At 44.9% G+C, this 71379-nt stretch overlaps 2 protein-coding genes across 3 annotated transcripts; both read left to right on the top strand.

The window, feature by feature from the left end:
- Positions 1 to 14947: 14947 nt before the first annotated feature.
- LOC131195292 (kunitz-type serine protease inhibitor 4-like) lies at positions 14948 to 66300 on the top strand. Of its 2 annotated transcripts, none has more exons than XM_058177086.1 (4): positions 14948 to 15038; positions 64574 to 64735; positions 65170 to 65313; positions 66145 to 66300. In XM_058177086.1, exons 1-4 carry the CDS (start codon positions 14954 to 14956, stop codon positions 66186 to 66188), a joined length of 435 nt encoding a protein of 144 aa, XP_058033069.1. In that variant the 5' UTR covers positions 14948 to 14953; the 3' UTR covers positions 66189 to 66300. The 2 variants fall into 2 exon arrangements, with proteins under 2 accessions (XP_058033069.1, XP_058033068.1); XM_058177085.1 differs by lacking the exon at positions 14948 to 15038 and adding an exon at positions 63979 to 64127.
- LOC131195295 (kunitz-type serine protease inhibitor 4-like) lies at positions 34302 to 40376 on the top strand. Its single transcript, XM_058177089.1, has 3 exons — positions 34302 to 34452; positions 34851 to 35012; positions 40222 to 40376. Exons 1-3 carry the CDS (start codon positions 34368 to 34370, stop codon positions 40269 to 40271), a joined length of 297 nt encoding a protein of 98 aa, XP_058033072.1. The 5' UTR covers positions 34302 to 34367; the 3' UTR covers positions 40272 to 40376.
- Positions 66301 to 71379: the final 5079 nt, after the last annotated feature.

The raw sequence follows: 71379 nt of genomic DNA, 5'->3' as shown, positions 1-71379 counted from the left end.
AGAGCTTTTGACTATGGAAAAAGGGGAATTACAGTTAAAATCTAGGGAGAAATTGAGGGATGAAGGAAGAAATTATACATGGTTCCAGTATGGACAATTGCAATCTAGATGGAAAATAGATCAGAAAATTGATATAAGGCAAAGTGATGATAATTTGGTAAAACAAATAAAAGATCAAGGTCAACAGCATATAAAGAGATTATATAATGTATTGGTTGAAATTGATTCAGAAATGGAGTTGGTTAAAGATTGTATGGTAAAATGGGCACAAAATTTTCAACAACCTATAATGTTAGAAACATGGGGAAAAATTTGGGTGAGGAATGTTAAATTCACGCAAGCACAAAATTTAAGAGAAAATTTTTATAAAATGTTTTATAGATGGCATTTAGATCCCAAAAAACTTTCATGTATGTATCCAAATGTGATAGCAAAATGTTGGAGATGTGATTGTGAGGATGCTATCTATTATCATATATGGTGGACTTGCAAAAAAGTTAAAGCCTTTTGGATTAAAATATGGTGGACATTAAAATATGCAGAACATTTTGAAAAAGAAGATCAAGTTTGTTCCACAGTTCTTTTTATTAGGAATAATCTCAGATTGCACTGTTATAGAGACAAAACTGATTTTGAACTTAATAACTGCTGCAAGACTATTGATTGCACAATATTGGAAGAAAGAAGACTTACCTACAATTGGAGAATGGATTAGTAAAGTATCAAATTTAGCAGAAATGGCAAAAATTTCTGCCTATTTGAAAGATTGTACACAAGAAAAATATATTTTGGAATGGAGGAAGTGGATTGATTATATTCAAAATAAGTATCAGATTAAAAAATATCAATTAGTTTTTGAGTGAAGTTAGGAATTGCTATTTTATTAGTTTAAGAAAGAAGGGAATTGATAGTGTGATGGTGTGAAATGGAATATGTTTTATGTTATATTTTAGATTATGTTTGTTAGTTACAATACCCTGTATTCTGTTCTGGGAAGTCTCGGGGGGAGGAGGAGGGGGGAAATGGGGGGGGGGAAGGGGAAGACTTTAAATTGGTTGCCATTGTACAGGAATAATGGTAGAATTAAACAAGTTGGAATGGTGTAAAGTCGGGACTGCTTGGTAACCACTCCCGAAGGGAAAGGGTAAGGAAAGAGGAAGAAAGAAGGAAGAAAGTAGGTAGGCAGGTGGGTAGGTAGGAAAGAAGGGAGGGAGAAGAAAGGATAAGAGGAGGAGAAGAAGAAGGAGAAGATAGAGGGTTACAAAGGATGGTAGTGAGAAGTGGGAAAGAGGTGGGGAAGTAGGAAAGTGAGGAGAAGGAAGGTGGGGAAAGTTGAAGAAGGATGAGAAGGGAAGAAAGGATTAAGGGAGGGAGTGGCGGTCGAGCAGCCCTGATTGAGTATAATTTGAGTATAGGATTGATTGTTGGATAAGTGATTGTATTGTACACTGGTCAAATTGTGGGAATTATTATGGAAAATAAAAAAAATTTGCTCCTTAAAAAAAAAGAAAAAGAAAAAAAGAATAATCCATTTCAGTCGCGGAGATGGACGCTGCGTTTTGTTCTGCCATTTGGCAAAAGCGTTTCGGATTCTGGAGCTTTTTTTCGGGCTATAGAAGGAGCGTTCCCATCAAGCTACCAGGAATCTACAGCTCTACAGAATCACACGGAACTGGCGGTCTGAGATAGCCCGCCATTAACGAAGCGGAGCCACCCGGAAGCCAACTATGTGCATACTTCTTAAAAAAGCTTTCCACTAATATAGCAGAACCCCTCTGGAAAAGCCTTCATGACCAGCTCCCTTCCCAAACTTTGGTCACTAGCCACGGTCATCCCTGTCTTCAAAAAAGGAGACCCCAGCTTAGTTGAAAATTACAGACCAATCTCTCTATGCTGCGTCACCTGTAAAGTTATGGAATCTATCATCAACCAATCCATTATCCTCTACCTAGAAACAAACAATCTACTCTCTAATAAACAATTTGGTTTCAGAAAAAAAATTATCATGTAACTTACAACTTCTTTACTGCAAAAACGTATGGACTACAAATCTTGATCAAGGCAAAACAACAGATGCAATTTACATAGACTTCTGTAAAGCTTTTGACTCAGTGGTACATGACAAACTTCTCCTAAAACTAAAATCCTACAGCATCTCCGGACCCCTCCACAATTGGATATCAGTGTTCCTGTCAAACAGACAACAAGTGGTCAAAATAGGCAGTGCCCTATCAAATCCTGGTCCTATCAATAGTGGCGTTCCCCAAGGCAGTGTTCTTGGACTAACACTCTTTATATTATACATTAATGATCTCTGTGACCATATTAAAAGTAATTGTGTTCTTTTCGCTGAGGATGTCAAACTATTCAACACTACCAACAATACAGCTACTCTTCAAAAAGACCTTGACTTTGTGTCAGAATGGTCAAAAACTTGGCAACTCCAAATCTCAACCAACAAATGCTCTGTCTTACACATTGGAAAAAAGAATCTAAACACTAAATACCACCTCGATGGACATTACCTTACAGATGACCCCCACCCTGTTAAAGACCTTGGAATTTTCATATCCAATGATTTAAGTGCCAAAGCCCACTGCAACTACATCACAAAAAAGGCTTTAAGAGTTGTAAACCTAATCTTACGTAGCTTCTTCTCCAGAAACACTACACTACTTACCAGAGCTTATAAAACATTTGCTAGACCAATTCTTGAATACAGCTCGCCTGTCTTGGAACCCATACCACATTTCAGACATCAATACAATTGAACGTATCCAGAAATATTTTACAAGAAGAGTTCTCCACTCCGCTGAATACAACAAAATACCTTATGCCACCAGACTTGAAATCTTGAGTTTAGAAAACTTGGAACTCCGCCACCTTCGACAGGACCTGTTTTTAACTCATAGAATCATCTATTGCAATGTCGTTCCTGTTGAAGACTACTTCAGCTTCAATCACAAAAATACAAGAGCAAACAATAGATTTAAACTTAATGTTAACCGCTTCAATCTTGATTGCAGAAAATATGACTTCTGTAATAGAGTTGTTAATGCTTGGAACACACTACCTGACTCTGTGGTCTCTTCTCAAAATCCCCAAAGCTTTAACCAAAAACTGTCTACTATTGACCTCACCACTTCCTAAGAGGTCTGTAAGGGGCGTGCATAAGAGCACAAACGTGCCTACCATTCCTGTCCTATTGTTTCCTTTCATTATATCCAATTATTACATACTTATGCTTATATATATGCTTATATGTTATATAGTTACTTTCATGCTTATGCTTATATATACTGTTGTGACAAAATAAATAAATAAAAAATAAAATAAAATAAATAAATAAAAATATTTACCTTGGAACATCTCCATGTGGATTCATTTCTCATGTTTGTGATTATCAAAGCCCTCAATTAGTTCTTTCATTCACAGGCAACTATATAACTGGCATCCCAAGAGAAGATTAGTGGGCAAAGGTTGGAGCACACCGAGGAAGCTCCATCCATCCATCCAGACATGTAAGTCAATTGTGTGATTGTCCAGAGGTAGCTCAGATGGTGGAAAAGGTCCCTTCTGAGAAAGTTGATGAATACGTAAGATTGGGGTTGAGTCTCCCATCCAGCCATTCCTGAATCTTTAGCTCCAGAGTCTGGGGTGCAACTATGAAGTGTTCCAGCAGGCTTAGAAGGAACTACCCACGTCGTCTTCTGCAGAGTTGTAAATTAAGGTTCTCACTGCTTGAAAAGGGGGCTTATTCAATCAGTTGCCTCCAGTTGCCTCTTCTACAGAGACTGGAAAGCCACCAGTTGCTTCTGGGCTCTGTTGCTTGAGTTGAGGGGGCCACAAAATAATTGACTCTGTCCTTCTTCTAGAGAATGAGATGCTCTATGCAAGCAGAAGAGTGAAATGCTAGTCTCTGAGTCATGGGCTGCTTCCAAGGGCTCTATAAGGGGAATCCATGTCTTTCATGGCTACCATTTGTGTTATGTAAGAGCAGCTCACTGTCAGCCATTTTGAGCCTTTGAGGCACTGCCGTAAAGAGAAATGATTAGACTAGAACAACATCAGGCCTCTTCCTTCCCTCCCTTCCAAAAAGTGAGAAGTAACATGATTATTTATTTGAGATAACCTCTAGTTTGAGGCTGAGGGAAATGGCTCCCTGTCAGACCTAGAAGCCATCTTTCTACCTTTGTGCCTTCAGGCTTCAGGCCTGCCATAAGCCTACCATGGGAAGTTTGGGGGGGTGGGATAGTACAGAGCAAAGAAGACATGTAGTCAAAATAAAAATCTTTGTAAAAAGTCAAGGCCATGGGGCCCCGCAGCTCTGCTGAGGAGGAATGTCTTCTGTTCCAGACTGTATATGACTGGAGGTATGGCAGACATGTGGGTCGATGGGGGCAAGGTCTTGAACTTTCTTTTGGGTGTGGAAAACCTGGAAGTCCTCAGATTTGGGTTTTGCTAGTTGTGCCAATATGACATCTCTAATAAAAGTTAGTGTTGTGGCTCCGGCCCCCGAGCCGGTCCCCGAGCCTGCCCTCATGGAGGAGAGTGATTTGGAGAGTGAGGGAGAAGAGCCAGCGGGGCCTCCATCGCCAAGACCCTCCTCGCTGGCACCGCCCCAAGTTCCAGCTGCAGGCCAGGAGGAGGAGCTGACAAGGCCTCTTTCTCCTGACTCCTTCTCCTCCCTGGCAACGCCCCAAGTGCCAGCTGCTGAGGATCAATCTTAGCTCGATCTGAGACAGCGACGCCGAGATAGGCATGCACAGCAGAGGAAGAGGTGTGGCAGGCCCAGGGAGTGCTGAGTCATGGAGCCACATCCCACAGGGGATAAAAGCAGGTGGAATTGCTCCGTAGGCCCTTGTGTCAGACAAAGCTACAAGCTACTGACGGCTTTTGGATTGAAGGTTGGGATTTCTTTGTGAGTAACTGTTTGAACTTCCTGCAGACTCCTGGTTGCCCTGGCAATGGTCCGTCAGCACGCTGCTACTTGATAAAGACCCGGCCAAGTATAAATAAATTGCTGGCAGACGGCCCTCGGCTGGTGTGCTTTCTTAGGGGAGGTTGGGAGGGGGGGAACAGAACAGTTAGCCTTGAGGAAATTCAAGCCTCAGAGTTTGATTTCATTGGGGGTGTTACTTGGAACCCTGACATTAACCCAAATCAACCTAAAGCAGTTCCCTCAAATTCCGGGGTGCTGTCCGGGGTCCTGAGCCCCAAGCATCGACCTATCAGCTCTGATCCACTGTGTCTAAATATTGGTGTTCTTATTCCAATTTTATATAGCCAAGGATTCATTTCTGTCTTTTTGTCAACCTGTTGCTTAGAAGGAGCGCTCAGTCACTATGGATCTAGTCCTCAAGAGGCTCTGGGTTGGTTTGCTGGTCTTGTTCTGTGTTGAGATGGTCCTTTCTGACACAGAAGATAGACGTGAAACTAATAGGAACTTTCAACCAGAGGCATTAAAGCACAGTAAGTAAATGACATACTTCTTGCTGGCTAAGATTGTTTTAAGAATACTGGAGAAAATTTCCAAGAAAAGGTTGTATAGGTTGGTGTAAAGTTGTATTGACAAGAAAGAAAGAAAGAAAGAAAGAAAGAAAGAAAGAAAGAAAGAAAGAAAGAAAGAAAGAAAGAAAGAAAGAAAGAAAGAGTCTTCCATCTTCCCATTTTTCCCATATACCTCAAGGTCCCTTCCTTCCTTCCTTCCTTCCTTCCTTCCTTCCTTCCTTCCTTCCTTCCTTCCTTCCTTCCTTCCTTCCTTCCTTCCTTCCTATTGCTTGCTGAACCTGCAATCTTTCTTTCTCAAAAATGTTTGTGGTGACCTTAGTATGTATGTTGGAACTCAATTCTTTGCAGTATTCACTCTGTATGTTTAAATTTTGAATTTGTAAAAGTTTGCATTGAAATGAAAATTTGATAGCTAGGTTCTGACACACATTGGTGACCAAATATGAGTTTTCATGTCAAATGATCTAAGTGCCAAAGCCCACTGCAACTATATAGCAAAAAAGGCTTTAAGAGTTGTAAACCTAATTCTGCGTAGCTTCTTTTCCAAAAACTCTACACTACTAACCAGAGCATATAAAACATTTGCTAGACCTATTCTTGAATACAGCTCGCCTGTTTGGAACCCTCACCATATCTCTGACATCAATACAATTGAACAAGTCCAGAAATATTTTACAAGAAGATTTCTCCGCTCCTCTGTAAACAACAAAATACCTTATTCCACCAGACTTGAAATCCTGGGATTAAAAAACTTAGAACTCCACCGACTCCGACAAGACCTGTATTTAACACACAGAATCATCTATTGCAATGTCCTACCTGTTAAAGACTACTTCAGCTTCAATCACAATAATACAAGAGCAAACAATAGATTCAAACTTAATGTTAACCGCTTCAATCTTGATTGCAGAAAATATGACTTTTGTAACAGAGTTGTTAATGCTTGGAATACACTACCTGACTCTGTGGTCTCATCTCCAACTCCCAAAAGCTTTAACCAAAAACTGTCTACCATTGACCTCACCCCATTCCTAAGGGGCATGCATAAATGCACAAAAGTGCCGACCGTTCCTATCCTGTTGTGGCTCCCGCCCCCGAACCTGGCCCCATGCCCGAGAGTGCCTCGGAGCCAGGCCTGCTGCCAGAAAGTGATTTGGACAGTGAGGGAGAAGGGCCGTCAGGACTTACCTCGGAAGCACCGGCCTCCCTGGATCAGCTCCAGGAGCCAGAAGCAGGCCAAGTGAAAGAGATAACGAGGCCTCCTTCTCCTGACTCTTCCCCCCACCCCAGGCCATGCCTGCAGACCCAGCTGACAGCAATCAGGCTTGGCTCAATCCCAGGTTTCGTAGGCAGGAGAGAAGGAAATGACAGAAACAGGGGAGGGGCAGGCCTAGGAAGTGCTGAGTCATGGAGCCACACCCCACAGGATATAGAAGGCAGCAAGAGCTGGTGTGTCTCTTTGTATCAGGCAAATCCACGGATTGACTAGAGCTGAAGGTTGTGACTCACCAGCCTCTTGGCAGCTATCGAGGGCTCTTGGCAGACGCTGGCTCTTTTGCTGCCAGAGCTGATAAGAGCCGGCTAATTAAGCCATCGTTCAGACGGAGGCAAGGAGGACACAACATGTCCTATTGTTTCCTCTCGATATATGTTCTTGTATATAATGTTATGACAAAATAAAAAAAATAAAGAACATACATCCATATTCTGGTGGATAACGGTATAATCTGTCCACAAATCAGACATGCTGCTAGGGTTTTAGGTGAACTTCTGCACTGACCGTAGTAGGATTTGAGAAAATAAACAATCGTTCAAGGTGAAAATATTGTTATATTTATTATTGTCTCTTTTGTGAATTTGAAAGGAGTTTCATTTCTTTAACTAATTTGTTGAGATCTCTCAATACCTACCTCCATTTGAGGTGCATGTAATAATTTTGTTATATCAAAAACTTATTTATTTATTTATTATTCGCACTTTTATACCGCCCTATCTCCCTAGGGACTCAGGGCGGTTTACAGCCGCTTAAAAAACATATATATATACAAGATAAAACATTAACTTGCTCTTCCATTTTATTCTTCTTCTTCTTCCCCTAATAATAAAGTCCTTGTTTTCAGGGATGGTCCTGGACAGTAGTGGGTTTCAAATCCTGTCGCTACCGGTTCACTCGTGGCTGTGCGTGCGCTTGTGCGTGCCTGTGGGACACTTCTGCGCATTCGTAGAGATGTCTGGGCGGGTGGGCAGAGCCTTCCGCTGCCGCCACTACCAGTTTGCCCGATCCTTGGTGAACTGGTAGTAACCCACCACTGGTCTTGGAGCTGTGAGGAAGATTGGATTCCGTCTGCCAATTGCTGGGCTGTGCTTCCTCGTAATATAAATTCTCATGGTTTGAGTCGGGCATCGGTTTCTTTGTGTCTCTGTTTTACTCATCTAGACGTCGGTCTGTGACAGACGGAATCAGTTTGGATGGAATGACAACTGTGATAAAAAGAATTGTGTTTCCAGTCTTAATCTATAGCCACGTGCCTGTCAGGACTGCCACCCTGCTGTGCCCGCCATGATTTGCAAGCTGCCAGTCTGCTGTTCACAACAGGGGGAGGGATAAGGGGGAACTAACATTAGGGGAATCAAAACTACTCGTTGTGCCATCCCACGAAAGCCACCGGCTATTCCAAGGTCACATCGTGGAATGCAACACCCTCCAGCCCGCAGTCCAGGGTCTGTTACCAAAACAGAAGGGCCGGGATAGCTCAGGCTGTAAGGAGCCTGTTATTAGAACACAGTAGCCTGCAATTACTGCAGGTTCGAGCCCGGCCCAAGGTTGACTCAGCCTTCCATCCATTATAAGGTAGGTAAAATGAGGACCCAGATTGTTGGGGGGGGGCAATAAGTTGACTTTGTAAAAAATATACAAATAGAATGAGACTATTGCCTTATACACTGTAAGCCGCCCTGAGTCTTCGGAGAAGGGCGGGATATAAATGTAAACAAAAAACAAAACAAAAAAAAACAATTTGTTTGAATGTAATTGGACAGTGGGAGAGAACCAAGGGGAAAGGTGGGAAGGAAAGAGTTAACCAGATGCTTTGGGCGTGAAAGATCAGATCTGGCTTTGCTACATTGTAACCCACTTGGCTCTAGTAAAGTCAATTTTCGTTAGAAGTGGGTTCAAAAGTCTTTCTTTGCTAATTGACCCAGTTGGCATGGCTGACAATGCCACGTCATGATATGAGGTTGTATTATTTGAGTGAAACATTGATCTCTGTCTCTGTTTTTAGTGGTCCAAATCTTCATGATAGAAGGGAACACGGTGCAAGGCGAATTAGATAAGGCAATGAAAAACAGGGATAATACCCAAATGATCAAGGGCTTGGGAAGGTAAGTTGATTCAGTTCCTCTGTAGTAGCAAAGGATGAGTCTGGCTTTTGGCCCAGGAGGCCTCTAGAGATCATAGGGTGTGAACCCCCAATTTTCTGGCCAATGGTTGAAGTCCCAACAGATCTGGACGGAGGGCAATACCTTAATTCCTAGTCAGAATGAAAGCTTATAGCAGCAGAGATAAAGAAGAATGGGAAGGCTTAATCTTGATTGTCCATCCACAAAGGGATCTGATTAGTGGCCATCTCAAAGGACACCGAGGACCAGGAGTCACTCAAGAGGGCACCCATCATTTTATTATTCCTCTGAGCACCTTTCGATTGGAAAGTTAGCAATGATTGGGAGCGTGATTGGAATTCAGCGCAGAGAAGCCAAAGATAGATTTCATTGGGTTGGTGATCTCCTCCAAGAACTTGCACACGATTCTAAGTTGACTTCTAAGTTTAGGGTGATTCACCCAAGTCATAGCCCAAAATAGTGTCTTGTTATTTTTCACACTGTTTTTTTTTAAACCCCATAGGGTAAGAATCAAACGTTTCAACCCCCCTGAAATTTCCAGAGTGTTAATTCCACCCAATCAACTGCAGATGTCCATTTTTGTTAGAATCACAGTGATTGGGAGAAGGTGAGTGAGAGCCCAATTTTGTTCTTGGTCAAAGAACTGGGAGATGGAGGTTGTCCATAAAGGCTTTGGGGTGTTTTTGGGACCTTCACCCAAATGAATGGAGAATCCTATCTAAGGAAATATGATGTTCAAAGGGTAAATGTGAAAACCTGGACATTGGATCTCTTGTGGACTGGACATTCGATCTTTAGTAGACTGGCTCTTTTCTCTTTCGTAACTCCTGTTTCCTTTTGTCCAGCTTTAGTGGCAGAACTATGGAGAGAAATCTGGAATTCAGAATGAACATCACGATTAATATGTCAAACCCTCCCGCAGAGTCTATTGGGATGGGAGAAAACTCCATTGTCTTGGAAAGGCAACCTTTCCAGCAGGTGAGAAGTCACAAGACACATCAAGAAGGGCGGTGACTAATTGGTTTGGGGGAATTTAATCTGTGGGATTCAGCCAAGGATCAGAAGTCTTCCAGTTAAGAACAAAAGAGTTCAAATCATATGAAGGATGAGGAAGGCGTAGGGTCAGGAACTATCCCAAAAATGGAAAGCTGGAGTGCCAGTGACCTCTGGGGACTCTGAGGGACAGGAGCTATCCTATACCTGTGCATTTGGTTTTCCTGCCTAAAGGTAAAACTTTACTTTCCTCACCACTGAATTTCATTTCTAGGGCCTAGAAGGATCTTGAGCCTGTCTTCTAAAATATTGGTTATTCCTCCCAACTTAGTGTCCTCTGAAAATCTGATAACATTTGCTTTACAAATGACTTTACAATAATTTATAATATAATAATTTTAATAATAATTACTTTATAACTTTTTGGGGTTTGCTTCTCTTTTCTTTCAGCTTGCTTCCAAAGATAGAGGAAAAATTTTTGAATGCTAGACTTGCTGACTTTCTGCCCAGCAAGTTGAGTCTTGAGTCTTGGAGATGATGGAATCATGAAGGATGGGATCAGGATCAAGAGGTCTGAGGGACCTCTTTGCTCCTCTTGATTCCACCTGCCCCATTGACTAGGCAGGAGAGACACACTGCAGGTCCCATCTGAGAGGGATCGTTAAACTATGGGACCCAGGAAGCTATGCCTGCTCCATAGAATGCCCTCCTGCCTGAGGTCAGCTGACCTCATCTCTGCTGGCCTTCCAGAAAGCCTTGGAGACATGATGGCCAGCAGAGTAACTGAGCCACATTGGTGAGATGGGGAGCCTTATCAATTGATATAAATAAAATAAATCAATACGCATTAGATAGTTGCTCTCTCTCTGGGATCCAGCTGCAGCCATGCTCCTGGCTCCAGAAGTATTGGAATAATTGGTGAGCTTTGGGGGGAATTTGGGTGCTGGGACTCAGGTTGCCTGGGTTGAATTGCTGGCTCTTCCCCAAACCATAGATCTAAAGAATGGCTCAGATAAGGTCAAAGAACATGGTGGTGTCCATGCAGAAGATCCCAACCCAAGAACCCAACTTACTGGGCCCAACTTACAATGAGATCTTCATTGGCTTGGCTGGGGAAAGACCTCATCTGCTAACTCTTGACAGCTTTTCTTTTGCATAGTTTTGGCCTGGCCATCTGTTCATCTCAAAGGGTCAGAGCAGATGGGTTCAACTAGACTTCCTTCTACAAAGTCTTGCTCCATAAGCCTCCTTAGGAGATGTGGCTGATGGGGAGGAGAATTCCCTTAGATGAGCTCAAACATCTGGGCACCAGACGATCAAAGTCCCCAGTTCAAGTGTCCAGCACCCAGGAGTTGACGCCCCAAGACTTGGTCTCCAAACCGTACCCCGCACGGAAGCAGCAAATTATGCAGGGATGAGATTCTGGCTTTTTTCCCAGCCATCAACAAAGGACATTTTTCTGCTGTGCACCCCCCGCTCGGAATGTTCTTTCATGGGGGGCGGAGATGTCAGCCCCCCCCCAGGCCTTCCAGAAGAGCCTTAAAAACTAGCTCTGCCCCTTGGCCTGGAGCCCTGATGGGGGGGCTCTCTATGTGAGGGGAGGCTGATAGAGGAATGGGATAACCCATCGCAGCCAACCTGCTAGAGGACAATTCAACCATTCAATTTAATTATTTAAAATAGTTACAAAATATTTTAATTGTTGCCATTCACATTTCATTTTGTCCCTCCTTTGGCATCCTTTCTTTAAAGATTCTGTCTCACTGTTTCTTCGATATTGATGTAACACTTTTCCTGTGGCGAGTTGTCCTAGACCTGGCTGATAAGGAAGAAAGAAGATTCCCACCCGCTGCCTGTCAACGTGGAGACCACACCTAGAATCCTGCATCCAGTTTTGGTCACCACACTATAAAAAAGATGTGGAGACTCTAGAAAAAGTGCAGAGAAGAGCAACCAGGATGATGAGGGCACTGGAGGCTAAAACATACCATGAATGGTTGCAGGAACTGGGCCTGGCTAGTCTAGTGAAGAGAAGGACCAGGGGAGACAGGATAGCATCTTCCAATATTTGAGAGGCTGCCACAGAGAGGAGGAGGGGGTCAAGCTATTTACCAAAGCACCTGAAGACCAAACAAGGAATAATGGATGGAAACTGAGCAATTCAACCTAGAAAATAAAAAAAATAAGAAGAAACAGTGACAGTGAGAGCAATCAACCCATGAAACAGAAGTTGCCTTTGGAAGTTGTGGGAACTACATCCCTGGAGGCTTTCAAGGGGAGATTGGGCTGCCATCTGTCATAAATGGTGTAAGGTCTCCTCCTTGAGCAGGGGGTTTGACTAGATTACCTACGGGTGCCTTCCAACTCTGTTAATCTGTTCTGTTCTGTTCCTCTTGGTTTTCTTCTTTAATTGCAGGAGAAGAAGAGGACAAGACGGGAGGCAGAATGAAGAGGAATCAGTCTGGAGTCTCTGCGTTCCCACAAGCGATCCAAGCCCAGCCTTCCTTCAATGCCCTTATCTACAACCAATTTGGCTGTACACCGCCCTGAGTCCTTCGGGAGAAGGGCGGTATAAAAATCAAAATAAATAAATAAATAAATAAATAATTTACCTGTAGTTGATTAGATTCTTGTGCATAGCAATAAACCTTAACTGGAACTTGGCTTGTGGTCCTGATTCTTTGCGCTGGACATGAATCTTCTTAATTTTAATTGTTTCGCATTATCTTATATGTCTGGGTACAATTCTTTAAAAATTCATAGTTCAGATATTTGTTGTTGTATTCATTACAATGACATTGATAACTATTTATCAAAATAACAGTTCACACACTGTTCGATGGAGATGAAAAGTATTATAAGTAAAATAAATAAAACATAAAAAAAATGGCAATTTTTTTTAATCTGTCTGTGTATGTACACAGACACAGGCACCTTCTTTGTGCTTTCTGAACTTGGTGGTTTTCTTTGAGACACATGATTACCAGCAGTGGGTTTCACTTACCTTTGCTACCGGTCTAGAACTGTGAGTGTGCACGTGTGTGTGTTCACTTCACTCGTGCACAGCGCTTCTGGGAATGTGCAGAGTGTTCGTGATGATGTCCAGGTGGGTGGGCAGAGTCGCCTGCTGCCGCTGCTACCAGTTCACTCGAACCGGTGTGAACCAGTAGAAACCCACCACTGATGATTACCCAACTAGGGAATACCATCAGTGCGAGGAGGGAGGGATCTGCTTCCTTCCTGGGGGTGGAGGAGGAGGGGAGGGGAGGAAGAGGGGAGGAGGGAGAGGAGGAGGGGAGGGAGGAGGGGAGGAAGAGGTAGAGGAGGGGGAGGGGGAGGAAGAGGGGGAGGAGGTGGGAGGGGGAGGAAGAGGGGGAGGAGGGAGAGGAGGAGTGGGGAGGAGGTCCTTGTTGCTCTCTGAGCTTGGCTGTTTTCTTGCAGGCATTTCATGACCCATCTAGGGAACATCTTCAGTGCTAGAAGGGAGGGGGGTTCATGGAGAGGAGGAGGAGGGGGAGGAGGAAGAGGATCCTCCTCTAAGTAGCATCATCAGTGTACGCAGTCACTGTGCATGAAGGTCCTTGAGCAGGAAATCTTCCGGCCATCTTGTGCTTGCTTGACTTTATTAAAGCAAGATAGAATAGAATAGAATAGAATTTTATTGGCCAAGTGTGATTGGACACACAAGGAATTTGTCTTGGTGCATATGCTCTCAGTGTACATAAAAGAAAAGATACCTTCATCAAGGTACAACATTTACAACACAATCGATGATCAATATATCAATATAAATCATAAGGATTGCCAGCAACAAGTTATAGTCATACAGTCATAAGTGGAAGGAGATGGGTGATGGGAACTATGAAACGATTAATAGTAGTGCAGATTCAGTAAATAGTCTGACAGTGTTGAGGGAATTATTTGTTTAGCAGAGTGATGGTCTTCGGGAAAAAACTGTCCTTGTGTCTAGTTGTTCTGGTGTGCAGTGCTCTATAGCGTCGTTTTGAGGGTAGGAGTTGAAACAGTTTATGTCCAGGATGCGAGGGGTCTGTAGATATTTTCACAGCCCTCTTCCTGATTCGTGCAGTATACAGGTCCTCAATGGAAGGCAGGTTGGTAGCAATTATTTTTTCTGCAGTTCTAATTATCCTCTGAAGTCTGTGTTTTTCTTGTTGGGTTGCGCATCAGGAGAGAACTCTGAGGAGAAGGTGGGATATTGGGGCGAGGGGATGAAAGACGAGTGTCTGCCCTTGTTGAGTGTCCCTTTCTTCCTGCCCTCATTTTAAATTCTTGTTCATTTTCTCTTATATACCACTTCATAGTACTTTCCAGCCCTCTCTAAGCGGTTTACAGAGTCAGCCTCTTGCCCCCAACAATCTGGGTCTTCATTTTACCAACCTTGGAAGAATGGAAGGTTGAGTCAACCTTGAGCCTGGTGAGACTCGATCTGACAAACTGCTAGCAGCCGGTGATCAGCAGAAGTAGCCTGCAGTACTGCACTCTAACCACTGTACCACCGCAGGTCTCCTGCTCGAGCAGTGGCTGGACTCTAAGGTCCCTTCCCATCCTGTCATTCTGTATTCTTTGCATAAGTCCGTCAAACCCCCTGTCCCGAGGCAAAGGTTCCCTGAAGCCCTACTGGAACCAAAGAGGAGAAGTCTCCTCACATCTCACATCCAGCTTGAGGGCAGCCCTGATAAGGAAGTTGCGTCAACACAGCAGGTGAGCAACCTACACATTCCCACAGATCAGGGAACCCCCCCCCCAACTCATTAACACGGGACTTTCCCAGCTCTGCTGCAACTCTGGAAAGGCGAGTTTGGTTAACCACAGAATTGACCCCTGGACATCAACAGGGACCTGCTTCCTTCCCCCAAACTGACCGGCCAATCCAACTCTTAGATTCCCCACTCTTGTTCCACCATCTTGTGAAAGAGAAAGGAATTTGGATTCTCACAGCATTAAGTCATCCTGTGTCCTTGGTCTGCAGGCAAGAAGCTGGGAGAATAAATAGAGCCAGCAGCCCGAGTGTGGGGCAGACGGCTTCATCATGTCTTCTGGAGGTCTTCTTCTCCTGCTGGGACTCCTCACCCTCTGGGCAGAGCTGACCCCCATCACCGGCCAGGACCGTCCAAGTGAGCTTTCAGAAAGATCTTGAGACCCTTGGCAGGGAGGGGTTGAAGTGGTCAGAGTTTTCCCCCAGGGAAGGGAAACCAAAGACTCCAGTCTAGAACCTCTGGCTTGGTGGGGCTTCTTCTGGGGAGGTTCTGGAGATGGTGGCTGGGTGTCAGCTGAATAGGAGATAGAAATAGGAGAGGGCCAAGAAAGAGAATTTTAGGTGAGGGCCAACCTATCTTTACTCAATGCAGCAGCAGAATCAGGATTTTAAGCAACAATCCAATCCAGCTACCTGTTCCAACCCCCAGAGCAGGAAACCAAATTAAACATTCCAAATGGCTCTCCAACTGCTTGCAATCTGAACATTGAAATCTGAAGAAGGAGAGATTCAACTTGGAAATAAGGAAGAATTTCCTGACAGTGAGAGCAACCAATCCACAGAACAGAAGTTGCCTTCAGAAGTTGTTGGGAGCTTCATCATTGGAAGTTTTCAAGAAGAGACTGGATTGCTGTCTGTCAGAAATGCTGTAGGGTCTCCTGCTTGGGCAGGGGGTTGGACTAGATGACCTACAAGGTCCCTTCCAACTCTGTTAATCTATTCTATTCTAACCTACTAGGAGGGCACCAGGTTGGGGACATTTGCTGGAGACATTTGTGCTAGCTAACGAAATAACACTTTCCCTTCCATTGTCACAGAATATTGTGATCTTCCAGCTGATCCCGGACCATGTAGAGCAACAATAACTCGCTTCTACTACAACTCAGATACAAAACAATGTGAGAAGTTTAATTACGGTGGATGCCATGGGAATGAGAATAATTTTAAGACCAAAGATAAATGTCACTACACCTGTGTTGGTAAGTAGAGGAGGAGTTGCAGACTGACTCTTCCAATAAAAGAGAATTCATGTAGCTCAAGGTTGAACTGTGGGGTCATTGGTGCTTCCTAAGCTTGGTTGTTTCCTTGAAGGTGTTTCATGACCCAACTAGGTAACATCATCAGTGATAGAAGGGAGAGGAAGATATCCTGGTTGTTTCCTGGCAAACATTTCATTGTCTGACTAGGGACATCTTCAGTACCACTGTGTGGCTCCCTGTTTATATACTATAGTGTTCCTCACAAGTCTTGGTCAGAGGGTTGTTTTCTTCTGACAGTTCCTTGATTGGGGAATTATTTTCTGTGTGGTTGTTTGTCCCTGCTTATGTCATTGTTGGCATAACCACATTAGGCACTAATCAGCATTTAGCCTAAGGATGCCCTGCCCTCTTCTGGAACCATCTAAGACCCATCTCTACCTGGGTCCAGGTATGTGTGCTGAGTGGCCCAGCTCAGAGCTTCAACCTCCCTCCCTGACGCTCCTCTGCATTGAGCCTAACAACTTCAGGGTAACTTCCAGGAGGCCCAAGGAAAGAGAACTTCTCTTGATGTCCAGAGGGAGAGCTCTATCTTTCTCCCCTCTGTTTTGGGGAGGGGGCTGCAGGAGTGTGCAGAGCCAGCAGAGAAAAGTTCTGCTGGAATCCCTTCCTGATGGAGAAGGCAGACTGAGATGGACCCGCAGCAGAGCTAAAGGAGAACCCTGTTCTTCTTTCGTGGAAACGGTGGGTGCCCATTTGCACCCCTAAGCATCCAGAGTCAAGAGAGAAGACCCCAGTTTTGAAGTCCAGCCTGGGATGCTAAGAGGTTGGCCCCAGAAGGAAATGGCTGCACCTTGTGAGGAGGCTGAGGGTGGGAGACGCTCCACCTGGCCCTGTCTCCTCTGGCGGTATGGAGATGTTTTGGGTCCTGAAAGGCCCAGAGATGGGATCTTGCTTGATCTGGGATGCCAATTCCAGGGGAATCTCTCAGCCTTGGGATCTTCTCTTTTGCAGAAAAACCTGGTGTGTGTGACAAGCCTCCTCCAGGCACGATCACTGTTTGTCCCGTGCTGTGTAGAAGCCACTGGGAGTGTGATGGGAAGCAGAAATGTTGCACTTACAGTTGCATGACCAGCTGTGTGAATGTTAGCTAAGGTAACAACAATACAAGTTTGCTTAGACCAAAGGGAAGGCTGTGTGGGGTCTCCTGGGGCATCTGCAGTTTTCCTTGGTTGTGAGTCCCCAGGCTATCTTGTCCATCAAAAATACAGCTAAGGTGAAAAAAGGAAGGTGATGGAAGCTTCACACAGCAGCACAAACATCAACCTTTGCATGGTGTGGTGGGGCCCTTCTTTCCAATAGATATCCAACACCCCCCACCCCCACTCTGTAGAAGCCCTCAGGCTGACCCTACACATCCCCCTCCCATCGTCTCTTGACTTCTTCTCCTCTTGAACTTCCATTGGGAGAATGTTGTCTGCCCAGTTCAGCTACTGCTGCTGGGCACTGTGTTGGAGAAGATGGTGTTCCTGCCAGCCTGGTCCGGAAGCCAGAAGGCCTTGGGCTATGAGGACTTCCAGGAGAAGGAGAAGCCAGGACAGAACATCTTTGCCCACTTTGGTTCAGATCATCCTCTGGACAGGCCAGAACTGGCCCAAGCTCAGGGGACAGGAAGGTCCAGAGTTTCTCCAGGGGATAAGAGTGACAATCTCACACTTCTGACTGTAAGAAATGCTCCCTGTTTGAGTTAGGAAGTTCAAGTGAACATGACCTTCTCGGTGCTCCAAGCACTGGCCTCGAGGTATCCTGGAAAGAGAGGATGGGGAAAGGGCCCTGGAGATCTTCTAGTCCACCCTCCTTCCAGTGCAGAAACTCTCAGTGATGGAGTCCCATAATTCCAGTGGGGAGCCTGCCCCATTGCTTCCCATCTCTCCCAATCAGGCCATTCTTCTTGATTTTGGGTTTGGGTCTCCACGGTTGTAACTTGTAAGATAAGGCAGGGTGAAGCACTGGAGGCAGTTCTGGGCAGAAACCTCATATCTGAATGTTTATTTTTACAGCGTCACCAACAAGGATCCCAAATTGGATCTATCATTCCAGCCTGACCCAAAGACCCTTTTTCTGTTCTGGATGACCCTGGAGACCCTCCCCCCAAACTGCACCCTTTCTGTTCTGCAATAAAGTATTGGTTCCAGCTTCCCACTTGGTCTCAGGTGTCTTCTTTGGGGGTTTCCCTTCCCCACCTTGACTTATGTCCCCCCACCCCTCTTCAGAGGAAGAGGGGCTGAGAGGCAGCGCATCGTTCCCCAGTGTGGCTTTCCAGAGACAATGCACAGGGGAAGCGCCTCTCGGAGGCTGAAATCCCTGAAACTCAGTCCCTACAAAGGGTTTACTCCACGGTAAGTCTGGGGTGGACAGGAGACTCTGCTACTCTGCGATGGCTCCACATGGATGGTCTGGCTGGAGGCCATGAGGCAAATCAGAGAAAGTTTTCTCCCTTTATTTAATTAAGCAGAACAGGAGGAAAAAAAGGAGCAGGAAAAAACAGAGAAAGAAAACAAAACGGCAGGAAGAATATTAGATATATGGGGGCTTCTCATGCTTGTCCATAGAAAATCTTTTTTGCCTACCACTTGTTCCTAAGTCACTAGTAACTTCATCTCCTCACCATGAAGAGGGAGGGAGGGAGGAAGGAAGGAAGTCAAGGCGTGTTGTGTGAACAAAGCCAGGTGTAATTGTGAGATCAACCTTTGGGCTGGAACCTGGCCAGCTATCTAGACTGACCTCAGACAAGCCTTCCTTCTCAGCTCAGCCTCCCCCACAGGGCTGTTGTGAAGAGAAGAGCCATTCCAGGTCCTGAAGATGGTGATAGAAATCTATAAATTCCTGGCCATATAAATCTAACTGGAGTAAATACCTTTATTTGCCAGATATGCTTATTCAACTACTGCCTTCATTCAGCAGGCACCTACCCAGGTGTTTGTGCGCAGATTCTCAGGAAACTCCCCTCCCCCAGGGATAGGTCCCAGCAAGCCAATGGTGGGATTCAAATTTTTTTTACTACCAATTCTGTGGGTGTAGCTTGGTGGACGTGGCTTGGTGGGCATGGCAGAGGAAGATTACTGCAAAATCTCCATTTCCTCCCCACTCCAGGGGAAGTTCTCCGGAACTGGTCAGAACCTGCTGAATATCACCTCTGCACAGTGGTGGGATTCAAGTAATTTAACAACCGGTTCTCTGCCCTAATGATTTCTTTCAATAACCAGTTTATCAAACTGCTCAGAAAGTTAACAACCGGTTCTCCCGAAGGGGTGCGAACTGACTGAATCCCACCACTGCCTCTGCAGCAAGCCCTTCCCTGCATGGCCAAGGCAGAGTCACTCCTGATCTGAGACCATCCTTGCTCTGCTCCGAGTGCTCCTCTTCTACACAAATCCTCGTGCAACACCAGTGGTGGGATTCAGCCAGTTCGCACCACTTCAGGAGAACTGGTTGCTAACTTTCTGAGCAATTTGGTTGTTGGAAGAAATCATTAGGGCAGAGAACTGGTTGTTAAATGACTTGAATCCCACCAGTGTGCAACACCCTGTACAAGCCACTTCATTCACCTTCTGTGGTCACACACAGATGTTCCTTAAAGGGCTTTTGCAGCTGTGGCGAAGAGCCCTTCCACCTGGTGTAGAATTGGTAGCATCTCACCTCCCCCTGGGAAAAATCCCCCTAACCCACCCACTCTGGAGCAGACGGTCTGCAGGGATGCCCCCTCAAAGAGGGTGAAGAATTTCTTTGCTCTGCTCTGCTCCATACTGGGGTCTTGGCCAAATTTATTTATTTATTCACCGTATGGCACCGTCACATCATAGTTTGATTAAAAAAACTCAGGAGACAAAACTACAGAATCCAAAGTATTATAAATGTATGTTGAGATGTTGAGACTCTAACAAGAGTGCAGAGAAGAGCAGCAACGATGATTAGGGGACTGGAAGCTAAAACATAAGATGAAAAGTTTTTAGGAACTGCAAAGTCTACTGAAAAGAAGGACTAGTAGAGACATGCACTACCTTCCAATGTCTGGACCTGTGCTTTGTTTGCCTACATATTTGGACCTTGGAGTTGCTCATTGGATTCTGGACTCATAGCTGGGCTTGATTACCATGCATGGACTTTAATCACTGCTTGGATTTTGGACTTTGCAACTTCTTTCTTGGACTTGTGACCCTGTGCCCAGACTGAATAGTAGCAGACACAGTGGACTTTCACATTTGGTGGGAGGGGGGACCTGGGGAAGGTGAGGAGACCCAGGAGGAGGAGGAGGCCTTCATGGTGTCTGAACAGGAGGAATGCCAGGCTGGGATGGACGGATGGACTTTTAAGTCCTGCTTTGAGGAAGTAAGAAGATCCCTTGTAGGTGAAGTGGCACTCTTTGTCTACACAACGGACCGTTGGCCTTTCTTTCTTTTTTTAAAGTTTTATTTGTTTTATTAGTATAATGGACAAAAAATCCATTTCACTCAAACAGTGTGTTGTCTGGGTACAATTATTTTTAGACGATCATAATCAAGGTGTTTACAAAAACATATATCACAATAACATTAATATTGTATTAACAATAATATTTTGTTTGTCCATTTTAACAAATTTCCATTTCAACATTTATCCTTTTTATGTCCGTTTCTTTCTAACTTTTGTTTTTATTGTCTAGCCATCGATAAAATAAGTCCCATGTCAAAACGTATTTCATTTCTTCTTTGTGCTTAATAGTAAGCGTTAGTCTGTCCCTTTCTGCACATTCTAATATTTTCTTAATTATCTTTTCATCTGTTGGGATAATAATAATAATAATAATAATAATAATAATAATAATAATAATAATAATAATAATAATAATAATAATAATAATAATAATTTAATTTAATTTTTATACCGCCCTTCTCCCGAAGGACTCAGGGCGGTTCACAGCCAGATAAAATCAACAATAAATAGGTACAATACAAGTAAAAACACTAATAAAAAACTTATTAAATTTGGCCCATAATTTAAAATACATAAAACCATAAAAACCCCATTTAAAATTACAAATAATAAAACTAATTCTATGCCAGTCCTGCGCGGGAGAATAAATACGTCTTCAGCTCGCGGCGAAAGGTCCGGAGATCAGGAAGTTGACGAAGTCCTGTGGGAAGCTCGTTCCAGAGGGTAGGGGTCCCCACAGAGAAGGCCCTCCCCCTGGGGGCCGCCAGCCGACATTGTTTGGCTAACAGCACCCTGAGGAGGCCCTCCCTGTGAGAGCGCACGGGTTGGTGGGAGGCAAACGGTGGCAGAAGGCAATCCCGTAGATACCCCAGTCCTAAGCCATGGAGCGCTTTAAAGGTGGTGACCAGCACCTTGAAGTGGACCCGGAAGACCACAGGCAGCCAGTGCAGCCTGCGCAGGAGAGGTGTTATATGGGAGCCACGAGTGGCTCCCTCTATCACCCGCGCAGCTGCATTCTGGACCAACTGGAGCCTTCGGGTGCTCTTCAAGGGGAGCCCCATACAGAGAGCGTTGCAGTAGTCCAGGCGGGAAGTGACGAGAGCGTGAGTGACTGTGCATAAGGAATCCCGGTCTAGAAAGGGGCGCAACTGGCGAATCAGGCGTACTTGATGAAAAGCTCTCCTGGAGACGGTCGTCAGATGTTCTTCAAAGGACAACCGCCCATCCAGGAGAATGCCCAAGTTGCGCACCCTCTCCATCGGGGCCAATGACTTGCCGCCAACAGTCAGCCGTGGTTGCAGCTGACTGTACTGGGATGGCGGCATCCACAGCCACTCCATCTTGGAGGGATTGAGCTTGAGCCTGTTTTTCCCCATCCAGACCCGCACGGCTTCCAGACACCGGGACAGCACTTCGACAGCTTCGTTGGGGTGGCCCGGGGTGGAAAAGTACAGCTGCGTATCATCAATGTACAGTTGGTACCTCACCCCAAAACCACTGATGATCTCACCCAGCGGCTTCATATAGATGTTGAACAGGAGAGGCGAGAGAACCCCTGCGGCACCCCACACATGAGGCACCTCACGGTCGATCTCTGCCCTCCTGCCAACTCATCACACTTTCATTGTTGACCATATACAATTCTAGTTGTAGTTACTACATGTAAAATCCTGTATATAGTCTCTTTATCATACTTTTCTGGTAGAATACCCAGTGAAAGTATTTCTGGTTTCATAGCTAAATGTTGTTTTATCATTTTTTCACACCAGGTATGTATTTTTGTACAATATTTTTAACTTGTGGACATGTCCACCACACATGGTAACATGAGCCAGATGTTTGGTTACATTTCCAACATTTAGTAGATCTATCCTTATACATTTTTGCTAATCTTGTTGGTGCAAAATGCTATCTGTAAAACATTTTATACAAATTTTCTTTATATGCAGTTGACATACCGTTTAATATTTCTGCCCCACAGTTTCTGCCATTTATCTAGTTCTATTGCATATCCAAAATTTTTAGCCCAAACAATCATTGTCTCCTTTACTGTTGGCCTTTCCTATGTCAGGTGAGGCCCACAGGTGAGGGAACACCTGCCATCTGCATCAAGCGAGGCCTCTTGTGCTTGAACAGGTGAGCCCTGGGGCCGATGCTCCTTCCTGGATACTGCCTCACACAACATCCTGGGTTGCAAAACATGTTTGCATGTTGGCGTCACATATTGTACCGTGACTGAAAGGATTGGAAGGCACATCGTGCAAGCGTCACGCTCCCCTGGCATGGTCCCAGCTATGACTCACGAAGGTCCATCTGTGTCCTGAAGCATGAAGGGCATTCGGGGGACTCTAGAAGAAGGATCCAATAGAAGTTCCCATTTGGTGGGGATTTGAGGAGTAACGCCAGGGGCTCAGAGTGCCTCACTAAGGTCCTTAAACTTCATTGTCCTCACTCAGCACCGGGAAAGGAGAGGCGAGGCCGGCTGTAAAATCAAGAATGGATTTTAAAGTTGACCGAATTGGTAGAGATGGCAAAATGATCTGCCTTGATTACAGATAATGGACTAGATCACTTTATAAGAGACTGGAAACCATGTGTAGACTTTCTACATGTGAAACACAATAGTGGTGAACGGAGGGATTTGAAGACAAGTGTAATGTCTGAGTTAAGCTGATGACTGTTTTATATTTTTATTTTATTTTATTTTATATATATATATTAAATGTTGGATCGATTCGATTATTAGATAGAGACCTCCTCATCTGAAATATTTGTTGATATAATATTTTGTTGTTCTTGTTAAAGGATGAGAAAGTTTATTGACAGACCCATCATGTAAAAAGAGGAAAATTGATCAAGGTTTTTTTTAAAAAAATTTACTTTTTAGCACTCAGCCAGGATGAATGTTTCCATATGTTTAATACTGGATGTTTAGGTCTGGTCTGGTCTGGTCTTGTCTTTTGTACACATTTTGTCATTTTTGTTGCTGTTGGATATTGTACTTCTTCTGTTTTTTTTGTATTTTATTTCCATTGATAAATATATACATGGATATGTTGGAAGAAATGTCCATCTGGGTTCAGTTCCAAGTGGGGAAAAAGACACTGGAAACATGGAGACTGCTTGGAAAGATGGTTTAATGGTGGACAGGATCACATGGTTTGAGCTCCTGAACAGAAAAGGGACGAGATACTGAGCATGCCTTGGTTTTATGCTCTCTCTGAGCTTTGAACTTCCTGGGGCGCAGGAAGAGTATCCTGATTGGTTGTCAGACTCCCCCCCAGGAGGTGGTGGTGGGGTCTTAGCTAGCCTTGCTGACTGATGTAATCTTCCCAGGTGCCATGTGGTGAGTTTCTGTTGCTAGATGGGTCCTATTGTGTTACAGATGATGGTCCATTGACAAAGGTGGGGAGAATGAGTTTCTGCCTCTGACCCATTGACAAAGGTTGGGGGAGGCAGGAAGCTGCAGGGAGCTGCTTTGTCTTTAAAACATGTTTCTCCATTTCTCATCCAGGGAAATATAATATTCTGCCCTTTTTAATATTTTCTAAAATATTTCATTCTTCTAGGAGAGGGGTGGGTGCTAACTTCCTACAGATATATACAGGTCCTTAAGCTGCTCGTGTGTGAGAGAGAGGGACTGGAACAGGACAAGGGGGGCCCTCTGCCTACGTTCCCCCAAACTGACCAGCCAATCCAACTCTCAGAATCTCCACTCTTGTTCCACCATCTCCTGAAAGAGGAAGGAACCCGGAACTTCACTGCATTATGTCATCCTGCATCCGGGATCTGGAGGTGAGAAATGGGGAGAATAAATGGAGCCAGCAGTCTGCGTGTGGGGCAGAGGGCTTCGTCATGTCTCCTGGAGGTCTCCTTCTCCTGCTGGGACTCCTCACCCTCTGGGCAGAGCTGACCCCCCATCTCCAGCCAGGTTGTCCCCAAGTTGTCCTGGGGAGCAGAAGTGTTGCCATTATTTTTGTCTGTCTGAGTGCAAGGATCCTGTCAACAGGAAGTAAGGTAGGTTGTCTCTTGTGTCATTTGCTTAGACAAAAGAAGCAGCTGTGTGGTGTCTCTCTGGGACCTTTCAGGATCTCCTCGTGTCCATCAAAGGTGGAGCTGATGTAAGAAAAAGGAAAGTGCCAGATGCTGAAGCAGTGGTTGGTGTTGTGGGCCCTTCTTCCAGACAGGTACCCATCCCCACTCTGTGGAAGCCCTCAGGTTGACCCTCCATGTCTCCCACCCATGTGCTTTTGAATTGACATGACCTGAGTTTAACTCATAGAATCATCTATTACAATGTCCTTCCTGTCAAAGACTACTTCAGCTTCAATCGCAACAATACACGAGCACACAACAGATTTAAGCTTAATGTGAACCGCTCCAATCTTGATTGCAGAAAATATGACTTCTGTAACAGAGTTTTTAATGCTTGGAACACACTACCTGACTCTGTGGTCTCTTCTCAAAATCCCCAAAGCTTTAACCAAAGACTGGCTACTGTTGACCTCACCCCATTCCTAAGCGGTCTGTAAGGGGCGTGCATAAGAGCACAAACATGCCTACCGTTCCTGTCCTAATGTTCCCTTTCATTATATCCAATTAATATAGTTATTATATCCAATTCTACAGATTCTACAGATCCAATTCTACAGAGGAATTATTGAGTCTGTCATTTGCACCTCTATAACTGTCTGGTTCGGTTCTGCAACCCAACAAGAAAAACACAGACTTCAGAGGATAATTAGAACTGCAGAAAAAATAATTGCTACCAACCTGCCTTCCATTGAGGACCTGTATACTGCACGAATCAAGAAGAGGGCCGTGAAAATATTTGCAGATCCCTCGCATCCTGGACATAAACTGTTTCAACTCCTACCCTCAAAACGACGCTATAGAGCACTGCACACCAGAACAACTAGACACAAGAACAGTTTTTTCCCGAAGGCCATCACTCTGCTAAACAAATAATTCCCTCAACACTGTCAGACTATTTACTGAATCTGCACTGCTATTAATCGTTTCATAGTTCCCATCACCAATCTCTTTCCACTTATGACTGTATGACTATAACTTGTTGCTGGCAATCCTTATGATTTATATTGATATATTGATCATCAATTGTGTTGTAAATGTTGTACCTTGATGAACGTATCTTTTCTTTTATGTACACTGAGAGCATATGCACCAAGACAAATTCCTTGTGTGTCCAATCACACTTGGCCAATAAAAAATTCTATTCTATTCTATTCTTCTATATACTCATACTCATATATATGCTTATATATTGTATAATTATTTCATACATATGCTTATATATACTGTGTGACAAAATAAATAAATAAAAATAAAAATAAAAATAAATTCTCCTCCTCTTGAACCACCACTGGTAGAAGAGTGCCCTCCGACAGTTCAGCTGCTTCAGGCCCCTTGTTGGAGAAGATGGTTCTCCTTCCTGCCCGGTCAGTAAGCCAGAAGGCCCCAGGCCATGAAGACTTCCAGGAGAAGGAGAAGCCAGGACAGAACACCTTCGCCCACATTGGTCCAGATCATCCTCTGGGCAGGCCAGAACTGGCCCAAGCTCAGGGGACAGGAAGGTCCAGAGCTTCTCCAGGGGATAAGGGTGACCGTCTCACACTTCTGGCTGTAAGAAATGCTCCCTGTCCGAGTTAGGCAGCTCAAGTGAACATGACCTTCTCTCAGTGGTGGGATTCAGCCAGTTCGCACCACTTCGGCAGAACCGGTTGTTAACTTTCTGAGCAGTTTGGCAAACTGGTTGTTGGAAGAAATCATTAGGGCAGAGAACCGGTTGTTAAATGACTTCGAATCCCACCACTGCCTTCTCTGTGCTCCAAGCACTGGCCTTGAGGTCTCCTAGAAGAAGAGGATGGGGAAAGGAGGCGGGAGGTCATCTAGTCCATCCTTCAAGTGCAGAAATCCTCAGGGCATCCTGGAGAGAGTCTGTCCCACCTTGGCTTGAAAACGTCAGTGATGAGCCCCCATAACTCCAAGGGGGAGGCTGCTGCCCCGTTGTTTCCTGGCTCTCTCTTAATCAGAACATTCCTCCTGATTTCAGCTTTGGGTCTCCATGGTAAGATGAGGGAGGGAGAAGCACCGGAAGCAATTTTGGGCAGAAACCTCACATCTGAATGTTTGTTTTTACAGCCTCACCAACAACAATCAAACTGCCCAAGGAGCTGCTGATCCAGTTCTACAGAGGAATTATTGAGTCTGTCTTCTGCACCTCTATAACTGTCTGGTTCGGTTCTGCAACCCAACAAGAAAAACACAGACTTCAGAGGATCATTAGAACTGCAGAAAAAACAATGGCTACCAACCTGCCTTCCATTGAGGACCTGTATACTGCACGAATCAAGAAGAGGGCCGTGAAAATATTTACAGACCCCTCACATCCTGGACATAAACTGTTTCAACTCCTACCCTCAAAACGACGCTATAGAGCACCGCACACTAGAACAACTAGACACAAGAACAGTTTTTCCCCGAAGGCCATCACTCTGCTAAACAAATAATTCCCTCAACACTGTCAAACTATTTACTAAATCTGCACTACTATTAATCTTCTCATCGTTCCCATCACCCATCTCCTTCCACTTATGACTGTATGACTATAACTTGTTGCTGGCAATCCTTATGATTTATATTGATATATTGATCATCAATTGTGTTGTAAATGTTGTACCTTGATGAACGTATCTTTTCTTTTATGTACACTGAGAGCAGATGCACCAAGACAAATTCCTTGTGTGTCCAATCATACTTGGCCAATAAAAAAATCTATTCTATTCTATTCTATTCTATTCTATTCTATTCTATTCTAAGCTGGCCCTCCTGAATTGGATCCAATGTCCCAACTTGAGCCAAAGAGCCTTCTTCTGTCCTGGACCGTCCTGGAGACCCTCCCCCTAAACCCCACCCTGGGTTCATTCTTTTTTCTCTGCAATAAAGCATTGATTCCAGCTGCCCTCTTGGTCTCAGGTGTCTTCTTCTGCCTCTTTGGGGTTTTCCCTCCCCAAAGCACATCCAATGTGGCTTTCCAGAGAGAATGCAAAGTGGAAGCCTCTCTTGGAGCCAGAAATCCCAGACACTCAGTCCCTACTAAGGGCTTACTCCAGAGTTAAGTCTGGGATACCAATAGCAATAGCACTTAGATTTATATACCGCTTCATAGTGTTTTACAGCCCTCTCTAAGCAGTTTACAAAGTCAGCCGATTGCCCCCAAAAATCTGGGTCCCCCTTTCACCCACCTCGGAAGGACGGAAGGCTGAGCCGACCCTGAGCCCAGTCAGATTCAAACTGCCCAATGGCAGGCAGCCGGCAGTCGGCAGAAGGAGCCTGCAGTACTGCACTCTGACCACTGTGTGCCCCCGCAGATAGATGCAGAGACTCTCCTACTCTGGATGGCTCCACATGGATGCTGTGGCTGGATACAATAAGGCAAAACTGAAAAAGTTTTCTGCCTTTCTTTAATTAAGCAGAACAGAAAGAGAAGAAGGGGCGGGGGGGAAACCCAGGGAAGGGAAAAAAAAGAAGATCAGGAAAAATATTTGATATATGATGGCTTCTTGTGCTTGTCCATGAAAAATCTTTTTTGCCTGCCGCCAGTAAGTCACCAGGAACTTCACCTCCCCAACATGGAGAGGGAGGGAGGGAGGGAGGGAGGGAGGGAGGAAGGAGGGAGGGAGATTGAAAGCAGGTCAAGGGTTTTGTGTGAGAAAGGCAGGCATAATGGTGAGGCCAACTGTTGGGCTGGGACCTCTCCAGTGGAAGGGACCTTGGAAATCTTCTAGTCCAACCCTCTGTTCAAGCAGCATTCTCTATACCCGTGACGGCGAACCTATGGCACATGTGTGCCACAGGTGGCACACATAGCCATATCAGTGGCTGTGGCGTGCATGTGCGTGTGCCGCCCAGCTGATTTTCGGGCCTTCTGGGCCCACCCGAAGTAGGGAAACAGGCTGTTTCCTGCCTCCAGAGGGCCTGGGAGTGGGGTGGGGAAGGCCTGTTTTTCTCTCTCCCTTGCTCCAGAGCCCCTCTAGGAGTCTGGGGAGGGCAAAAACAACTTTCTGGTCCCACTGGATGTTGGCAAAAGGACTGTTTCTGGCCTCCAGACGGCCTCCAGGATGGGGTGGGAAGGCGTTTCACCTCCCAACATGGAGAGGGAGGGAGGGAGGGAGGGAGGGAGGGAGGAAGGAGGGAGGGAGATTGAAAGCAGGTCAAGGGTTTTGTGTGAGAAAGGCAGGCATAATGGTGAGGCCAACTGTTGGGCTGGGACCTCTCTAGTGGAAGGGACCTTGGAAATCTTCTAGTCCAACCCTCTGTTCAAGCAGCATTCTCTATACCCGTGACGGCAAACCTATGGCACATGTGTGCCACAGGTGGCACACATAGCCATATCAGTGGCTGTGGCGTGCATGTGCGTGTGCCGCCCCGCTGATTTTCGGGCCTTCTGGGCCCACCAGAAGTAGGGAAACAGGCTGCTTCCTGCTTCCGGAGGGCCTTGGGGCTGGGGTGGGGAAGGCCTGTTTTTCTCTCTCACTTGCCTCCAGAGCCTCTCTAGGAGTCTGGGGAGGGCAAAAACAACTTTCTGGTCCCACTGGATGTTGGCAAAAGGACTGTTTCTGGCCTCCAGACGGCCTCCAGGATGGGGTGGGTAAGGCCGTTTTCACCCTCCCCAGACTCCTAGAAAGGCTCTGGAGCCAGGTGAGAGAGAAAAACGGGCCTATCGGGCCATCATGTGTCAGGAGAAGGGGGAGCAGGGGGTGTTCACACATACGTGTGGTGGCGCATAGAATTATGGCTGTGGGCACGTGCGCGCATGACCCCCACCGCCCCACCCCTCCTGGCACACGATAGCAAAAAAGTTAGCCATCACTGACCTATACAATTTCAGACAAATCTCGAGTCTCCAGAGATGAAGCACTCACAAATTTTGGAGGCAAGCCCTTCCACTGGATCATTGATCTCCTTGTAAGGAAGTTTCTCCTTATTTCCAGGCTGCTCCCAGAGTGATTTGGAGACCCCCCCCCTCTTGTTTGTGGCAGCCCCTCAAACACTGGAAGATTGCTATCATGTCTCCCCTAGTCCTTCTTTTCTCTAGACTGGCCAAGCCCAAACCCTGCAACCATTCTTCGTATGTTTTAGTCTCCAGGCCTTTAATCATCTTAGTTGCTCTTCTCTGCACTTTTTCCAAAGTCTCAACATCTTTTTTATAATGTGGTGACCAAAACTGGATGCAGAATTCCAGTGTGGCTTTATAAAGGTTTGATAAAGCAGTACTAATACTTCACATGATTTTGTTACTATACCTGTTTATAAAACCTAGGATTGTATTAGTTTTTTTGGTTGCTGCTACACACTACTGGCTCATGTTTAAGTCATCGTCCACTAGAACTCCAAGGTCCCTCTCACAGTGACTGTTTTTGAGCCAAGTTTCACCTAATCTGTACTTGAAACTTTGGTTTTTCCTGCCTAGGTGTAAAACCTGGCTTTTCTCTACATTAAATTTCGTATTCTCCCTCCATGACCGATGGCGTCAGCTGCCACATCATCCTCCAGACCCTGGAACCGTGGTAGCTCTTCACGATGCCCAAGCCTCATTTGCCACTACCCCGGCCGCATGTTTAATGATTGCAACCCAGACGCCGATTCCCGCATCACCCTAATGATTCCTAACAAGTCGTCCCTCCGGATCTCTGGGTAGGTGCTTCCCACACTGTCCAGTCAGCTTCATGTGTCGAGCCTGACCTAGGCCCGAAATCTTGCTTTTCTCCACATTAAATTTCATACTGTTGGATAGAGCCCAAGGTCTAAGTATGTCAAGATCTTTTTGGATCCTATTCCTGAGTTAGTCTTCTAGGGTTTTGTTTGTTCCTGCCAGCTTAGTGTCATCTTCAAATTTGATGAGTTCCCCTTCTATCCCCTCATCTGAGTCATTAATGAAGATATACTTACGGGACCGTCTGCTGCCACCGACTGCCTCCCACCGACCCGTGCGCTCTCACAGGAGGGACCCAGGGGAAGGGCCTTCTCTGTGGGGGCTCCCACCCTCTGGAATGAACTTCCCCCGGGACTCCGTCAACTTCCTGACCTTCGAACCTTTCGCCGCGAGCTTAAGACACATCTATTTATTTGCGCAGGACTGGGCTAGGATTTTAATTTTAATTTAGTTTTTAATGGGGTTTTATTATTTTAATTATAATTTTAAATTCGGCCTTATCCAATAAGTTTTTTTAATTAGTGTTTTATCTTGTATTTATATTTATGTATTTGTGTTTTTAATAGGCTGTAAACCGCCCTGAGTCCCTCGGGAGATAGGGCGGTATAAAAATGTGATTAAATAAATAAATAAATAAATAAATATTGAAGAGTCCTGGTCCTAAGAGGGAACCTTGTGGCACCCCACTGCTCACTTCTCTCCATGTAGATGTAGTACCATTAAGGACTACTTGCTGAGTATACTTTGTCAGCCTGTTACAAATCCATCTGTTGGTGATGCTGTCTATCCCACATTTTTCTAGCTTGCCAATAAATAGGTTGTGATCTACTTGGTCAAATGCTTTGCTGAAGTCTAAGTATATTATGTCCACAGCATTTTGAAGAATGTTGAAGAATGAAATAAGATTGGTTTGGCATGATCTGTTTTTGACAAACCCATGCTAGCTTCTAGTTGTTACCTTATTTAATTCTAGACGTTCACAGATCTGTTTTTTGATTATATTTTTCCAGTATCTTCCCGGGTATTGATGTTAGGCTGATTGGTTTGTAGTTTCCTAGGTTTGGTTCCCCCACCCCTTTTTCCACACGAGCTCTTTTCCAATCCTCTGATAGTTCCCCGATGCTCCAGGACTTTTGAAAGATATGGTACAATAGTTCTGAGATAGAATCTGTCAGCTCCTTCAGAATTCTGGGGTGAAATCCATCAGGCCCTGGTGATTTATATTCATCAAGATCAGACAGTTGTTCTCTTGCCATTTTTTTGCTTATAATAATTTTTATTTCTAGTCTGAACTAGATTTCTATAGTAACAAACCTATCTAACTGGTAAAGCCCAAAATCAGTGTTTCATCCCCACTCCAAGCATAAAGTCCAGAAGTAGTTTCCAAGTAGAAACAAAAGTAATTGCATTTTTTTCTCTAATTAAAGTAGTCAGTTTAGCCATCTCTGCAAACTCTGTCAACTTTTGCAGCCTTTTGACCATTGTGGGAATCAAAGTGTCCTTCCATTTTTGTTTATAAAGTGGTCTTGCCACTGTCAACATATATAACAAGTTCCAAAATTTTTTGACAAGTCTTTTTCCATTAAGCCCATAAGAAAAGTTTCTGGTTTTATCTTTATATTCACTTTGAGAATCTTCTGTATTAGGATGTGAATCATACTCCAATATTTCTTTGCTTTGTTTGTCACATGTCCATCAAAACTTCCAACATTCATTCATAATACCTTTATACTTTCTGGACAACTTATTTAGTGCTAAATATCAGCAATACATCATCTTATAGAAATTTTCTTTTAAATTATAATTTAGTGTAAAATTTAAACCTTTCGTCCACATATTCTCCTATTCAAGCATTATATCAGAACTTTCTTGCCCACTGAATCATGCAACGCTTTACATATTCATTTTCCAAATTCAAATTCAATAACAATTTATAGATATTAACAATAATATGTTCATCACGACCTCAGAGTAGGATTTCCAATTCATTTTTCACAAAGTCAAACCCGTAACTCTCTTTGTCTGCTTTCTCTCTGTTGCCTGTCACTTCCTTGCCCTATTCTCTCTTTGGTGGACTAACCATTTCTTTCATTTTTTTCTTCTTATTTATATCTTGAAAGAAACTTTCTTTTTTTATCTATGATTTTTGTTGCAAGTCTTTGTTCATTCTGAGCCTTTGCTTTCCTGACTTCATCCTTGCAGATTCGGGCTATCTGCTGGTATTATGCCTTAATTATGTGTCCCTCTTTCCATTTTTTGTACTTGTCCCTTTTATCTTTCAGTTTATCAGAAAGATCATTGATAAAAGGGGTCCACTTATTTCCCAAAACCCCTGAAGGCAGGACAAGAAGAAGTAATGGAAACTGATCAAAGAGAGAAACAACCTGGAACTAAGGAGAAATTTCCTGACAGTGAGAACAATTAACCAGTGGAATGACTTGCCACCAGAAGTTGTTGGTGCTGCATCACTAAAGGCTTTTAAGAAGAGACTGGACAGCCACTTGTCTGTCTGCCTTGGGCAAAGGGTTCGACTAGAAGATCTCTTGAGGTGCTCCACTGATTAATTGTTCTCATTGCCAGGAAATTTCTCATTAATGATCTTCCACCCATTTCTTCTTGTAATGGGGTAATTTTGGATTTTATTTATTTCTTCTAAAGCATTACCTATCCCATGCAATCAATTTGCATTTCCTCCCCCTCCTCATCCAAAGATTCAGAGCTTCATCAAAGAGCACAAGGGAGAAACCCTTGTGGCCCCATCCTTGGTATCTCCTGGTGGATCCTTGGTGTTCTGCAAACCTGGTTTGCATATTCATCACATTTCACTGCCATTCTTAGTGTTGTCATCAGTGCAGTAAGATTGGTCCATGAATAGGAAGGATTGGCACACAGCAGCTTCTCCTACCTGCTTGTGTTATTGCTTGTCCCTCATTCATTTATCTGTCCTTGTTCCTCCTTAAGCAGGGTTGGTTAATAGATGGGCAGCGAGGGAGGGGCTCTCTGGGCTGATTAGGGTTCTCTGCTGGCACTCAGAAGAACCAACGGAAAGTTCTAAATTTCCCAACACAGAGAGAACTGCAACTGCAGTGAGAGGTGGAACATGATTTGTGTAATAAGCAAGATCTGAGAATTCAGAATTCCTAGAAGATGTTGCATAGCAATAAGCCTCATCGATACCAAACATTAAAAACGGCATCCAAATAACAATTCTTTGGATTTTGCAAGATTGCAACTGGTGTGGCATGGCTGCTCCGTTGCAGTTCAGATGTTGAGATGGAGGCCAGGTTGACCCAATCGGATGGCTGAGAGGCAACAATTCCATCTTACGGAAATGATCTGCAGGATCACTTCTAAAGGATCCTATTTCATAGGAAAGACAGGAAACACCAAAGGTACAAAAGCAGATCAGGAGAAACCCGGCTCAAACTCAGGAACTGTGAGAGGGACCTTGGAGTCTAAGTGACAATCCCTTAAACACGAGCCAGGCCAGCCGTGTGTGGCAGCAGCCAGAAAGGTTAATACAATCCTGGGTTGTATAAATAGAGGCACAGAATCAAAATCAGGTGACGTGCTAGTCCCTCTTTATAAAGCCTTAATAAGGTCACACCTGGAATCCTGCATCCAGTTTTGGTCACCACATTACAGAAAAGATGTTGGGACTATGGAAAAAGTGCAGAGAAGAGCAACTAAGATGATTAAAGGCCTGGAGACAAAAACATAAGAAGAACGGTTGCAGGATTTGGGTTTGGCTAGTCTGGAGAAAAGAAGGACTAGGGGTGACAGTATAGCAGTATTCCAGTATTTGGGGGGCTGCCGCAAAGAGGAGGGGGTCAATTTATTTTCTAAAGCAACCTGAAATTGAGGAAAAACTTTCTAACAGTGAGAACAATTTACTAGTGGAACAGAAGTTGTCTTCAGAAGTTGTGGGTGCTCCATCACTGGAGGTTTATAAGAAGAGACTGGACAGGTATTTGTCTGGAATGGTATGGGGCCTTTTATTTGAGCAGGGGGCTGGACTAGAAGACCTCCAAGGTATCTTCCAGATTCTATTCTATTCTATTCTAAACAGGGACAAGAGGGACCTGCACAGACTCCCCCAAACTGGAAAACCAATCCAACTCTCAGTTTCCCCACCTCTTGTTTGCCCATCTTGTGAAAGAGGAAAGAATTTGGATTCTCAGTGCATTAAGTCATCCTGCTTCCTGGATCTGGAGGTGTGAAATTCCCAGTTGGGGAGAATAAATAGAGCCAGCAGCCTGCGTGTGGGGCAGACGGCTTCATCATGTCTTCTGGAGGTCTCCTTCTTCTGCTGGGACTCCTCACCCTCTGGGCGGAGCTGACCCCTGTCTCCAGCCAGGACCGTCCAAGTGAGCTTTCAGAAAGATCTTGGCAGGGAGGGGCTGAAGTGACCAGAGTTCTCCCCCAGGGAAGGGAAACCAAAGACTCCAGTCTAGAACCTCTGGCTTAATGGGGCTTCTTCTGGGGAGGTTCTGGAGATGGTGGTTGGGTGTCAGCTGAATAGGAGACAGAAATAGGAGAGGGCCAAGAAAGAATTTTAAGGGAAGGCTGAGCTACCTTTACTCAATGCAGCAGCAGAATCAGGATTTTAAGCAACAGGAACGATCCAATCAGCCATCTGATCCAACCTCCAGAGCAGGAAACCAAATCTTAGATGGCCCCAAGAGGGCCCCAGGTTGAAGAAGAGTGTTAAAGACTTTTGTGCTATGTAATGAAATAATATCCATTCCCTTTCCATTTGGCACAGAGTTTTGTCATCTTCCACCTGAGATCGGACCATGTAAAGCCAATATTCGTCGCTTCTACTACAACCCGGCTTCAAACAAATGTCAAGAATTTATTTATGGTGGTTGTGGAGGCAATGCCAACAATTTTAAGACCATAGATGAATGCCACTACACCTGTGTTGGTAAGTAGGGAAGGAGTTCCGGACTGACCTCTTTATTGAAAAAGACCGGCTGTCTCTTAACATTAAGCATAAGATGGTTAATGAAACATCCTGGTTCTCAAAACAGACTATGATTGATTCAGTAGAAGGGAATCTGTCACTCAGGTTGAACTGTGGAATTTCTGATGTTCTCTGAGCTGGGTGGTTTTTGAACTAGGAAACATCATCGATATTAGAAGGGATTGGGGTTTGCAGAGAGGAGGAGGAGGAGGAGGAGGAGGAGGAGGAGGAGGAGGAGGAGGAGGAGGAGGAGGAGGAGGAGGAGGATGCAGTCCCTGGAAAGAGAATGAGAAGTGTTCCCAGAGCTTGGAACATTTCTTGCAGACATTTCATTACCGAACTAGGGAATTTCATCAAAGCTATAAGAGAGTGGGGTTTGCTCCCTGTTAGATACTTCTGCTTGCATAATAAGCCTTGGTGGGGGTGGGTTTTTCTTCATGATATTTTCTTGATTGGGGTATTATTTTTTGCTGGGTTGTTTGTCCCAGCTTATAGAATAGAATAGAACAGAACAGAACAGAACAGAACAGAACAGAACAGAACAGAATCCTTCATTGGCCAAGTGTGCACAAGGATGTTGTCTTTGGTGCATATGCTCCAGTAGTGGGATTCAAATCCTGGAGCTACCGGTTTGCTATTTTATTTTATTTTTATTTCTTTATTTATTTTTGTCACAACAATATACATAAGCATCACACAAAATAGTTATATAGTATATAAACATATATATGAGGAAATATGAGGAAGTATAAGCATATAGGTATAAGAATAAAAAAACAATAAGACAGGAACGGTAGGCACGTTTGTGCTCTTATGCACGCCCCTATTGGTAGCGTGCAGGCGCTAGCACTCGCTTTGTGAATGCACGTCGCTTCTGCGCATGCACAGAGAGTTTTTGATGATGTCTGGATGGGTGGGCGGAGTCTCCCATCGCCACTACCGGTTCTCCCAAACCGGGTGGAACCGGGAACAACCCACCACTGATATGCTCTCAGTGTACATAAAAGGACAAGATACATTCGTCAAGAATCAAAAGGTACAACACTTAATGATAGTCATAGGCTACAAATAAGCAATCAGGAAACAATATCAGTATAAATCATAAGGATACAAGCAACAAAGTTACAGTCATAACTGGGAGGAGATGGGTGATGGGAACGATGAGAAGATTAATAGTAATGCAGACTTAGTGAATAGTTTGACAGTGTTGAGGGAATTATTTGTTTAGCAGAGTGATGGCCTTCGGGAAAAAACTGTTCTTGTGTCTAGTTGTTCTGGTGTGCAGGGCTCTATAGTGTTGTTTTGAGGGTTTATGTCCAGGATGCGAGGAGTCTGTAAATATTTTCCCAGCCCTCTTTTTGACTCGTGCAGTATACAGGTCCTTGATGGAAGGCAGGTTGGTAGCCATTGTTTTTTCTGCAGTTCTAATGAAGTTTGTGTCTGTCTTGTTGGGTTGCAAAATGTGGTTATGTGGTTGTTGGCATGATGGTTCCATCCTGCCCAGTCTATGAACCACCAAGGCCCCAATTCTGAGAGAAGCCAGGTGCCTGTGCTGAGGGAGACACTCAGAACTTCAAGCTACCCATTTAGCCTAAGAACTCCAGGCACCTTCCAGGAGGTCCAAGGAAAGAGGACCTCTCTGGTTGTCCAGCCTCTGCTTGGGGGAGGGTCCTATCTTACCCCCTCTGTATTTGGGGAGGGGGCTGTGGGGGTGGGCAGAGCTGGCACAGAAAGTCTCTGCCTCCCATTCCTTGAAATTCCTCCTTCCTCTTTCGTGGAAACCTTGGTTGTGCATGTCCACCCACAGGATACCAATGGTGGGGGGGCTGGATGCATTTATAGTGTCCCTCCCCCTGGGGTCCGGAGAGGTTGACCCCAGAGAGAAACAGCTCTGCTTCATGGGAAAAGAAATGGGGAGGTGGGATCCGGCTCCAGCTGGCAACCTATCACTGTCAGTTCTGGAAGACGGTTTTTTGTTTTGTTTTGTTTTTGCTTCTTAACTGCCACATATTTTAGCTGGGGAAGTTGGGAGGGAGTTGTTATTGGAGCGGTAGAAAGTTAGTCATAACAAAATTCCGTATTCAAGGACATCCTGAGTCTCATGGAGACTGCCTGAAGATTGTGTCTAATTGAGTGTGAAGAGTTGATTGGACCATGTGATGAACTTGTGGGTGTGGGGCAGGGCTGTGAACTGTCAACTGGGTGTGGAAAACCTGGAAGCTTTCAGTTTCGGCTTTTCCCAGCTGTGCCAACATGACATCTCTAATAAATTGGAACTCTGAGGAACCTCAAACCTCAGAGCTTTATTTCGTTGGGGGTCTTCCTTGGAACCCTGACAATCATCCTAGATGTATGGAGATGTTTTGGGTCCTGGAAGGCCCAGAGATGGGATCTTTCTTGACCTGGGCTTCCAATTGCAGAGGATTCTCTCAGCCTTGGGATCTTCTCTTTTGCAGAACAGTTACCGCCCTTCTCCCGAAGGACTCAGGGCGGTGTACAGCCAAATAATAAAACCCCCACAATATACACATTAAAACAAAAACTTAAAACCAAGCATATTACATAAATGGCCAAAATTTAAAACAATTTAAAACCCTAAAATTCATTAAAAAAAAACCAATTAAAATTTAATAAAACTTTTAAGCCAGTCCCGCTTGAATAAATAAAAGCATTTTCAGCTCACGGCAAAAGGTCCGAAGATCAGGCAATTGGCGTAAACCAGGGGGAAGTTCGTTCCAAAGAGTAGGAGCTCCGACAGAGAAGGTCCTACCCCTGGGGGCCGCCAGCCGACATTGTTTGGCGTACGGCACCCTGAGAAGACCCCCTCTGTGTGAGCGTATGGGTCGGTGGGAGGCATAAGGTAACAGCAGGCGGTCCCGTAAGTACCCGGGCCCTAAGCCATGGAGCGCTTTAAAGATGGTAACCAAAATCTTAAAGCGCACCCGAAAGACCACAGGAAGCCAGTGCAGACTGCGCAGAAGTGGTGTTACATGGGAACGAGTGGCTCCCACTATTACCTGCGCAGCTGCATTCTGAACTAGCTGAAGCCTCCGGGTGCACTTCAAGGGCAGCCCCATGTAGAGAGCATTGCAATAATCCAAACGAGAAGTGACAAGAGCATGAGTGACCGTGCATAAGGCATCCCGGTCAAGGAAGGGGCGCAACTGGTGGACCAAGCGTACTTGGTGAAAGGCCCTCCTGGAGACGGCCGCCAAATGATCATCAAACGACAGCCGCCCATCCAGGAGGACACCCAAGTTGCGCACCCTTTCCATTGGGGCCAATAACTCGCCCCCAACAGTCAGCTGCGATTGCATCTGGCTGTACCAGGGTGCCGGCATCCACAGCCACTCCGTCTTGGAGGGATTGAGCTTGAGTCTGTTTCTCCCCATCCAGACCCGTATGGCTTCCAGACAGCACTTCGACAGCTTTGTTGGGGTGGCCCGGGGTGGAGAAGTTCAGCTGCGTGTCATCAGTGTACAGATGGTAACTCACCCCGAAGCCACTGATGACCTCGCCCAGCGGCTTCATATAGATGTTGAACAGGAAAGGCGAGAGAACCGACCCCTGAGGCACCCCACAAGTAAGATGCCTCGCGGTCAATCTCTGCCCCCCTGTCAACACCGTCTGCAACCGGTCAGAGAGATAGGAGGAGAACCACCGATAAACGGTGCCTCCCACTCCCAATCCCTCCAACCGGCGCAGCAGAATACCATGGTCGATGGTATCAAAAGCCGCTGAGAGATCTAACAGGACCAGGGCAGAGGAACAACCCCTATCCCTGGCCCTCCAGAGGTCATCCACCAACGCGACCAAAGCTGTCTCCGTATTATGACCGGGTCGGAAGCCGGACTGGAACGGGTCTAGATAGACAGCTTCATCCAGGTACTGGGGAAGCTGCCATGCAACCACACTCTCTACAACTTTCACCACAAAGCGAAGGTTGGAGACTGGACGATAATTCCCCAAAATAGCTGGATCCAGGGAAGGTTTCTTGAGGAGGGGTCTCACCACCGCCTCTTTCAAGGCAGCGGGGAAAACCCCTTCCACCAATGAAGCATTTATAATTCCCCGGAGCCAGCCTCGTGTCACTTCCTGTGTAGCCAGCACTAACCAGGAGGGACATGGGTCCAGTAAACATGTAGTTGCATGTAACCTCCCCAGCAACCTGTCCACGTCCTCGAGAGCCACAGAATCAAACTGGAGTGGAGTGTGTCTCCAGGGCCCTCAACAACGTCGTCTCGAGAAGTGTCAAAATGACTGGAATTGTCCTGGGAGGCAGAAGTGTTGCCGTTACGGTTGCCTGGTGGAGTGCAAGGATCCTGCCTATGGGAAGCATGGTATGTGCCATACCGCCTTCCGTGTGTCCTGGGCTTAGACCAAAGGAACGGCTGTGTGGTGTCTCTGAGACCTAGAGATGGTCTGGGCACATGAAAGTTTCTCTGGGACCTTTCAAGGTCTCCTGGTGTCCATCAAAGGTGGAGCTGATGGAAGAAAAGGGAAGGTGCCACGTTGCCGAAGCAAACCTTGGTGGAGTGGGGTCTTCTTCCTGATAGATCTCCACACAAATCAGTGGAAGCCATGAGGCTGACCCCCCGCGTCCCCCTCCCGCTCCCCCTGCCTCTTCTTGACCCCTTCTCCTCTGGAACCTCCCTTGGTAGAATGCCCCACTCCACCCACTGAGATTCTGCTGGGCACTGTGTTGAAAGAAATGGTCCTCCTGCCATCCTGGTCAGGAAGCCAGAAGGCCCCAGACAATGAAGACTTCCAGGAGAAGCAGAAGCCAGGACAGAACTCCTGGCCCACTTTGGTCCACTCATCCTCTGGGCAAGTTAGAAGCTCCTGTGAACATGTCCTTGTCTGTGTTGCAAGAGGTGGCCTTGAGGTCTCCTAGAAGGGGAGGGTTGGAAAAAACACTGGGGGTCATCTAGTCCACCCTCCTTCAAGTGCAGAAACCCTCAAAGAGTCTGTCCTACCTTTGCTTGAAACCCTCAGTGATGGAGCCCCATAACTCCAAGGGGGAGGCTGCTGCCCCATTGCTTCCCTTCTCTCCCAGTCAGGCCATTCCTCCTGATTTCGGGTTTGGGTCTCATGGTTGTAAGATGAGGGAGGGTGAAGCACCGGAGGATTTCTGGGGAAAAACCTCATATCTGAATGTTTGTTTTTACAGCATTACCAACAAGGAGACCCACCAGAATTGGAACTACTGTTCGAACTTGAGCCAAAGATCCTTCTTCTGTCCTGGACCATCCTGGAGACCCTCCCCCCAAAACCCACCCTGGGCTCATTCCTTCTCTTCTGCAATAAAGCTTTGGTTCCAGCTGCCCTCTTGGTCTCAGGTGTCTTCTTCGGCCTCTTTTGGGGGTCTCCCCTCCCCACCTTGACTTGTGTCGCCCCATGTCAGAGGAAGAGGGGCTGAGAGGCAGCAACTTGTTCCCCGATGTGGCTTTCCAGGGAGAATGCGCAGGGGAGGAAGCTCTCGGAGCCAGAAATCCCTGAAACTCAGTCCCTACAAAGGGTTTACTCCAGAGTAAGTTGGAGGGTGGGGGAACGGGACAGGGGGCTCTGCTACTCTGCAATGACTCCCCGTGGATGGTCTGGCTGGAGACAATGAGACAAATCAGAGAAAGTTTTCTGTCTTTATTTAATGAAGCAGAAGAGAAAAGAAGAAAAACAGGAAAAGAAAACAGCAGGAAAAACACTGGATAAACAAGGGGTTGTTATGCATGTAGATAGAATGTCTATTTTACACATAATAGTTGTCCATACAAAATCTCCTTTGCCTAATACCTGTTCATAAGTGACCAGTACCTTCAATTCCTGGGAGAACCCAAAGCCTCTGCAGGAAAAGAGCTGCAGACCATCTGCCCTGGGGCATCTTCTGATGTACCCCAATGCTCCTCAAAGGTCTTCTCTCCAGAATGGCCACTCCAGGATGTTGCTGCTGGTCTGCAACACGTATTTGTTGTCCTAGGTTCCCTGTTGATGTTGTCCTGGGTTCCCGCAGGAACGAGTCTCAGCCCTCGCCAAGACAATTTAGGGGGTCCTCGCAAGGACGAAAGAAGTCGAATAAAAGACACCACACCAGAAGTTTCTTAAGATGAGAGAGCACGAAGAGGAGGGGTTGTTGTGTTCTCCCCTTTTAGATCGCAACAGTCTCTTTTATTATGCAGTTTTAGCAGGGAGGGGTAACTACAGCAAGGAGGGAAGTAGCATATAGAAAGTTACCAATCAGCGAGCGTTTAGAGTATACGTATTAGCAAAATACCACCTGTTTTACAAGAAATCATACATTTTACCTGAATAGAAACCTAACTCAGGGAAAGCAAAACTAGAAACCTAACTCAGGGAAAGTTCAGCGGAATAGAAACCTAACTCAGGGAAAGCAAAACTTAACTTAAGGAGCAATGCTATGGGTACCATAAATCATTTCTGTCATGTAGCACTGAAAAAGGTTAAGTCAAGTTCTCACGGCTGTGAGGCCTAAGAAAACCTGAACCAATGATATATCCATATGTCCTCTGTTTTTATTTTTTAAGATGGGTAATATTCTTCTAAAGCTATGGCATCCCCAGTGGATCCCCCCTCCGGGAGAGCCCGCAGGGAGCCAGTACGCTTTTCCAAAGGAATGGTTCCCGATTCAGAGTCTTCATCAGTCTCAGAGGCTAATTCTAAAAGAGGTTGTTTATATTCATTTTCAACAGTGTGCTTTAGCAAGAGGACATCATCTCCAATACTGTTTAGTCGTTGTTTCAAGAATGCTAGAACTCTCCCCATGACACATGGGCCAATTGTACATGCAAGGAGCAACAAAATCAAAGGACCGGCTAGGGCAGAGAGGAGGGTGGTCAACCAGGGAGAGAGATTGAACATTCCCTGATACCACGTGTGGGATTGAGAACGCTCTTTTTCTCTATCTTTCAATCTGCAGTTGATAGAGTAGTGTATATTATAGTCCACCCTCCAGTGTCAAGTCCTAGCCTTTCTTTGGATAAGTATATTGTGCAGGAAGTATAGGCATCCGAGGAGGCATTGATACAATAGTGAGAAAAGTTAGAGGGTACATACCCAAGGCAACAACCTTGACCTTCAATTGAGGATACCGTTATAGAAGAGTTAGACCACCTGCAACCGGTATCTGAGGTGCTATTGGCAAAAGGTAGGGCGGAACCTATGGCCTCATAAAAAGGGGGTTGAGAAGACATACACAGCCAACACCTACTATCATTGTTAGGAAAAGTACGGGCTGCCACAAGGGCATCATGCGCAGAGGAGACCAGGGACACCAATGGATTGTTGCTTTTAATCAAGGGCTGTAAAAAGGGCGAATTGACTTGTTTGTTTGGGCCCACAGGTGGGGATGTTTCTAAGGACATGGTAAAACGAATTATGAATATATTTCCTGGATGACTGTTTCCGGAATTATCGTTCGACCTTCCCCCCCATCTTTTCCCTTTAATCCATTCAGTAATCGGAAGACTCCTTCCATGAGATGTAAAAGTAACAGTCATAGGATTGAGGCGAATGCCGCAGCAGGCCCAATTGGTGCAGGAATTCCAAGGCAAATTGTTATCAGGGCCTAGTATAGCTTTGATATAGTCAGTAGTATAGGGAGCAGTCCACCAAATCTTTCCGGTTGACACACATTGCCAGGACTTGCAGTACCAATCAGAGATGGTCCCACATTCATCTAGGTGGGAGAGATCAGTAAGATGTCCTGGGCAGATATACAGGCCTGGACCAATTGTCCAGACGTCCCGAGGGGAAGGATCACATTTTGTTTTATGTTTAAATCCATGGGCGCCGACCAGCATTTCAGCAAAGTCAAAATAGAGTGCAGGAAACCAAGGCCACAGAGTTCGATTAGAGATGGAATGAAGGACGTTTCCTTGGAAGTCCAAAATAGTCCAAGTATAATTTGCGGGACGATGCAGGTTCTGCTGTGCTCCGGATAAGGAGCGCTGCGAACGGAGAGCTGCAGAGGTAGAAACGTGGGAAGAGGGCAAGGAGCGAAGTACGCCAGAGGAGAAATGGGTAGCAGAGAGAAGGGAAATTTTCATGTACATTTAGGAAGAGAGGAAGAGGCATTAGAGACAGAAGAGGCAAGAGAGATCAGGGATAGGATCAGGAGGATCTTCATTTTTCTTTTTTGGTTGATTGAGATGACAGGGGCGAACACAGCGAGCCGGAACCCACAGGACTCGATCAGGCAATTAAACTGCAGCGTAGCCTTTTCCCCAGGTAATCAATTGAGCTGGACCTTTCCAAGCTGGATCCGGAAGATGCCTATAATATACCAGAGGACGAGAAGAGGGGAGGGGAGGAGCGGAAAAATGTCTCGAGGCAGCAGTAGAGGCAGGAGATCCAGTTAGATTAAGAAAATTCAATGAATACAAGCAAACATTTAATACATTTTGCAACGCCGGGAGTGTCGGGGGGCTGATGCCTTTTGACCCCAAGTGTCTGTCCAAGGCCTGTTTAAGAGTCAAATTCGCTCTCTCTATAATGGCCTGGCCCTGGCTATTGAAAGGAATGCCGAATTTATGGATTATTGACCAGCGATGGCAAAATTGTGCAAAGGCAGAGCTCGTATAGGCTGGTCCATTGTCAGTTTTTAGAGTTTTTGGACATCCCAACGTTACGAAAGTCCGAATACAATGATTAATAACTTGTTTTGCGGTTTCACCCCTTTGCAAGGTTGCCATGATGAAACCTGAATATGTATAAAGGATGGATATTGAGTTACATCCATTTGCCATAGTTGACAGGCCACTGTTCCTCTGGGGTTGACCCCCATCGGAAGGGAGTTACCTTGGCGGCTGCAAGTAGGGCATTGATGTATGATCAGATGCCTCAGCAGCCGTGAAGCCAAATTGTTTCATGAGCGCCTTTTTGTTTTGATGAAAATAGGAGTGACTGTCCCAAGGAGAGACAGGAGAAAGTGTCAAAAGAGAGGAGGCAGAGGCCGCAGCGTCTGCTACATAACAAAATAGGGATGTGTACGTTTGTAAATGAGAGACTGTAAAGTTGTGAAAAGAGAAGTGAGATTAGAATCAAGAGAAGGGGACAAGTAAGATTGAAAAATAGTTTTTACTATTTGAGTAACATATAGACTGTCTAAGATGAGGTTGAAAGGTACTATGTGGAAGACAGAGAAAAAGACAATCAATCAATAAAAACCCAACTCCCACCCTTTTTATTCATGTGTGGAAGTTGGTCACTAACAAATCCATGCTATCAAAAACTTCCAAAAACAAACCACATTCTTAGCAAAATCACCATCTGTCTTACTTTACTCATCAGCACTAGTATCAAAACTTCCTAAAAACTTCTCAGCACTAGTAACTCTCTCTTCACATTCTGTAACCTTCTAACTTATCACATCCTATAACTTTCTAACTCATCTCTGAAATATTTCCTAAAACAGGGCACATATTGTGCTGCTAAAAAAGAAAAAGAAACAATACAAACAGCAAATAAGGGGCACACTGAGTCAGATTCAAAAAAGAAAAACATGGCGGAAGCTTAGGGTGAGTCTGTTTATGTGGAAAACCTGAGTACATTTTCCAAAAAACAGATCTACGCTTAAAAAAAATGCATCCATACATAAGAAGATAGCCATGTGTCTGAAATGCTATAGGGTTTCCTGCCTGGGCAGGGGGTTGGACTAGAAGACCTCCAAGGGTCCCTTCCAACTCTTATTATGTATGTTAACAGCTGCAAAAATACAAAGCTAAATGAAACATTTTTAGTCAACTCAGTGCTTTGAAAACATTTATAAAGGTATAGGTTTAATCAGGCAGGTTAAACCTCAAAAAGTTCCAGAAAAGATAAAAATTAAAAATTAAAAGCAAAATCAAAATTGTATGCATGATTAAAAATTAAAATCAAAATTGTTTTCATGGTTAAAAGGTAAAATCAAAAGTGTTTTCAGGGTTGAAAATTAAAATCAAAATTGTTTTCAGGGTGGAAAAGAAAATATACATAGCTCTTTGCAAAAGCAATGCTTCCAGAGAGCCTAATTGCCCCTCCCTTCTCAGACAAGAAAGAAGAGAGAGAAGAAAAAAAAATGGAGTGGGGGTGAATGGTTCTCCCCCGTAGCCCACCCTTTTCCCTGGCACTACAAGGAACGAAGGGGGGAGTAGTTAAGATAAGCCAGAGGGCAGAGAAAAAATTTTTTTAGTGCAAAGACACTCTCATGCATATGAAGAGAAAAAAATGTCCAAAAGTAACTCACTTGCTTGCAAAAGGAAAAAAAATGTTTTATTTTTTTTTCCAAAAGTACCTGGCTGCTTGCATACGGAATTTATGCAGACAGATACACATAAAGACACACACACTGGACACACACACATGCAGAGACAATTTCTCACACATGCATACATTTCTTGCAAATCCAAAAGACAACACAGAAATTTCACACCTTCTCAATGAGTTTTGCACATACACACATTCCATGCAAATCAAGCATCACAATTATCTCTACAATTCTTATGCAGGTCTGAAAATGATCACATACATACATACACACACATGTACACACATCATCAAACAACATTTACAGACCTGGGGAACTTGTCTGAGAAAACTCAGCAGTTTAAATCATGACTGTGATTGTGGATCCTTTTAAGTCATTTTTGATAAGGCAGAGGTCCTGACAACTCTCTAAGTGACGTCTGCAAGTAAAATGAGGCATTCAAAGATCATGTGCCAGATGGACAAAATTTTTACAGGGGCTCTTGGACTTTCATGGAAAAAGGTTCCCAATTTTTTCCATGTAGTCACTGTGAGCAAATCCTTGTCCAGATTGTTTCCAGATATAGAGAAGTAATGGAACCAAATCAGTTGTTGATTAGTCTGAGCGATCGCACCCATGGGGGAAAGAGAGGGGTGCTCTGGGGGAAGGGAGGCAGGCAGGGGAAAGGAGGCAGTTTTCAAAGCAGGGATGGAAGAAACAGGTATTTGGTACAATACGCTTTCTAGCTCAATATGCTTTGAAGGTTCAGAGTGGGGGGAAAGGGAGGAGGAGGGAAAGGAATGAGCAGGCATAGGAACTGAAGGAACGGAGAGTGAATGCCGTAGGAAGTAACAGCTTCTTTTAAATTTTTAAGCACCCGTACATTGATGTTCTCGTGTACCGGCTGTCCCCCTCCCGCTGGATTGAGGTTTAAAGGGTAAGCCGATATCGGGGGGTTCAGTTCTTAGAGAAAGAGAGGAAGAGGAACCAAGGCAGAAAGAGTTCCTGCAGCCGTGTCTGTATCCTCCGGCGGAGGGGGAGACGCTGCAGGAGCAGAAAGAGCTGTGTCTGCTGGGGGAGCAGAGGCAGCTACAGAGACAGTAGGAGACTAGAAAAGAGGGAAGAGATTTCTTAGAAAGAGGATAGACAGTGGTGCCATTAACTTTTTGCAAACAATTAGCCTTCTTCACCAGAGAGTAAAGCTCATTCCTATCAATGATGAGACTTTCGAGTTCGAGGAGCCCATTACTTACGTGTGCACATGTCGCGTCCGGACGGGTAAGCAATGAGGGTGAAGGTGACGCACCGCTAGACAACGATCGCGCCTCTGGACAACACAACAGGATAGGACGAGCCCCCAGATGTTGCTGCTGGTCTGCAACACGTATTTGTTGTCCTAGGTTCCCTGTTGATGTTGTCCTGGGTTCCCAGAGCAGTCTCAGCCCTCGCTGAGACAATTTAGGAGGTCCTCGCAAGGACAAAAGAAGCCAAATAAAAGACACCACACCAGGAGTTTTTCAAGATGAGAGAGCACGAAGAGGAGGGGTTGTTGTGTTCTCCCCTTTTAGATCGCAACAGTCTCTTTTATTATGCAGTTTTAGCAGGGAGGGGTAACTACAGCAAGGAGGGAAGTAGCATATAGAAAGTTACCAATCAGCGAGCGTTTAGAGTATACGTATTAGCAAAATACCACCTGTTTTACAAGAAATCATACATTTTACCTGAATAGAAACCTAACTCAGGGAAAGCAAAACTAGAAACCTAACTCAGGGAAAGTTCAGCGGAATAGAAACCTAACTCAGGGAAAGCAAAACTTAACTTAAGGAGCAATGCTATGGGTACCATAAATCATTTCTGTCATGTAGCACTGAAAAAGGTTAAGTCAAGTTCTCACTGCTGTGAGGCCTAAGAAAACCTGAACCAATGATATATCCATACCAGGATCTTCAGCCTGCTCTCATCAGCCACGTCCAGAAGGCTTGGGGTCATCTGGCAGAAACGTCCATGGTCAGGCGGCCAGAATGGTCTAGGCTGGAGAGGAGACTCCTGTCATCTACTGCTACTTTCCCCACTTCACATGCAACAACAGGAGCCAAATGTCCTGGACCTTTCTCCATCCCTCTGCCCACCCCCCCCCGCCACCTCTGGTGTTCCTAGAAAAAGATGTGCAAGATTTATTTCTTAGACAAAAGATCAGAAAAACAGCAGGCCCAGACAGATTAACTCCTTCTTCCTTCAACACCTGTGCTGATCTGCTGCCCCCCCCATCTTCGCCTGCCCCTTTCATAGATCACTAGAGGTGTGTTAGGTCCCTTCTTGCTTCAAACGCTCTACTATCACCCCGGTGCCCAAGAAGCCCTCCATCAAGGAACTGAATCACCGCAGACCGGTTGCTCTGACATCCGTAGTTGTAAAAGCCTTTGGGAGGTTAGTGCTGGCCCACCTGAAAACCATCACAGATTCACTGTGAGACCCCTTGCAGTTTGTCTACCACACAAATAGATGTGGTCAATATGGCACTGGACTACATCTTGCAACATCTGGAATCCCCAAGGCAAGGGTCCGTTCTGTAGACTTCTGCTTGGCATTCAATACAATCACATTTGGCCAATAAAGTATTTTGTCTCCCCTCCCCTCCTCTTCTCTTGGGTGATTCAGAAATGGGGAAAAAAGAAGAGAGGGAGGGACAGAGGGGGAGGGAGAAAGAAAGAGAGAGAGAGAGAGAGAGAGAGAGAGAAAGAAACAAACAGGAAGGAAGGAAGGAAGGAAGGAAGGAAGGAAGGAAGGAAGGAAGGAAGGAAGGCGATTGAAAGCAGGTTAAGGGTGTTGTGTGAACAAAGCCTGGTGTAATTGTGAGACCACCTGTTGGTCTTTCTCAGCCCCACCTGCCCTACAAGGCTGTTGTGAAAGAAGAACATTTCCTGGAGGTGGCAATATAAATCTATAAATTCTGATGATACAAATCTAACTGAGCAAATACCTTTGTTTAAAAAAGTTTTATTTTAACATTCTTATCCAATAACATATCCAATAACATATTTAATGTACCATCATATACAATTAATCAGATCTGCCCGGTCACCACCCCCTTCCTTTTCCTTTTACTCTCCTTCTCTACCTTCTTCTACTTTCCACAACCATCCTCCCCCTCTCTTATCTACATCCTCTCCTCCTTCCTCCCTACTCCTTTCTTCTCCCTCTTCTATCCCTCTTCCTTCCTTTCCTCTTCCTCCTCTTCTCTTTCCTACCTCCTTCTCTCTTCTACTTCCTTCTTTCCCATCATTCTGAAGTGGTAGCCGGGCAGCTCCGATCTTACATTAATTATACATCTTCAATCATCTTTGTACATTAACTATCAATCCCTTTTCTAGCCACTCCCCTTTCTTCCTTCCTCCCCACCCCCAGGACTTCCGAGAACCGAATACAGGGTATGAAACTAACAACAAAAATTAAAATATAGCACAAATCATAATCCATAATCATTCCTTAAAACCTCCACTCCCCTTCCAGAGACAAAGAAGATATTTTTCTTCCAATCCATTATATATCAGACCATTCCACTCCTAGAGTTCTCAGAAATTTCCGATTGAGTTAGTGTTTGTTCTTGAATAAAGTACATAGTTTTTAATATCCAACCTTCATCAATCAATATCAAAACAACGTTCCATCTTCCAATATTCACCAAGGGTTCTTCTAAAATGTCTTTCTTCCTTAAGCAGTCTCTCAAAAATAGTTCGTATTTCCAACTTAATTTCTTTAATTTTTCTGTCCAACCTTCAAAGGTAAACAATAGTCCATCTTTTCACATCTTTAACATTTATATACAACAAATAAAATTACAAATATCCAATATATCAATTGTAATAATTAAAATCTTCACTTTACCTTACTTATATCAAATAACATTATTAAAATTACACCTATAACTTATCCAAAATATATCTATTATAACAATTACATTCTAATTAGCCATATAGCAACATTACATCCATCTCTTAAATATAATATTTAATCCAAAATCCTAAATTTTACTATCTATCCTCCAAAGTTAAACAATATTCCATCTTCCTATTCCTTTATACCTTAAATATATCAAATAGTACCCCTAAAATTACACATTTATATCCACAATAAATCATTTACAAAAATTAACCATAATCATATATAATAAAGTTAAACATTCTCCCTCCCCTTCTTCTGTCTTACATTTTCCACCATCTATTCACCATTCAACTTAACATCTATTAATAAAGAATTCCCAATCTTTAATACATTAGTATAAAAATCTCGTGCTTTACAAATTGTATTGAGAAAATACTTTCTTCCTTTATAATTCACTGTTAAACCTCCCATCTAAAATATATCTGATGTTTCTTAAACTCATCCACCAAAAAGGCAAATTCTTTTCTCTTTCTTAACATTTTAGGAGGAATTTCCTTCATCATTATTATATCTTGTCCTAATATTTGAAATTTATTTTTATAAAATGCTTGCAAAATTCCATACCTAATCTTCTTATTTGTAAAATAAATAACTAAATAAAATCTCTTTCAAATTTTCTTCCTTACACTCTTTTAATCCTCTCACCCTTATATCTTCTTCTTGATATTACTTAGTTTAAAAATGGCCTTTAAGCAAAGAGATTTAACCACTTCTAAAATATTGGAAATTTCTTCACTTCAGGTACGGAAATTGAGAGAGGATATTAAAGAAAGTCTAAGGAATTTTTTACAGGAGCTTATGGAGGCTCATCTTTCAGAAATAGATCAAAAATTTAATGAAATGGAGAAAGAAATACTGGATTTTAAAGATTTGGTGGAAGAGCAGAGGAGGGAGATGAAAAAATTAAAGGAATCAATTACCCCATTATTGTTATCTAGCACACAGACAGAAGAAAGACTGGATGAATTTAACCAAATTAATTTAGATTTGCAAAGGAAAATAGATGAAGTTCAAATTAATCTGAATTTAGAAAATAAAATAGACGATATTCAGGTTAAGGTTGATAAGGCAGATGAAGAAAGGGTTATATTACAATATAAATTACTGAGCAAATACCTTTATTTCTCCTATTTTATGTCCCTGATGCGGATACCCAAGTATTGCCTCCCTTCTGCCAGCAGGTGGCACCACCTGCCCAGGTGTTTGGGCTCAGGAAATCCCACCCACCCACCGGTGGTCTGTCCCAGCAAGCCCTTCCCTGCATGGCCAAGGCAAAGGCCACTCCTGATTTGAGGCCATTGCTGCTTGCTCTGAGTGTTCCTCTTTACACAATCCTGGTGCAATGTGATGAAGAAGCTGCCTCGTTCCCAAGGCTCTGGTCCCAAGGAACCTCCTCCTGCCCTTCCAGCCAGTGGGAGCTGGAGGCTTCCAACATAAAGCATCAGAGCTGGGAGGGACCTTGGAGGTCTTCTAGTTCAACCCCCTGTTCAAGCAGGAGATCCTATGCCATTTCAGACATACAGCTATCCAATCTCTTCTTGAAAGCACTCGTGATGGAGTGCCCACAATTTCTGGTTAATCGTTCTCACATCAGGAAATTTCTCCTTCAATCCCTCTTTAATGACCTTCTACCCATTTCTTCTAGTAATGAGGTAATTTGGGATTTTCTTTCTTTCTTCCAAAGGATTAACTATCCCACGTGATCAAAATACTCCCCATCCTCACCCAAAGATTCAGAGCTTCACTGAAGAGCAGAGGACCCACCCTTGGTAACTCCTGGTGGATCCTTGGGGCTCTGAGAACCTGGTTTGCATATTGCTCACCTTTCACTGCCATTCTTGGTAACGTCATCAGTGCAGTAAGATTGGTCCATGAATAGGAAGGGTTGACACACAGCAGCTTCTCTTACCTGCTTGTGGTATGCCTTGTTCCTTGTCCCAAAGGTGCTTTTTCAGGAGGCAACTGGACTTTCCTATTTATTGTTTTGAAGACATTTTGTTTTTCATCCCAGAATCTTCTTCAGCTCTGACTGGATGTTGGGGAAGGGAAGAATTTATACCCCTTGCAGATAGCTGGTCATTTGCATCCTTTTAGAGAGTCCTTGAGGCCACTTGGAGGTTTACCTGTGTCTTCTGGGTCACCTGAAGATTGCAAATGGGTGTGGAGTCTTCTTGGCTGCAGGATGATTTCTGTCCTGTATCTCTTCACTGTTGATGACATCCCCACCATCGAGTCAGAGCGGAAGAAGCTTCTTGGATGAGAAGCGAAACGTCTTGAAACACAAAACCAGTAAGTCCATTTGCCTCCTGAAAAAGCTCCTTTGGGACAGCCATGACCTGGATGTTGGAGAAGCTCCATAGAAATTTGTTCCTTGTTCATTTCTCTCTCCTTTTTTCTCCTTAACCAGGGTTGCTTCATAGATGGGCAGTGAGGGAGGGGCTCTCTGGGCTGATTAGGGTTCTCTGCTGGCACTCAGAAGAACCAACGGAAACTCCTGAATTTCACAAGACAGAGAGAGCTTCAACTGCAGTGAGAGGTGGATTTGGATTAGGCAAGATCTGAGAATTCAGGAGAAGTCTAAGAAGTTATTGCATATCAATAAGCCTCATCGATACTGAACATTAAAAACTGCATCCAAATAACAATTGCTTGGATTTTGCAAGACAGAATAAAATAAAAGGTAACAGAGTTGGAAGGAACCAGGTCTTTTAGTCCAACCCCATTTAGGCAGGAAACCCTATACCATTTCAGACAAATTGTTATCTAATCTCTTCTTAAAAACTTCCAATGTTTTTAAAAACATCCACAACTTCTGGAGACAAATTGTTCCACTGATTAATTGTTCTAACTGTCAGAAAATTTCTCCTTAGTTCTAAGTTGCTCCTCTCCTTGATTAGTTTCCACCCATTGCTTCTTGTTCTACCCTCAGGTGCTTTGGAGAATAGTTTGACTCCCTCTTCTTTGTGGCAACCCCTGAGATATTGGAACACTGCTATCATGTCTCCCCTAGTCTTTCTTTTCATTAAACTAGACATACCCAGTTCCTGCAACCGTTCTTCATATGTTTTAGCCTCCAGTCCCCTGATCATCTTTGTTGCTCTTCTCTGCACTCTTTCTAGAGTCTTAACATCCTTTTTACATCGTGGCGACCAAAACTGAATGCAATATTCCAAGTGTGGCCTTACCAAGGCCTTATAAGTGATATTAACACTTCACCCAGAGTTCCAGCAACTACCACTCCCTCTATCACTTCTTCTCTATTAGTAGTAAGATTAGGTCCAGTATAGCTTTTCCTCTAGTTCCCTCCTCTTCCTTTTGGGTGGCAAAATTGTCATCTAAGTAGGTGAGGAATCTGTTCGAACTCCCACTTTTTATCTCCCAGGTGATATCAGGGGAGTTGACATCTCCCATCTGGAGGGACTTTAGAGAAGCCTTCTTTCTCAGCCCAGCCTCCTCCATAGGGCTGTTGTTAAGGAAAGAGCTAAGTCCAATTCCTGGAGGTGGTGATATACCTCTATGCATTCCTGATGATATAAATCTAACCAGAGCAAATACCTTTATTTCTCCTGTTTTATATACCAGATGTGCTTGATCAAGTGCTGCCTTTGTTCTGCCGGCAGGTGTCACCACCTGGCCAGGTGTTTGTGCTCAGATTCATTCAAGGCTGTGGTCTCATGGGTCCAGCTGTGTTTGCAGATGTGGTGAAGAGCCCTTCCAGACAGTGAGAGTTGGAGGCTTCTCTCCTGTTCCTGGGAAAACATAGAACATCAGAGTTGGAAGGGACATTGGAGGTCCTCTAGTCCAACCCCCTATTCAAGCAGGAGATCCTATTTCAGACATATGGCTGTCCAATCTCTTCTTAAAAACCTCCAGGGATGAAGCACCCAGGACATCTGGAGAGAAGCTGTTCCACTGGTTAATTGTTCTCATTGTTAGGACATATTTTCTAGTCCAAATCTTGCTCAATCAGCAGACCCTCCACCATTCCAGACAAATGGCTGTCCAATCTTCTCTGAAAAACTTCTAGCAATGGAGCACCCACTGATCAATTGTTCTCACTGTCACCAAATTTCTCCTTAGTTCTAACTTGTATCTCTCTTTAATGATCCTCCACCTATTTCTTCTTCTAATGAGGTGTTGGAAGAAAAATCCATCTGGTTCAGTTCCAAGCCGGGGAGAAAGGCACTGGAGACAAAATGGGGGCCTCTAGACTGATTGGAAAGATGGTTTATTGGTGAACAGGACCAGATGGGTTTTAGGTCTTGGGTAGCTGACCACATGGAGTTGAGAGAAAGAGAGGCTTTTTTACCTTCTCTTGGGTTTTGCACTTGAGCTTCCTGTTTCTGTGCAATAACATGTATCCTATTGGCTGTTGTCAGACTCCCGTGGGGCCATATAGGATCATGCTTGTCTGAATTAAGTTTGGTTGACGTTTGCTGGGTGATGCAATGTCCTTAGGAGATTGTGCAATGCAGTGAGCTCTGTGTCTTCTACTAAATGGTCCAATTGTGTCCTGGAGGGTCCTGTCTTAATCCCATCACCCTGGAGTCGAAGGCCTTTTGTCTTGTAGATAGGCTGGCCCAGTCCTGCTAGGACAATTAAGAAAGGTGGGGGCTGCTTTCCAAGAGCATGTTTCTCCTTTAGGGAAATATAATATTCTGCCTTTTTTAATATTTCCCAAAATATTTCATGCTTCAAGGAGAGGGGGGAGTGCTAACTTTGTACAAGGTAATTTTGGATTTTCTTTCTTTCTTCCAGAGGATTCCCTATCTCATGCAATCAGTTTGCATTTCCTCCCTCTTTTCATCCAAAGATTTAGAGCTTCATTGAAGAGCAGGGGACCCAGGAGAAACCCTTGTGGCCCCACCCTTGATTTCTCCTGGAGGAACTTTGATGCTCTGAGAACCAGGTTTGCATATTGGTCACATTTCACTGGTCCATGAATAGGAAGGGTTGGTACACAGCAGCTTCTCCTACCTGCTTGTGATATTGATTGTTCCTCTTTCATTATCCGTGTTCCTCCTTAAACAGGGTTGCTTCATAGATGGGTGGTGAGGGAGGGGCTCTCTGGGCTGATTAGGTTCTCTGCTGGCACTCAGAAGAACCAACGGAAACTTCTAAATTTCACAACGCAGAGAGAGCTTCATCTGCAGTGAGAGGTGGATTTGGATTAGGCAAGGTCTGAAGGTTTAGGAGAAGTCTAGAATGTAGAATGTAGAATAGAATTTTATTGGCCAAGTGTGATTGGACACACAAGGAATTTGTCTTGGTGCATATGCTCTCAGTGTGCATAAAAGAAAAGATACCTTCATCAAGGTACAACATTTACAACACAAATGATGGTCAGTATATCAATATAAATCATAATGATTGCCAGCAACAAAGTTATAGTCATACAGTCATACGTGGAAAGAGATTGGTGATGGGAACGATGAGAAGATTAATAGTAGTGCAGATTTAGTAAATAGTTTGACAGTGTTGAGGGAATTATTTGTTTAGCAGAGTGATGGCCTTCGGGGAAAACCTGTTCTTGTGTCTTGTTGTTCTGGTGTGCAGTGCTCTATAGCGTCGTTTTGAGGGTAGGAGTTGAAACAGTTTATGTCCTGGATATGAGGGATCTGTAAATATTTTCATGGCCCTCTTCTTGATTCGTGCAGTATACAGGTCCTCAATGGAAGGTTGGCAGCCATTGTTTTTTCTGCAGTTCTAATTATCCTCTGAAGTCTGTGTTTTTCTTGTTGGGTTGCAGAACCGAACCAGACAGTTATAGAGGTGCAAATGACAGACTCAATAATTCCTCTGTAGAACTGAATCAGCAGCTCCTTGGGCAGTTTGAGCTTACTGAGTTGGCGCAGAAAGAACATTCTTTGTTGTCCTTTTTTAATGATGTTTTTGATGTTAGCTGTCCATTTTAGATCTTCCGATATGATAGAACCTAGAAATTTGAAGGTTTCTACTGTTGATACTGTGTTGTCTAGTATTGTGAGAGGTGGAAGTATGGAAGGGTTTCTCCTAAAGTCTACCACCATTTCTACAGTTTTGAGTGTGTTCCGTTTCAGATTGTTTTGGTTGCACCACAAGGCTAGTCGTTCGACCTCTCGTCTATATGCGGATTCGTCATTGTCTCGAATGAGACCAATCACTGTTGTGTTATCTGCGAACTTCAGTAGTTTAACAGATGGATCATTGAAGATGCAGTCATTGGTATACAGAGAGAAGAGAAGTGGGGAGAGCACACAGCCTTGGGGGCCCCTGTGCTAATTGTACAGGTATTTGATGTGATCTTGCTTAGTTTCACCTGCTGCTTCCTGTTTGTTAGGAAGCTTGTGATCCACTTACAAGTCTGTTCCGGTACCTGTAGCTGGTTTCGCTTAGTTAGAAGAGTGTCTGGAATGATGGTATTGAATGCTGAACTAAAGTCTACAAAGAGGATCCTTGCATAAGTCTTTGGAGACTCAAGATGTTGTAGGATGTAGTGCAGAGTCATATTAACAGCATCATCTGTTGATCTGTTTGCTCGGTATGCAAATTGCAAGGGGTCTAGTTAGTACTACTAACTACAGCATACAAAACATTTGCTAGACCAATTCTTGAATACAGCTCATCTGTCTGGAACCCACACTGCATATCGGACATAAATACAATCGAGAGAATCCAGAGATATTTCACAAGAAGAGTCCTCCACTCTTTAACTAGAGGGATTGGCATGGGAAAGATCTAAATCTTGTTTTGCCTTCAAACGTGCCGAAATGATGTATTCAGTAAAGTTTTGCATAGAGAGATTGGATTGTCTCGATTGTGCTTGCTTTGGTTGGGTCTGTCCATCAGTCAGAACCTTGACACATAGAACATCAGAGTTGGAAGGGACCTTTGAGATCTTCTAGTCCAACCCCCTGCTCAAGCAGCAGACCCTGGCCTGTACCATTCCAGACAAATGGCTGTCCAATCTCTCCTTAAAAAGTTCCAGCAATGGAGCACCCACAATTTCTGAAGTCATTCCACTGATTAATTATTCTCACTGTCAGGAACGTCCTCCTTAGTTCTAGGTTATATCTCTCTTTATGGCTTTCCCCCCCATTCTTCTTGTAATGAGGTAAATGGGGATTTTACCTCCAGAGGATTAATTATCCTATGTGATCAATATACTCCCCCTCTTCATCCAAAGATTCAAAACTTCATGGAAGAGCAGAGGACCCAGGAGAAACCCTTGTGGCCCCACCCTTGATAAACCTGGTTTGCATATTGATCACGTTTCACTGCCATTCTTGCTAATGTCATCAGTGCAGTAAGATTGATCCATGAATAGGAAGGTTTGGCACATGGCAGCTTCTGCCACCTGTTTGCAGTATTGCTTATTTCTCCTTCATTTATCTCTCCTCTTTCCTCCTTAACCAGGGTTAGTTAACAAGGGGTGGGTGGGTGAGGGAGGGGCTCTCTGGGCTGATTAGGGTTCTCTGCTGGCAGTCAGAAAAACCAACGGAAACTCCTAAATTTCACAACACAGAGAGAACTGCAACTGCAGTGAGAGGTGGATTAAGATTAGGCAAGATCTAAGAATGCAGGAGGATTCCTAGAAGGTGTTGCATAGCAATAAGCCTCATCGATACCAAGCATTAAAAGCAGCATCCAAATAACAACTGCTGGGATTTTGCAGGATTGCAAGTGGTGTGGCAGGGCTGCTCCCTTGCAGTTCAGATGTGGGGGTGGAGGCTGCCTTGGCCCAGGCTGTCAGGTAAAACCTTCCTGTCGAAGACTACTTCAGCTTCAATTGCAACAATACACAAGCACACAATAGATTTAAGCTTAATGTTAACCGGTCCAATCTTGACTGCAGAAAATATGACTTCAGTAACAAGAGTTGTTAATGCCTGGAATGCACTACCAGACTCTGTGGTCTCTTCCCAAAATCCCCAAAGCTTCAACCAAAAACTGTCTACTATTGACCTCACCCCATTTCTAAGAGGTCTGTAAGGGGGTGCATAAGAGCACAAGAGTGCCTACCGTTCCTGTTATGTATTTAAAATTTAGGAGGGAAGTTTGGGCGGGAACAAGCATGTTGCTGATTGGCTGATGCCTCAGCCAAAATAGTATTTAAAGAGGGGTTTTTGCTGTCGGTCTTTCGCTGGGTCACAATAAACTAAAGAACTGTTGTCACTTGTGTGGTCTCCTGCCTCGTTATTACCCAAACTTAACATTGGCGACGAAGGTGAGATTCTGAGGCAGCGAGATCAGGAAAAGAGCTGAAGGAGCACGGATTCGCAAAACCCAGCCAGTATTAGGAAGCGGTTACATAGCCATTTCCAGCTATACACCGCCAGCCATTTGACCCAGCCAAAGAGAAATGGCTCGTTTCGAGTGTTTCCTCGAAGCAAACGAACTACAGGGAGTCTCGGACAATCGGAAGCGGGCTTACTTCCTAAGTCACTGCGGACCGGAGGTTTTTGATACCGCCGAATTGCTGTCGGAACCAACGCCGGTACAGTCGGTGCCATGGCAAACGCTGCAGACAACACTAAAGGCACACTACGCTCCGGTGCCGTCGAAGTTTGTTCAGCATTTCGAGCTAAGACAGCGAATTCAGCGAGAGGGCGAATCGATAAGCGTGTACATGGCCGCATTAAGGAAAGCCGTGAACCACTGTGAGTACCGGGATTTGGATGACTCCCTACTGGAACAACTCATTTGTGGGGTCCGGGACATTCGTTTACAGAGGAGGTTGCTGTCCAAAAGCAACCTAACCCTGGCCCTGGCCCTGGATGAGGCAAGGGCACACGAGATGTCCAGCAAAGCGGCAGAAACCCTACAGAAACCGAACACACCGAACACCAGCACGAAAGCAATGCCAGTCCACAGCGAAGTCGTCGAGGCCGAATCAGGGGAAGAGGAAGAAGAAGAGGTCTTCCATACTGGACGGGCAGAGAGAGGCGACCGGGACGAGTGCGTGAGCTGTGGAGGCCAACACCAATGACAAAATTGCAGATTCAAGGACGCTGGACCGACGAAACGGCCAGGGATTGGCTCTTCCAAAAGAGGCGTGAAAATGAACCAAACAGCTGTACGAGTGGGTCACACATCAACGCGAATCGAAAAGAAGATATTCACACAAACGCACATCGAAGGAGTGCCGTGTAAAATGGAGGTGGACACCAGATCGTCGATCACGATCATGTCCTGGGACACCGTCGCGAGGAACCTGCCAGAGGTCGCGAGACGCCAACTGCAAACCCAAAAGCTGAGAGTGCAAGACTACCAGGGAAACCGGATCCCTGTTTGAGGAGTCACGTCCATCAAAGTGAAATACGGAAATTTTAAGAAAACTCTACCGATCACCATCATAGATGGAAACTACCCAGCTTGCTAGGCCTGGACTGGTTCAGAGCCCTGGGGATGGAAGTGACCGGGGTTCACAGAAACGGAGTCACCCTAAAGGATGAACTGCTGAAAGAGTTCGAGGACATCTTCCAGGACTGCCTGGGCAAGTACATGGGGACCCCTATTTCGTTTAATTTAGACCCCCAGGTGGCTCCCATTAGGTTAAAGGCTAGGAGGGTCCCCTTCGCCCTTAAGCCCAAGATTGACCGGGAGTTAGACAAACTAGTAAACCAGGGCATACTAGTCCCCGTCGACCATGCCAAATGGGAGACACCAATTGTAACTCCAGTCAAGCCGGACGGATCGGTCCGGATTTGCGCTGACTACAAGGCAACGCTTAACAAAGCATTGCAAAGCATTGCAAAGCATACCCTGTTCCCGTAGTGCAACATCTGTTGCACTCATTGGGACAAGGGCAGGTCTTCGCCAAACTCGATTTAGCCCAAGCCTACCAACAATTGCCCGTAGACGATGACACAGCCGAGGCGCAAACGATCGTAACGCATCGAGGCGCATTCAAATGCACTCGACTCCAGTTTGGAGTCAGCGTAGCCCCAGGTTTGTTCCAAAATCTAATGGAACGTCTATTACAAGGAATACCGGGGGTCGTGCCATATTTTGACGATGTACTAGTTTCAGCAGAGAACCTAGTTGAGTTAGGGGCCAAACTACGGAAGGTCTTGGGCATTTTCAGGTCTGCTGGACTTAAAGTCAAGCTGAACAAATGCCAGATAGGAGTTGAATCCGTAGAATTCTTGGGTTACCAAATAGACAGAGAGGGAATCCACCCCACGGAGAGCAAAGTGCGAGCCATCAGGAAGGCTCCAGCTCCCAAAAATAAGGCTGAGTTACAGGTATTTTGGGGGCTTGTGAATTTCTACGCGGTCTTCTTGCGAAATAAGGCAACAGTAGCAGAGCCGCTGCACAAGCTATTAGCAAAAAAGGCTGTTTGGTCGTGGGGCAAGGCTGAGGCTAGGGCATTCGAGGGCGTTAAGAACCTATTGTCCAGTGATAGCCTACTAATCCAATACAATGGGACATTGCCACTAGTGCTAGTCTGCGATGCGTCACCCTACGGGGTAGGGGCTGTCCTCAGCCATAGGTTACCGAACAGATCAGAAGCCCCCATCGCATATTTTTCCCGTACAATGTCAGCAGCAGAAAGAAACTACAGTCAGCTAGATAGAGAGGCCCTGGCCATAGTTTCGGGAGTTAAAAAATTCCACGAATACCTATTTGGGCGACAATTCGAAATAGTAACAGACCACAGTCCACTATTGGGACTTCTGGCGGGGGACCCATTGGACTATCTTCCTGGCAGCGTACTCGTACAAATTGTCCCATCGTCCAGGGAAGGACTTAGGACACGCAGACGCTTTGAATAGATGCCCCTTACCAGAGACGATCGAAGACCCGACCCCAGGGACACCCATCCTACTAATTGACTCTCTAGACTCCGGCCCGGTCACTTCTAAGGAAGTGACTAGGGCATCATACAGAGACGTTATGATAAAGACTGTAATCGGTTGGGTACAGAGGGGATGGCCCAATGCACCGGGAGATCGTTTCAAAGACTTTACAAAAAAACGCTCCGAACTGTTGGTTCAAGGGGGTTGTCTGTTATGGGGGGATAGAGTGGTTATTCCAGAGAAACTGCGGGAAAACGTATTGGAACTGTTACATGTGGGGCACTCGGGAATTGTGAGGATGAAAAGCCTGGCGAGGAGTTATGTGTGGTGGCCACAAATGGATAAAGATATTAGCGACAGGGTAGGAAAATGCCAGGCCTGCCAAGAGTCAAGGCCACTTCCCCCAGCAGCCCCCATAAGAGAGTGGGAGAAACCCCAGGGTCCTTGGTCCAGGATACATATAGACTTTGCCGGGCCATTCCATGGGCAAACCTTTTTAATCGTGGTAGACGCATTTTCAAAGTGGTTAGAAATTCTGCTCATGAAATCCACAACAGCCGAAGCTGTAATTACAACGTTGCGGCACCTTTTTGTAACACACGGGTTGCCGGACACCCTAGTGTCCGACAACGGCCCGCAATTCACGGCTACCCAATTCAAAGGGTACTTAGCAGAAGAGGGCATCCGACATGTCCTCTTGGCGCCTTTCCACCCGGCGACAAACAGACTTGCAGAACGATTCATTCAGAGTGCCAAGGAAGCGCTATCTAGGATCACCCCCGGTGATTGGCAAGCCAAAATCGATACCTTTCTAGCAGTCCAACACAGGACCCCCTGTGTAGCCACAGGATGAAGCCCATCCGAACTATTAATGGGTCGGAAACTAAGGTGTCCCTTAGATCGATTAAACCCAACATACTCCCCTGACAGGTACCAAGGCATCCACGAAAAAACCAGGGAAATGACAATGGGGGATTTAGTGTGGGCACATAACTATAGTGAAGGCCCAGCATGGCTTAAAGGAACAATCACTGGAGTAACAGGCCCAAAATCATATATAGTGGACCTGGGGGATGGCAGAGTATGGAGGCGCCACATAGATCAATTACGTAGAAGGGTACAAAACAAACCAGACACCGCGCAACCAGACCCTGACTACCCAATATTTGAACCAACAGCTAGCTTAAACCTGCGGCGATCAGAGGACTTATCTGAACTTGAAGAAGTCCAGCGACGCCAACCGGTTCCTCCTGAAGACTGCAGGGACGACTCTGCAAGTAATCCAGGGCCGGAGGGCCCAGAGGAGGAGCTGGGAGGAACAAACAGTCCCTCCGACCCGCTCGACTCACTCCCAGGGAATGAATTGCGCAGGTCAGAAAGAGTTAGGAGACGCCCTGTCTACCTGCGTGACTACGTGGAAAAATAGCATGCAAATTCCATGCAAAGAAGTGGCTCAATGCGTTCTGGGAGGGGAAGAGTGTTATGTATTTAAACTTTAGGAGGGAAGTTTGGGCGGGAACAAGCACGTTGCTGATTGGCTGATGCCTCAGCCAAAATAGTATTTAAAGAGGGGTTTTTGCTGTTGGTCTTTCGCTGGGTCACAATAAACTAAAGAGCTGTTGTCACTTGTGTGGTCTCTTGCCTCGTTATTGCCCAAACTTAACAGTTCCTGTCCTATTGTTTCCTTTCATTATATCCAATTAATATAGTTATTACATACTCATGCTTATATGTATACTTATATATTGTACAGTTATTTCATGCTGATGCTTATATATACTGTGTGACAAAATAAATAAATAAATAAATAAAAAATCCTGCCAACAGGGAAGAGAAAATTGGTGGCTCAGTGTTGACGTGTTGGGGCCTAGGTGCTCTCTGAGCTTGGTGGTCTTCTTGCCTACATCTCATGACACAGCTGGCGAGAATCATCAGTGTTGGAAGGTAGTTGGGTTGGAGGAGGAGGAGGAGGAGGAGGAGGATGAAAGGATGTGGGATCCCTTGTGCTCTCTGAGCTTGGTGGTCTTCTTGCAGCTGTTTCCTGAACCTTAACAGGTGACCCCATCAGTGCTGGAAGGGAGGGGGGTTGCAGAGAGTAGGAGGAGCAACATGATGTTGGAAACAACTGCCCATTATCCCTCTCGTGCACACACTCCAACTCCGTGTCTTCCATTTCCTTGATGCCATTGCTGGGCTTCCTTTGACTGCATATTTGGACCTTGGAGTCGCTCGTTGGATTCTGGACTTGTACCTTGGTTTGGTTACCCTGAGTGGAATTTGGAGTGTCTCCGGATTTCGGACTTTGCGTGTGTGCATTTGTGGACTTCTGCTTTCATCCTTGGACTTGTGACCCTGTGCCTAGACTGAATAGTACCAGACTCAAGAGAACTTCACATTTGGTGGGAGTGGGCACCTGGGGAAGGTGAGACAACCCAGAAGGAGGAGGAGGAGGCCCTGGTCAGCCTTCATGGTGCCAAGACAGCAGGAATGCCAGGCTGGGTAGGACAGGTGGACCTGCTTTGAGGAAGTGAGAAGATCCCTTGCAGGAACAAGAGGAAATGGAAGGATGTCGAGATCTCTTTCTCAACGCAACGAACCGTTGGCTTTGCCAATGTCAAGAAGGGCCAACAGTTGAAGTAACACCTGTCATCTATATCTATATCTTGTGAGCCTTGGGGCTGCTTGTCTTTCCTGGATCCTGGCTTACACAACAGTGTCCTGGCTTACAAAGCCTGTTTGCATGTTGGCGTCACAAAGTGTACCATGGCAAAAGGGATTGGAAGGGCCGTCCTGAGAGAGTCATGTGCCCTTCGCAGGGTCCCAGCTGCAAATTCCGAGGGTCTTTCTGTCTTCTGCAGCCTGAACTCTGAACTCAGTGGACTCTGGAAGAGGGGTTCCTTTTCATTTCTGCTTTGGAAATTGATGGGCGGACGGTGGAAATGGATGCTTTTCGATCTGCTGAGAAATTAATTCCTTCCCATTGTGGAAGTTATTGGTTAATTATGAACAGAAGGCTTGCAAAGGAGATATTTCGCGGACAACTATAATAACATATGCATAAAACATATACAGTCTACATGCCTTAGACGTCCTTATATATCTAATCATTTTTTCTGCCATTCCATTTTCTTGTTCTCTGAGCTTGGTTGTTTTCTTGCAGATGTTTCATTACCCATCTAGGGAACAACATCAGTGCTAGAAGGCAGGAGATTGCCACCTCGCAAAACTTTCCTGACTTGCTCCCGAGTTGCCATAGGCAGAGGGATTTGAGGGATGGGAAATAGTGCCTGCAGCTGCACCGAGGAATTCACACCTCAGTCAAAGCAAAACACATCCTAGGTGCCTGAAGTCAAGGCCATCTCCATGGGGACCTGAAACGGCAGGAGGGAATGACTTCTACGATGCCCCAAATTGCTTCAACGAGGAAGGTGACTGGTGACATACCATGGGGGGAGGGGGCAACAGGGTCAGAGGTGTGAACTAGGTGAAATCAGAGTTGGCTTTGCTTGGTCTGTGCCGACATGGCGCTCCTAATAAAGAACTGGATTTTTCTGGCTAAATGGCTTGACGCTCTTTCTTTTATTAGGGAACCATGGGAGGAAGAGGGGAAGGAGGAGGAGAAAAACTCATAGTTTGATTTGGTTATGCTGCCTGGATTTCAGACTTTGTGTGTGTGTGGATTTGTGGACTTTTGCCTTCATTCTTGGACTTGGGCCTAGACTGAACAGTACCAGACTCAAGAGAACATCACATTTGGTGCGAGTGGGACCTGGAGAATAAGACTTGTGTCTTGGAGGGCCTCATGTGTAAGGGAGGGACTGGAAAAAGAGCAATAGGGACTTATTTAGCTTTCCCCAAACTGGCCATTCAATACAACTCTGAATGTTGTCACCTCTTGTTCAACCAACTTATGAAAGAGAAAAGAATTCAAATTGTCTCTTCATTACATCAACCTGCTTCCTGAATGTGAAATTCCCAGTTGGGAGAATAAATAGAGCCAGCAGCCCAAGGATGGAGCAGACGGCTTCATCATGTCTTCTGGAAGTCTTCTTCTCCTGCTGGGACTCCTCACCCTCTGGGCAGAGCTGACCCCTGTCTCTGGCCAGAAGCGTCCAAGTGAGCTTTCAGAAGGATCTTGAGATCCTTGGCAGGGAGGGGCTGAAGTGACCAGAGTTCTCCCCCAGGGAAGGGAAACCAAAGACTCCAGTCTAGAACCTCTGGCTTAGCGGGGCTTCTTCTGGGGAGGTTCTGGAGATGGTGGTTGGGTATCAGTTGAGTAGCAAACAGAAATGGGAGGGGGTCCCTAGAAAGGGAAATGCAATTTTAGGGGAGGGCTAACCTAACTCAATTCAATGCAGCAGCTGAATCGGGATTTTAAGCAACAGGAACAATCCAATCGGCCATCTGATCCAACCCCCAGAGCAGGAAACCAACTTAAAACATCCCAGATGGCTCTCGACTGCTTCCAATCTGAGCATGCTAGGAGGGCCCCAGGTTGGGGAAGAGCCTTAAAGACTTTTGTGCTAGCTAATCAAATAACATCCACTTTCCATTTGTCACAGAGCTTTGTTATCTTCCTCCTGAGACCGGACCCTGCAGAGCCAGACAGACTCGTTTCTACTACAACCCGGCTTCTAACAAATGCCAAGAATTTGTTTATGGTGGTTGTCAGGGCAATGCCAACAGGTTTGAGACCAGAGAAGAATGCCACTTCACCTGTGTTGGTAAGTAGGGAAGGAGTTCCGGACTGGCCTCTTTATTGAAAAAGAAGAGCTATCTCCTAAAATTAAGCATAGGATGGGTTAATGAGACATCCTGGTTCTCACAACAGGCTATGATTGATTCAAGAGAAGGGAATCTTTGACAGGCTGGTTGGCGAGTTGAAACAGTGGGGGAGGGGTTCCCCATTTGCACCCCCAGCATCCTGAGTTAAGGGAGAGGAACCCAGTTACAAAGTCCAGCCCAGAGTCCTGAGAGGTCGACCCCAAAGGGAAATTGCTGTGCTTTGTGGCAAAGGGGAGGAGGTGGGATCTGGCTCCATCTGGCATCATCTCATCTGGACAGAGGGAGATGATTTGGCTCCTGAAAGATCCAGAGATGGGATCTGGGATTCCAATTGCAGAGGATTCTCTCAGCCTTGGGATCTTCTCTTTTGCAGAAAAACGTGGAGTGTGTCCCCAGGGCCCTCAACAACGTCCTTGTCTCGAGAAGTGTCAAAATGACTGGAATTGTCCTGGGAGGCAGAAGTGTTGCCGTTACGGTTGCCTGGCTGAGTGCAAGGATCCTGCCTATGGGAAGCATGGTATGTGCCATACCTCCTTCCGTGTGTCCTGGGCTTAGACCAAAGGAACGGCTGTGTGGTGTCTCTGAGACCTAGAGATGGTCTGGGCACATAAAGGTTTCTCTGGGACCTTTCAAGGTCTCCTGGTGTCCATCAAAGGTGGAGCTGATGGAAGAAAAGGGAAGGTGCCATGTTGCTGAAGCAAACCTTGGTGGGGTGGGGTCTTCTTCCTGATAGATCTCCACACAAATCAGTGAAAGCCCTGAGGCTGACCCCCCGCGTCCCCCTCCCGCTCCCCCTGCCTCTTCTTGACCCCTTCTCCTCTGGAACCTCCCTTGGTAGAATGCCCCACTCCACCCACTGAGATTCTGCTGGGCACTGTGTTGAAAGAAATGGTCCTCCTGCCATCCTGGTCAGGAAGCCAGAAGGCCCCAGACAAGGAAGACTTCCAGGAGAAGCAGAAGCCAGGACAGAACTCCTGGCCCACTTTGGTCCACTCATCCTCTGGGCAAGTTAGAAGCTCCTGGGAACATGTCCTTGTCTGTGTTCCAAGAGGTGGCCTTGAGGTCTCCTAGAAGGGGAGGGTTGGAAAAAAACACTGGGGATCATCTAGTCCACCCTCCTTCAAGTGCAGAAACCCTCAAAGAGTCTGTCCTACCTTTGCTTGAAACCCTCAGTGATGGAGCCCCATAACTCCAGGGGGGAGGCTGCTGCCCCATTGCTTCCTTTCTCTCCCAGTCAGGCCATTCCTCCTGATTTCGGGTTTGGGTCTCATGGTTGTAAGATGAGGGAGGGTGAAGCACCGGAGGATTTCTGGGAAAAAAACTCATATCTGAACGTTTGTTTTTACAGCATTACCAACAAGGAGACCCACCAGAATTGGAACTACTGTTTGAACATGAGCCAAAGAGCCTCCTTCTGTCCTGGACCATCCTGGAGACCCTCCCCCCAAAACCCACCCTGGGCTCATTCCTTCTCTTCTGCAATAAAGCTTTGGTTCCAGCTGCCCTCGTGGTCTCAGGTGTATTTTTTGGCTCCTTTTGGGGGTCTCCCCTCCCCACCTTGACTTGTGTCCCCCCATGTCAGAGGAAGAGGGGCTGAGAGGCAGCAAGTTGTTCCCCCATGTGGCTTTCCAGGGAGAATGCGCAGAGGAAGAAGCTCTCGGAGCCAGAAATCCCTGAAACTCCGTCCCTACAAAGGGTTTACTCCAGAGTAAGTTGGAGGGTGGGGGGACAGGAGGCTATGCTACTCTGCAATGACTCCCCGTGGATGGTCTGGCTGGAGACAATGAGACAAATCAGAGAAAGTTTTCTGTCTTTATTTAATGAAGCAGAAGAGAAAAGAAGAAAAACAGGAAAAGAAAACAGCAGGAAAAACACTGGATAAACAAGGGGTTCTTATGCATGTAGATAGAATGTCTATTTTACACATAATAGTTGTCCATACAAAATCTCCTTTGCCTGCTACCTCTTCATAAGTGACCAGTACCTTCAATTCCCGGGAGAACCCAAAGCCTCTGCAGGAAAAGAGCTGCAGACCACCTGCCCTGGGGCATCTTCTGATGTACCCCAATGCCCCTCAAAGGTCTTCTCTCCAGAATGGCCACTCCAGGATCTTCAGCCTCTTCTCATCAGCCACGTCCAGAAGGCTTGGGGTCATCTGGCAGAAACGTCCATAGTCAGGCGGCCAGAATGGTCTAGGCTGGAGAGGAGACTCCTGTCATCTACTGCTACTTTCCCCACTTCACATGCAACAACAGGAGCCAAATGTCCTGGACCTTTCTCCATCCCTCTGTCCACCCCCCCCCACCCCGCCACCTCTGGTGTTCCTAGAAAAAGATGTGCAAGATTTATTTCTTGGACAAAAGATCAGAAAAACAGCAGGCCCAGACAGAGTAACTCCTTCTTCCTTCAACACCTGTGCTGATCTGCTGGCCCCCCCCATCTTCGCCTGCACCTTTCATAGATCACTGGAGGTGTGTTAGGTCCCTTCTTGCTTCAAACGCTCTACTGTCACCCCGGTGCCCAAGAAGCCCTCCATCAAGGAACTGAATCACCGCAGACCGGTTGCTCTGACATCCGTAGTTGTAAAAGCCTTTGGGAGGTTAGTGCTGGCCCACCTGAAAACCATCACAGATTCACTGTTAGACCCCTTGCAGTTTGTCTACCACACCAATAGATGCGGTCAATATGGCACTGGACTACATCTTGCAACATCTGGAATCCCCAAGGCAAGGGTCCGTTCTGTAGACTTCTGCTTGGCATTCAATACAATCACATTTGGCCAATAAAGTATTTTGTCTCCCCTCCCCTCCTCTTCTCTTGGGTGATTCAGAAATGGGGGGAAAAAAGAGAGGGAGGGACGGAGGGGGAGGGGAGAAAGAGAGAGAGAGAGAGAGAGAGAAAGAAACAGGAAGGAAGGAAGGAAGGAAGGAAGGAAGGAAGGAAGGAAGGAAGGAAGGAAGGAAGGAAGGAAGGAGGGAAGGAAGGAAGGCAGGCGATTGAAAGCAGGTTAAGGGTGTTGTGTGAACAAAGCCTGGTGTAATTGTGAGACCACCTGTTGGTCTTTCTCAGCCCCACCTGCCCTACAAGGCTGTTGTGAAAGAAGAACATTTCCTGGAGGTGGCAATATAAATCTATAAATTCTGATGATACAAATCTAACTGAGCAAATACCTTTGTTTAAAAAAGTTTTATTTTAACATTCTTATCCAATAACATATCCAATAACATATTTAATGTACCATCATATACAATTAATCAGATCTGCCCGGTCACCACCCCCTTCCTTTTCCTTTTACTCTCCTTCTCTACCTTCTTCTACTTTCCACAACCATCCTCCCCCTCTCTTATCTACATCCTCCTCCTTCCTCCCTACTCCTTTCTTCTCCCTCTTCTATCCCTCTTCCTTCCTTTCCTCTTCCTCCTCTTCTCTTTCCTACCTCCTTCTCTCTTCTACTTCCTTCTTTCCCATCATTCTGAAGTGGTAGCCGGGCAGCTCCGATCTTACATTAATTATACATCTTCAATCATCTTTGTACATTAACTATCAATCCCTTTTCTACCCCCTCCCCCTTTCTTCCCCTTCCTCCCCCCACCCCCCGGGACTTCCGAGAACCGAATACAGGGTATGAAACTAACAACAAAAATTAAAATATAGCACAAATCATAATCCATAATCATTCCTTAAAACCTCCACTCCCCTTCCAGAGACAAAGAAGATATTTTTCTTCCAATCCATTATATATCAGACCATTCCACTCCTAGAGTTCTCAGAAATTTCCGATTGAGTTAGTGTTTGTTCTTGAATAAAGTACATAGTTTTTAATATCCAACCTTCATCAATCAATATCAAAACAACGTTCCATCTTCCAATATTCACCAAGGGTTCTTCTAAAATGTCTTTCTTCCTTAAGCAGTCTCTCAAAAATAGTTCGTATTTCCAACTTAATTTCTTTAATTTTTCTGTCCAACCTTCAAAGGTAAACAATAGTCCATCTTTTCACATCTTTAACATTTATATACAACAAATAAAATTACAAATATCCAATATATCAATTGTAATAATTAAAATCTTCACTTTACCTTACTTATATCAAATAACATTATTAAAATTACACCTATAACTTATCCAAAATATATCTATTATAACAATTACATTCTAATTAGCCATATAGCAACATTACATCCATCTCTTAAATATAATATTTAATCCAAATTCCTAAATTTTACTATCTATCCTCCAAAGTTAAACAATATTCCATCTTCCTATTCCTTTATACCTTAAATATATCAAATAGTACCCCTAAAATTACACATTTATATCCACAATAAATCATTTACAAAAATTAACCATAATCATATATAATAAAGTTAAACATTCTCCCTCCCCTTCTTCTGTCTTACATTTTCCACCATCTATTCACCATTCAACTTAACATCTATTAATAAAGAATTCCCAATCTTTAATACATTAGTATAAAAATCTCGTGCTTTACAAATTGTATTGAGAAAATACTTTCTTCCTTTATAATTCACTGTTAAACCAGCTGGAACCTCCCATCTAAAATATATCTGATGTTTCTTAAACTCATCCACCAAAAAGGCAAATTCTTTTCTCTTTCTTAACATTTTAGGAGGAATTTCCTTCATCATTATTATATCTTGTCCTAATATTTGAAATTTATTTTTATAAAATGCTTGCAAAATTCCATACCTAATCTTCTTATTTGTAAAATAAATAACCACATCTCTCGGTAAACACTTCTGCCTTGCCCACCAAGAATTAACACGATAAATTTTTTCAATATTAACTTCAAAATCTTCTGGTTCCACTCCTTCTATCTGAGCAAAGGCCTGAATAAAAATCTCTTTCAAATTTTCTTCCTTACACTCTTTTAATCCTCTCACCCTTATATCTTCTTCTTGATATTACTTAGTTTAAAAATGGCCTTTAAGCAAAGAGATTTAACCACTTCTAAAATATTGGAAATTTCTTCACTTCAGGTACGGAAATTGAGAGAGGATATTAAAGAAAGTCTAAGGAATTTTTTACAGGAGCTTATTTTTTTTTTTTTTTTTTTAGAATAGAATAGAATTTTATTGGCCAAGTGTGATTGGACACACAAGGAATTTGTCTTGGTGCATATGCTCTCAGTGTTACATAAAAGAAAAGATACGTTCATCAAGGTACAACATTTACAACACAATTGATGATCAATATATCAATATAAATCATAAGGATTGCCAGCAACAAGTTATAGTCATACAGTCATAAGTGGAAAGAGATTGGTGATGGGAGCTATGAAACGATTAATAGTAGAGCAGATTCAGTAAATAGTCTGACAGTGTTGAGGGAATTATTTGTTTAGCAGAGTGATGGCCTTCGGGAAAAAACTGTTCTTGTGTCTAGTTGTTCTGGTGTGCAGTGCTCTATAGCGTCGTTTTGAGGGTAGGAGTTGAAACAGTTTATGTCCAGGATGCGAGGGATCTGCAAATATTTTCACGGCCCTCTTCTTGATTCGTGCAGTATACAGGTCCTCAATGGAAGGCAAGTTGGTAGCAATTTTTTTTTTTTTTTTTTTATGGAGGCTCATCTTTCAGAAATAGATCAAAAATTTAATGAAATGGAGAAAGAAATACTGGATTTTAAAGATGAAAAAATTAAAGGAATCAATTACCCCATTATTGTTATCTAGCACACAGACAGAAGAAAGACTGGATGAATTTAACCAAATTAGTTTAGATTTGCAAAGGAAAATAGATGAAGTTCAAATTAATCTGAATTTAGAAAATAAAATAGACGATATTCAGGTTAAGGTTGATAAGGCAGATGAAGAAAGGGTTATATTACAATATAAATTACTGAGCAAATACCTTTATTTCTCCTATTTTATGTCCCTGATGCGGATACCCAAGTATTGCCTCCCTTCTGCCAGCAGGTGGCACCACCTGCCCAGGTGTTTGGGCTCAGGAAATCCCACCCACCCACCGGTGGTCTGTCCCTGCATGGCCAAGGCAAAGGGCCACTCCTGATTTGAGGCCATTGCTGCTTGCTCTGAGTGTTCCTCTTTACACAATCCTGGTGCAACATGATGAAGAAGCTGCCTCGTTCCCAAGGCTCTGGTCCCAAGGAACCTCCTCCTGCCCTTCCAGCCAGTGAGAGCTGGAGGCTTCCAACATAAAGCATCAGAGCTGGGAGGGACCTTGGAGGTCTTCTAGTCCAACCCCCTGTTCAAGCAGGAGATCCTATGCCATTTCAGACATACAGCTATCCAATCTCTTCTTGAAAGCATCCCGTGATGGAGTGCCCACAATTTCTGGTTCATCGTTCTCACATCAGGAAATTTCTCCTTCAATCCCTCTTTAATGACCTTCTACCCATTTCTTCTAGTAATGAGGTAATTTGGGATTTTCTTTCTTTCTTCCAAAGGATTAACTATCCCACGTGATCAAAATACTCCCCATCCTCACCCAAAGATTCAGAGCTTCACTGAAGAGCAGAGGACCCACCCTTGGTAACTCCTGGTGGATCCTTGGGGCTCTGAGAACCTGGTTTGCATATTGCTCACCTTTCACTGCCATTCTTG

This window comes from Ahaetulla prasina, chromosome 3 (genome assembly GCF_028640845.1).
Source record: "Ahaetulla prasina isolate Xishuangbanna chromosome 3, ASM2864084v1, whole genome shotgun sequence".
NCBI classification, from domain to species: Eukaryota; Metazoa; Chordata; class Lepidosauria; order Squamata; family Colubridae; genus Ahaetulla; species Ahaetulla prasina.
This window is presented reverse-complemented; position numbering and strand designations above follow the sequence as displayed.

Bases quoted from the DNA above. Each gene is read 5' to 3' on its own strand.
- LOC131195295 (XM_058177089.1), top strand. From the start codon at position 34,368: ATGTCTTCTGGAGGTCTCCTTCTTCTGCTGGGACTCCTCACCCTCTGG. The intron at 34,453-34,850 runs GTGAGCTTTCAG...CATTTGGCACAG, and splicing joins CTCCAGCCAGGACCGTCCAA to AGTTTTGTCATCTTCCACCT. The intron at 35,013-40,221 runs GTAAGTAGGGAA...TTGTTTTTACAG, and splicing joins ATGCCACTACACCTGTGTTG to CATTACCAACAAGGAGACCC.
- LOC131195292 (XM_058177086.1), top strand. From the start codon at position 14,954: ATGTCTTCTGGAGGTCTTCTTCTCCTGCTGGGACTCCTCACCCTCTGG. The intron at 15,039-64,573 runs GTGAGCTTTCAG...CATTTGTCACAG, and splicing joins CACCGGCCAGGACCGTCCAA to AGCTTTGTTATCTTCCTCCT. The intron at 64,736-65,169 runs GTAAGTAGGGAA...TCTCTTTTGCAG, and splicing joins ATGCCACTTCACCTGTGTTG to AAAAACGTGGAGTGTGTCCC.